This window comes from Sus scrofa, chromosome 4 (genome assembly GCF_054392235.1).
Source record: "Sus scrofa isolate SSC_HxYL_T2T_F1_AM1 chromosome 4, Sscrofa_HxYL_maternal_Yorkshire_Landrace_v2.0, whole genome shotgun sequence".
Lineage (NCBI taxonomy): Eukaryota > Metazoa > Chordata > Mammalia > Artiodactyla > Suidae > Sus > Sus scrofa.
Genome location: NC_139386.1, coordinates 63,551,794 through 63,623,882, shown reverse-complemented (window position 1 = coordinate 63,623,882; position 72,089 = coordinate 63,551,794). Strand labels below are relative to the sequence as shown.

The 72,089-nt window shown below is 39.3% G+C and overlaps 1 protein-coding gene and 1 long non-coding RNA gene across 16 annotated transcripts; one reads left to right on the top strand and one right to left on the bottom strand.

Moving 5' to 3' along the window:
- Positions 1-25,439: 25,439 nt before the first annotated feature.
- On the bottom strand, positions 25,440-53,944 carry PEX2 (peroxisomal biogenesis factor 2). 15 transcript variants are annotated; one of them, XM_085020353.1, is made up of 5 exons: positions 42,974-43,095; positions 38,068-38,165; positions 32,639-33,001; positions 29,188-31,391; positions 25,443-27,311 (listed from the first exon to the last, which is right to left on the bottom strand). In XM_085020353.1, the coding sequence occupies exons 4-5, from the start codon at positions 29,213-29,215 to the stop codon at positions 26,377-26,379; spliced, it is 963 nt and encodes a 320-aa protein (XP_084876479.1). In that variant the 5' UTR covers positions 29,216-31,391; positions 32,639-33,001; positions 38,068-38,165; positions 42,974-43,095; the 3' UTR covers positions 25,443-26,376.
- LOC146403829 (uncharacterized) lies at positions 43,174-63,088 on the top strand. The gene is made up of 3 exons (XR_014843091.1): positions 43,174-43,261; positions 58,258-58,416; positions 60,261-63,088. It is a non-coding gene; the product is annotated as an uncharacterized LOC146403829 (long non-coding RNA).
- Positions 63,089-72,089: the final 9,001 nt, after the last annotated feature.

Sequence of the window (72,089 nt, the reverse complement as noted above, 5' to 3'; positions counted from 1 at the left end):
TCAAAAAGATCATACACTAAGACCAGGTGGGATTCATCCCAGGTTCAAAAGGATGCTTCAACATACATAAATCAATCAACGTCATACACAACATTAACAAAAGAAAAGTCAAAAACCACATGATCATCTCAGTAGATGCAGAAAAAGCATCTGACAAAGTCCAACATCCATTCATGATCAAAACTTTCACCAAAGTGGGTATAGAGGGAACATTCCTTAACATTATCAAAGCCATTTATGACAAACCCACAGCAAATATCATACTCAATGGAGAAAAGCTGAAAGCCTTTCCACTAAAAGGATGTCCACTTTCACCACTGTTATTCAACATAGTCCGGGAAGTCCTAGCCACAGCAATCAGACAAACAATAGAAATGAAAGGCATCCAAACAGGAAGAGAAGAGGTAAAACTGTCACTGTATGCAGATGACATGATACTATATAAAGAAAACCCTAAGGACTCAAGCCAAACACCGCTTGAACTGATCAACAAATTCAGCAAAGTAGCAGGATAGACGATTAACATTCAGAAACCAGTCACATGTCTGTATCCTAACAATGAAATCTTAGAAAAGGAATACAGAAATACCTCTTAAAATTGCACCTCAAAAATCAAATACCTGGGAATACACCTGACCAAGGAGGTAAAGGACTTATGTGCCGAGACCTATACAACATTAATCAAGGAAATTAAAGACGATGTCAAGAAATGCAAAGATATTCCATGCTCCTGGGTTGGAAAAATGAATATTGTAAAAATGGCCATACTACCCAAAGCAATCTACAGAGTCAATGCAATCCCTGTCAAATTGCCCATGACATTTTTCACAGAACTAGAACAAACAATCCAAACATTTATACGGAACCACAGAAGACCCAGAACTGCCAAAGCAATTCTGAGGAACAAGAACCAAGCAGGAGGCATAACTCTCCCGGACGTCAGGCACTGTTACAAAGCCACAGGCATCAAGACAGTGTGGTCCTGGTACCAAAACAGACAGACAGACCAATGGAACAGACTAGAGAACCCAGAAATAAACCCAGACACCTCTGGTCAATTAAGCTTTGACAAAGGAGGCAAGAACATAACATGGGGACAAGACAGTCTGTTCAGCAAGCATTGCTGGGAAACCTGGACAGCTGCATGTAAATCAATGAAACTAGAACACACCCTCACACCATGCACCAAAATAAACTCAAAATGGCTGAAAGACTTAAATGTAAGGCAAGACACCATCAAACTCCTGGAAGAGAACATAGGCAAGACATTCTCTGACAGGAACCTTACAAATGTTTTCTCAGGGCAGTCTCCCAAAGCAACAGAAATAAGAGCAAAAATAAACCAACGGGACCTAACCAAACTGACACAGTTTTGCACAGCAAAGGAAACCAAACAAAACCAAAAACCAAAACCAAAACAAAAACAAAAAGACAACTTACAGAATGGGAGAAAATAGTTTCAAATGATGCAACTGACAAGGGCCTAATCTCTAGAATATACAAGCAACTTGTTCAGCTCAACAACAAAAAAGCCAACAACCCAATTGAAAGAGGGGAAAAGGACCTGAATAGACATTTTTCCAAGGAAGATGTACAGATGGCCAACAAGCACTTGAAACAATGCTCAACATCCCTGATTATTAGAGAAATGCAAGTCAAAACTACCATGAGATACCACCTCACACCAGTCAGAACGGTCATCATTCATAAGTCCACAAATAGCAAATGCTGGAGGGGGGGTGTGGAGAAAAGGGAACCCTCCTGCACTGTTGGTGGGAATGTAAGCTGGTACAACCACTCTAGAGAACAGTATGGAGGTACCTTTGAAATCTATGCATAGAAGTATCATATGACCCAGCAATCCCACTCTTGGGTGCATATCTGGACAAACCTTTCCTTAAAAAAGACACATGCACCCGCATGTTCATTGCAGGTCTATTCACAATAGCCAAGACATGGAATCAACCCAAATGTCCACTGATAAATGATTTGATCAGGAAGATGGAATACTACTCGGCCATAAAAAGAACAAAATAATGCCATTTGCAGCAACATGGATGGAACTAGAGACTCTCATCCTGAGTGAAGTAAGTCAGAAAGAGAAAGACAAATACCATGTGATATCACTTATATCTGGAATCTAATATATGGCACAAATGAACCTTTCCACAGAAAAGAAAATCATGGACTTGCAGAATAGACTTGTGGCTGCCAAGGGGGAGAGGGAGGGAGTGGGGTGGTTTGGGAGCTTGGGGTTAATAGATACACACTATTGCCTTTGGAATGGATTAACAATGGGATCCTGCTGTGTGGCACTGGGAACTCTGTCTAGTCAATTATGATGGAACAAGTAATGTGAGAAAAAAGAATGTATACATGTATGTGTGACTGGGTCACCATGCTGTGCAGTGGAAAAAAATATATATAAATAAATAAAAATAAAAATAAATTAAAAAATTTAAAGTATAAAAAAATAAAATGGGGTGAATTTCCATTATTGTAGAAGATTGACAAAATAAAAAAAATCATGGATTTCTTGGCTATTATTTAAACCTGGGAAGGGTCTAGAAAAATACTTGATCTTAGCCCTGTAGCTTGGTGCAGTTCGTATAAAATTCTTGAAAATTGCTCAAGAAAAAGAAAGAGAGAATAAAATAACTACCTCTTTGTACCTTTTATGATCTCATAGCAAAGATAAGTTTCTCTCTGTCTCATTTCCATGCTAGTCTTACATGCCCCAATGGTCTGGGAAAATTGTTCCTGACAGAGGGATGAAAACAAATGGGAACTTGCCTGCACTTTGCTGATGTGCAGGAGATCTTTCCCAGAATTTCCTTTTGGCAAAAGCAGATCTTTCAATTTACATAAAAGTGACTGTGTTTTTCCTTTTACTTGTACCCTTTTGATTTACATTCTTCCTTATTGACTCACTTCTTCCTGGCGTGTTAAAAATCACTCCTCCAATTCTAGAATGACTAAGAGTCCTTCTTGGCTTTTCTTCAGGCCATGCTTCTTCATGACCACACTCTCTTTCTAATCCCAGCTGTTTCCCCCCCACACCCCATAACTGGCCTGAAAAATGGGGCATCCTAGAGTGGTCCCTGTGGACTTCTTCTCTCTGCATGTGGGGGAAATAAAAACATATTTATGACACAAGACTCTGTATGGTATTTTAGTGCCTAAAATATTTTAAAGTTGTATAATTTTTGTTAAAGAAAGCAAATGTATATAAGACTGTAAAATAATTATTTCAGATTAATGAATAAAGATGGTTTGAGGAAAACTTAGAAACAAATTCAGTGCATTTTTATTCACTTAAGCTGATTATGGAAAGCAGATAGTAATTATAAAATGACCACAGCTTTGGGACTAGAGAGAACTGCCTCTGATGCGAACACAGGTTTTGTAGCATATTAACTCCATGACCTGGGATTTAATATCCAACCTTTCTGAGGCTCAGGTTTATGTTTTCTGTTGTTCAAATCTGTAAATGGATATGGTGACACCTATCCTACAAGGTAGTTGTTGCAAGGATTCAAACATAGTAATTCCAGACATATTGAACAACCGTTTGCTATCCTGTATGTATGTTGAGGGTGGGTACTGTGTATTCTCATTTTATTTTTCTCCGGCTAAAGACAGCGACCCTCTGGTAGACACACAAAAGATACACCTTGAATGGCTGAACAAGAGTAGCAGTGTGAATAATCTAGAATAACACCTCACTGAAATGAATGCAATCCTAGTGGGGGAGCTTACATGTGGCTTTCCATGGAAAGAGATTTGCATGATTCATGGATTGCCAATATTTGCATTCCATGGGAACATACAGGTTGAGCAGAAAGCCATCCAAGACCTTGCTGAGCAATTAAGGGGCAACTGGCCTGGGACAAACAACCCTTATAAAAATAAATAGAAGTCAGTAAAAGTGCCAATCCCTTTATATGCATTCTTTTCTTTTTTTAAACACTAAAATCAATGGATCTAGGTTGTCACCCATTTAATATTATACTGCATTAGACGCTTATCTTAGACCATGGAATTCTTCTTTTGGAATATGCAGTCACAGTGATAGGTCAGTTTGGAAATCTGGGGGTTTTGATTTTTTTCCTTTATGAAATTCCTGATGCCAGAGAATTGAGCAAAGATGAACTGGGATGATGACTTCGATTTATTCTGTCTAGTTCCCATGGTTCTTACAACAACCTATTAACTTATTTGGAATCTTGTAGTGAGAACATCTTTCATCTAAAACTTGGGATCTTTTTAAGAAATAAAGGGTAACCAACAGTAAGAAAAACACTATTACCAGTGATCAGGAAAAGACAAATTAAATGTAATATTATAGATTATTACTAGTATTATTTTTAATGTACTTTTTACAGCCAATGTGGCTTTCTGTGGGTTGCATTTAACCAAAACTGATCCATAAATTTTTTTTTGTCTTTTTGTCTTTTTTGGGGCTGCACCTGTAGATATGGAGGTTCCCAGGCTAGGGGTCTAATCGGAGCTTCAGCTGCCGGCCTACACCACGGCCACAGCAATGCCAGATCCGAGTTGCATCTGTGATCTACACCATAGCTCATGGCAACGCTGGATCCTTAACCCACTGAGCAAGGCCAGGGATCGAACCTGAAACCTTATGGTTCCTAGTTGGATTCGCTTCCACTGAGCCATGGCAGAAACTACTTTACCCATAAATATTTTAAGGTTATATGCTTTGAAGACTGTCAATCATTGAATAAAGTGGCTTTATTTCATTTTGAAAAAAATAAATTTGTTTAAAAGTGGCTTATTTAAATGTTCAGCTGAAAGAACTAGGGCTTTGTGGAGTTCCCCTTGTGGCTCAGTAGGTTAAAAATGCAACATAGTGTCCATGAGGGAGGGTGTTTGATCCCTGGTTCCCCAGTGGGATATGAATCCAGCATTGCCACAAGCTGAAGCGTAGGTTGCAGATGTAACTCAGATCCAGTGTTACTGTGGCTGTGGCATAGGCTAACAGTTGCAGCTCTGATTTCACTCCTAGACTGGGAACTTCTATATGCAGTAGGTGTGGCTGTAAAAAAAAAAAAAAAAAAAAAAAAAAAAAAAAGAGCTTCCTTATAGGGGTAGAATAGCATCATGCTTTTAGTGAATCTAGTTGCACCAGGGAGTGAATGTGAATCACTCTTAATTTCATTAATTCATTTCTGTTGCTGCTCATTGTCTGAATCATCAAAGTCTGATGATACTCGGGCTTTTAAGGAGTGCAGTGTTTTGTTTTTCTTTGTTTTACAATAGTTTAAGAAATTCATATCATATATTACTTGTGAGTGCCTACTATGAGTAGGAAAAGTAATTAAAGACTCGTAATGGCACAACATTTCTGCACCTGATAACATAAACCCAATGGGTCTAAGAGATATAAAGGACTTGGCTTGTTATTTTGTAGCAATAAATATGATGAAAATGAGAATTGGATTATAGCTTTTAACAGAAAACAGAATAAACTTGTTTATATCTAATTAAATTGATTCATTAGCTAAGTTGTAATAACTAACACACTAAGGAAAGTATTGTTAAATAATTAAATATAGAGCCACTCAATATTACAATATTGCATTGTTTTAATCAAAGTGTCAGCTCCAATAACGTAGATGGCCCCGGGTTGTGGACCTGGGACAAATAAAGCTGAAGGGATTTAAGGGACAGAGATGGGGGAAAGGCAGAGAAGTAAGTAATAAAGAGATGATTCAGTGACAAGGGCTGAACTAGTGTTCTAGAACTGGGTCCACAAGTTTGGCAAGAGAGCAGAAAGGGAAGAGAGGAGGTTTTTAGCTTTTATTTTTAAAAGAAAATGTGCCTTGGAGAACCACCAACGTTGGTTCGAATCTTAGTTCTACTCATTACTTACAGCCTCGCCCCAGGGTTATATTAGAGCCACTTTTCCTATTGGCAAAATGGAGCTAACATATACCTCTGATGGTGGTTTCCTGTGTACCCATCATTAGGCATTCTCATAGGACCTATTGCTCTTCTCCAGGAACTTACATCTGGGTAGATGTGAGGGTATGTACTCCAGTAATGACAACAGGGTGTGATGGATGCTGGATGCGGTGCATAAGCAAAGTCCTTAGGTGACAGAAAGATGGGAGGAATGAACTCAGCTTCGACAGGTAAGGGCAACCTGCACAGAGATGGAGACATTTAATACTTTATATCATTATTGATTACCCAAGGTAGGAACCCATCTTAGTCTGCTTGTGAGATAGGAGGGAAGAGGGCGGGGCTCAGCCTTTAAAAGAATAACGTAGTTGTTGAGGACGGACTAAAACTGGTTGGAACCTAACCAGGCCCAAGATGCCTTTGGTTTGACTTCCAGAGGACTTTGAGCCTCATCACATGCTCATTGCAATATGTTAGCATCTAAATGACATGCCCAGGGTGTGACAGATTTGAGGCCAACAACAAAAGGCAAAAAAATGGGTGGTGGCCCAAATCCTGGAAATCCCTGCCCCATCTCCCAAATAGTTGGAATAATCCTCCCACTCATTAGTCTGTGAAATCATCCAGCCCATAAAAACTAAACACCCCCTATTTCCGGGCTGCCTTCTGAGATGGATGGCATTCTGTCTATGGAATGTGTATCTCTCTAAACAAATCCGTTTCTTATCTATCACTTTTTCTCTCATTGAATTCTTTCTGCCATGAGACATAAAGAACCTGAGCTTCAGTAAGTCCTGACACTGGGTGAGTGATTTTAGTTCAAAGACAGTGAGTTCCAGTCCCAATCTGACTTCTGGTTGTGTTTGCGTCCCATGTGAGTGGGAGTGGATTCACTTGGGCTGCTGCGATAAAATATCATAGGCTGGGTGGCCAAAACCCTGAACGTTTATTTTCCTATAGTTCTGGAGGCTAGAAGTCTGAGGTCAGGGTGCCAGCATGGTCAGGTTCAGCTGAAAGCTTCTCTTTCTGGCTTGCAGACTGCTATCTTCTCCCTGATTGCTCAAGTGGCCCTTCCTTGTTGTGGGGGCTGAAGGAAAGTACTCTCCTCTTCTTATAAGGTCACCAGTCCTGTGATATTGGTACTCCAGCTTTATGCGCTCTTTAATTTTCATTTCTTCCTAAATACTTACCTCCGAACACAGTCAGATTGGGGGTTAGGGCATCAACATATGAATTGGGCTGGGGGTGTCAGGGGAGAACACCATTGAGTCCACAGAAGCATCTGGTTAGAGGCTGGGCCAAGGATATAAAGACTAAGGGACCGTGGATACAAAATCCACAGAGAGGGGGGTGAGATGAAGGAATCAGAAGCTTAGGCAAGTGGTCTAGTCTACCAGCAATTCTTCGCCAGAACGGACATTCTTCAAAATAAGGTAAAAATTTTTCTCAGACAGGACATTTTGCATGTTTCTGATACTTTAGGGGAAAAAGCAGCCACTAAGTGTAACTATCTCAGGGCTTCTAGTATAGCCCAGTGGGAGCATATGGCTTAAGAAATGATGTTGATATAGAAACAGATGATAGCAAAATGGGAAGAACCACTGTTCCCACCATCTCTGATTCTGCCATGGGGCCAGATACATGAGCAAAAGTTCAGTATGTGTCAGTTTAATTAACTTGGTAGGAAAGTCCAAATATATGAAAACAAACGTGTGGCTTTGGTCCAGGGATGACAGAAAGAACCTTCTTTTCAGAAAAAGAAAAGAAAATTGCTGCCTAATAGTCCAGAAAAGGTGAGTCTTTGTTAAAATATCTCAGGGCACATAGTCTACAGAAGCTCGTCAGTGTTGAACTCAGTGAGGAATCGGTGTAGAGTGCTGTGATATAAATGTCCTTTCCACTGTCTCTTCTGTGTGCATGAGAGGACTGTTTTGTGCCACCTTCCTTCAGGTTTGTTGGGGCCATGTGACCAAAGGCTGGCCCTGCAGCTGTGATGCAAGGCGTTTCCATTCCTTGACTGCCCTTAGCATCTCTCAGCACTGCTGCAGATGGCACCCTGACTTGGAGACTGCATGTTGTATATTCTGAAGTTATAAGAGAGTTCCTACTGTGGCACAGTGGGTTAGGAATTCGACTGCAGTAGCGCAGGTCACTGTAGAATCATGAGTTTGATACCTGGCCCAGGAACTTCCACACTCCATGGGTTTGGCCATTAAAAAAAAAAAAAAAAAAAAGGAATGAGGTTATAAGAGAGAGGGGGCTTACATAACCCAAATGGCCTTTACACAAGTGAGAAGAAAAGGTTTTATTGTGTTAAGATCACTTAGATATCAAGTATAGGTTAGCTTATCGTAACTGATACATTACTCTTTCCATGTGTGAGGAAATATGTTTCCTGTTCTGCTTAGTTCTCTTTTATTTTAGTTTTCAGAAATGTTGGTCTCAACCTATTAAACTAATGTAATGACCCCTAGCGGGTCCTGATCTATAGTTTGAAAAACATCCTTTTAAAGAATGCTAGAGTTCATTAGTCTTTAAAGACTGGGTTCCGTTGATGGGCTTGGGATAAATAACCCATCTCCAAAAGCACTTTCCTTTCTTGCCATCTTACAGTTTATAAGATATTTACCAGATCAGGATCATTTTATGTAGAATATGTGTATTTATAAAATGTAAGCATTTTAATGGAGTAAAGTGGATAAAAATTGAGGGGGTAGGGGTTGAATACAAAGATTAAGGGTTTTCTGTGTTGATAGTTTTTTAAAAAAATCATATTATTAAATTTATATGCTATGAGAACTAACTCTTTTGTTTATATCTCCTCTTCAAAATGGAGTTTGGAAGCAGTAAAAAGATAAATTAAAAAAAAAAAAAGAATGCTGGAGTTCAGATAAGGCAATGCAATGCTCTTCATTAAAAGAAGTGGATTGAATCACATTCTTAAAGATTTGGGAGCTGTGGTTCAGACTGATCACAATTAGATAGTAGTTCCATTGTCTTCTTAGGTAGCTAAAATCCTACTCCAGTCTTCCCATAGATTGCTAACAATGGGAACCACCTCTAGAGACTTGTATTTTTCAGATTGAGGCAAGTATTACTAAAACATCGTAAATATTAATGACACACTCCATAGAAAGGACAAAGGAAATGAGATAGAAATTTTAAAATGGTCGTGTTTTTTTTTCCCCCCTTAATCTGTGATGGCTCAGATTGTCTTGTTGGGTTTCCCTTTCACACACTATTTTCTTCAATCTGGGGTTCCCAAGCTTTCACTCATGTCTATGGCTCCTGGAGCAGTCTGGCTGTGGCACCTCCCCAGGAGCTGCTACTTGTCCAACTGCTCTTCAAGCCTCTGGAATGAACGTGAAGCCAGTTAGATGCTAACTCCAATACTTTTAAGGTCTAAGAAAGGTTGTTGATTCTCTAGATGTGTCACTGGGGAGCCAAACCTTTTCTCCCTGTGCTCCTGGTAACCTCAACCATGAAACTATTTCATGAAATTTTGAGACTCTTCTCAAAGAAAAGAATATTGTCTGGGCAGCACCCTGACCCACTGCCCCCCTCCCCCTTTTGTTTTTGATTCTTTGTTTAAAGTAATATGTTCCTCAAGCAAGAGGTACTGGGTTTGGAGACAGCAGATATCTGTCACTTCTGAAAACTCTCAGAATTCTGGATAACCTGCCATATCCTAGGCTTAAGCCTGACTCAGCCCACCCTCCTATCTGTGGGTTAGATATTTCAAAAATATCTAAGGATATGTTTTTGCTCTATCCTGTCTCTACTTGAACCATTAGGAGGTTGTGATGACAAGGAGCCAAGTAAGTTTTCTGTTGATAAGAACTTTTATTTTTAAAATTTTTTCATTAAACATCTTCATATTTCAACATAACATATTAGGAGCAAATTTAAAACAGATTCTGACCTAACATCACAGGTTAAAATCCTCTGATGTTACTTAGTCTGGGGAGGAAATGGTTAGTCTGTGTTTTTGCCAAAATAGTTAAAAGCATGTGATTATGCTCCTAGGTGAAGATTCCATATTCTGTGCATTTGCAGAACAGGAGGAGAAAAGGCAGATCATATATAAAAATCACAAAGTGCTAGATAACAAGCAAATGGATACATGTTGCCATTTACAACAAGGCAGAGTCTACTGAAAGTAAAAGTGATACATTTTTGTAAGACATTTCAAAACAGCAAAAGAGACCCAGGTCATGGTCAAGTTTAAAGTGTCTTTCTGAGAGGACAATTCTAGTTGCAATAAAGTCATCCCTACTACTGGATCCTACATTGATTATGAAGTGTGATTATTATTTATGGCCACTGATTTTTGGGACGAACTGGACACAAAGGCAATTAGGTTATTATAGCCATGATGGCTGCTGACATTTGGGAAGTAGAAAGCACTGGGGTTACAAAGGAGTGGAAGTCATCTGAAGTTCACAACCACAGAAGTCAGTGGTGTTTCCATTATGGAGAGCAAATGGGGCACAGAATCAAAGACTCTTGAATGCCATACCCAGTGGTCTTCCTTTTACATTCATGGAAAACCATCCAAAAGGCCTTAAAGCCGTGTAAGGCCCTATTCATTTGAAATGTAGATAGCAAGACTCTTTGTAAAAGACAGATTGGCCAGCTGTATAACACAGGGAACTATATCTAGTCCTCATGATGGAACATGATTGCCGATAATGTAAGAAAAAAAATGTGTATATATATGACTGGGTTGCTTTGCTGTACAGCAGAAATGGACAGAACATTGCAAATCGACTATAATAAAAAATAAAAAAAATTTTAAAAAGATAGATTGGATAGCTGGACTGGAGGCCAAAGTCAAAGGCAGCAACCTAAAATTAGGCAGGAAAAGTAGAAATGGAGAAGAGTGGGTGGAACGGATATGTAAAGCAAAGAAGATGTAGAATTACCATGACTAGGGGGCCAACTGAGTGAGAGTGGAGGAACAGTGGATATTAAGAAATGTACCCAAGTTTCCTTTCATGGTAACTGGATAGAAGGTGATACAATTAAAAGAACATAGTCAACAGATACATACAACTGTTTATAAAATAGGTAAAAAACAAAGACCTACTATATAGCCCAGGGAACTATATTCAATATCTTGCAATAACTTATAATGGAAAGGAATCTAGATCACTTTGCTGTACATCTGAAACATTTTAAATAAACCCTACTTCAATTAAAAAAAGAAGAAGAAGAACACATGGAGTTCTCTGTGGCACAGTGGATTAAGGATCCCTCGTTATCACTACAGTGGCTTGGGTCACTACTGTGGCATGGGTTCAGTCCCTGGTCTGGGAACTTTTACATGCTGTAGGTGCAGCCAAAAGCAAACACACACACACACAAACAAACAAACAAAAAACCAGGAACATACTAAAGAAGTGGATTTGAGGATAGTGATAACAGTTCAGTTTTGAACCTGTTGAGTGACATTTTCAAGTTAGACCCAACTTATTATGGCCTTTGAAAACCAGGTCAAAGAATTCAACTTTGATACACTAATTAGACAAAAGCTATTGAAGAGCTAGATTTATGGAGTAATAAAGATCATATAGCTTTTATACAGTTTATATCTTATATAAGTTTTAAGAACCCAAAATAGATTAAGAAAAATCCATCTTTGAGAAGCTTGTGATGTAGGCATGGTGATAATAATAGAAAAATTTAGAATGAGATCACAGAGAGGAGATACATCATGTCATGTAAGGAACACAGAGACCTTGACCTATGTAACGCCTGTGTGTGACTACGAAGAAGGTAAATGGTAGACCAAGTCCTGAAGTTGGAAACTTCTGTAAGTGAACTTGATGGGGGGCGGTGCCTTGATGAAAATGACCAAAGACATCCCCTCCTTGTGGTTGCCTATAGCTCCATATTGGGGCTTGACACCTGGCGTGTAAAGTGTGGCCTGAATTTCGGCCCTCACTCACTCCTTTGACCTAGCTTCTCTTTGCAGTGCATGTGTTGGTGCCAGAGGAACGGCAGATAGCCTGGGGGCATTTGACTGGATGAGAGAAAAGGAAGGGAGCCATGTTTTGTTTTTAAGTAGATAAAAGACTCTCTTGGGGAAGAAAGATTAGACTTTTTCAAATCGGTTTACTGGGCAGAATTTTGACCAGCAGACAACTATTTCAAAATAGCAGGTCAATGTTTGAAGTAAATAAAACTGCTCAAAAGCATGAATGGTTTTCTTGAGAGACAGTCAACTCAGTCACTGAAAGTAATAAAATGGACTCTGGATACCTAATTGATAAATATTTTATAGAGGAAGGCTTCAAAAAATTCTTTCAAGCCTGTGATTTGATGATTACCTGAGTGTTAGGACCAGTACATCTGTGACCACAGAGGAGAGTTGATTGGCTGGAATGGAGGGGGCAGAACTTGGTTTGATTCTTGTAAAAGGAATATTTTCACAAATACAAAGATTCAGACCAAAAATGGAAGAGCCCTCTCTTCCATCCTACATTCTTACCTTTTAATATCTGCATAGCTATGTAATGTTTGCTGCAGTTGATTTCACTCACTCAGGTACCAGATTAGCTTTGTCCTAAAAGTCCTATTGGATTGATGGATTAGTCTAGTAGAAGTTGGTGTAGGCAAAATCCAGATTTGGCTTTGGCTTAGATTACCTGTCTGCACTCCCCAGATTGTCTAATGGAGATAATCAGATAGGTAATGTTTGTTTTTGTGTGTGTGTTTCTACATTCAATCACTTTTCTTTTTTTGGCCATGCCTAAGGCATGGATAAGTCCCTGGGATGGGATCAAATCTGAGCCACACAGCAGTGACAATGCCAGATCCTTAACTGCTAGGCCACCAGGGAACTCCACATTCAATACTTTGATTTGATATACTTCCCATCTAGAACATCAGTTTTATTTCAAAAGGGAGGACTTCAGCATAACCTGACTGTAAGTAAGTGTACAGGGATGAGATAGCTGTGTTTAGTTGAAGTAAGAAAGAATAATAAGTATCAAAGATCTTGCTTTCATTTCACATTAAATTTGTTGGCCAACTAATTTAAAGGAAATAAACTTTTTTTGGGGAAAAAAAAGGAAGCTGATAAAAATTAAGGTTTTTTTGTTTTTGTTTTTTCAAAGACTTTAGCAGTGGGAAAAGCTGAAAGAAAACGGAGAAGGAAAAACAGCTCATTAAAAAGGACAAAGGGAACCTGAGCCAGCAGGCTAGTTACACAGCTAATGTTGCTTCTGTCTTTTAAAGGATACATAGAAGGTCAGGAAGATAAAAATCTAGTTTCCTGGTTCAGGGGCTGGCTGCACATCTTGGAACATATTCTATCTTCCAATTCACAGCCTTCATCGGACATGAGAAACAGGTTCTAACAGATCAGTGTGTCTAAGAGTTAATGTTTTTAGCAAAGTAGACTCTTGGGTCTAGCAATTATGTAAACCAATACCTATTTTTAATGACAGCAGTATAATCAGAATTGTAAGAAATGGAGGAAAATAAACTTTCAAAATATCAGTGGTCCTGTAAACAATGAACTCCAAAACTTAAATACTTTATCACTTGAAAAATAGATTCTCATTCAATTTATGGGAAATCCATTCATCAATATTCATTTCTTGGATGCTTTCCATGTGACAGGCACTTAAGGTGAAAAAACAGCAGCAGCAGCAACCCAATCTTTTTTTTTTTTTTTTTTTTTAAATCTGTTGTCATCAGCTTGATCTAACAAGCTAACTAAAATGTTATTTCAATTCAAGCAGCTTTAGTAAGGACTAGAAATATACATGTTTATAATAAACCAAGCATTATTGAATTCAGGATACTATCATTGCTATTTAATTAAAAGTACTTTATGTCAATGTTCAGAAAATCAAAATAATACTTACTCTGTCTTATGTGACAAAGTTTCATAGTCTGTTGCCATTTGGTATGAGTATAATCTAAAACCAGATTTAGTATTACAAGGTATTATTGTATCAGTTATCTATTGGTGTGTAACAAATCAGCATTTGACTATGGGGCCTTGTTTGACAGTTCCCAAGATTTGCAAATGTTTGATGTATCAAAATGGTGCTGACTTTTTAAATACTCATTGGTATGTTCTCCCAAAAGACCAGAAGAAATCCTTTCTCATCACTTTGATCAAATTTTGTCCTTCAGATCCCAGAGAAACACTGCTTTTGCCTGTTCCTGACAGGGATCCTCTTGAGGACTTTTCCTTTATCTTCTGTTGGCAGCTCCTCCATCACAGGGTGTGTTGGTTAATTTTGTGTCAACTTCGTGCCCAGATATTTGGTCAAACATCATCCTGGGGTTTCTGTGAAGGTGTTTTGGATGAGCTTAACATTTGAGTTGGTAGACTGTGAGTAAAGCAGACGGCCCTTCCTAAGGTGGGTGGGCCTCATTAGTCAGTTGAAGGCCTGAATAGAACAAAAAGACCAGCCTACCCAGAGCAAGATAGAATTCTCTATGAGTTTCTGCTGTAGTACAGTGGGTTAAGAATCTGACTACAGCAGCTCAGGTAACTGCAGAGGCACAGGTGCCATCCCCAGCAGTGGGGTTAAAGGATCTGTGGCGTAAGTCAAAGCTGAAGCTTGGGTTTAATCCCTGGCCTAGGAAATTCCATATGCTATAGCTGCAGCCATAGGAAAATAAAAGAAAAAGACAGAATTCTCTAGCCTGCTGGCCTTTCTGATTGGATTTGCAACATCGGCTCTCCTGGGTCAACAGCATGCCGGCATACTCTGCAGATTTTGTATTTTCCACCCTCTATGATGGTGCAAGCCAATTCCTTATAATAAATGTCTTTATATTTGTATCCATATCTACATTTATATACACACATCCTATTGGTTCTGTTTTAGGTCATACTCATTTCATGAGGGTAGGCAGGACGCCATGCAATTCTCTTCCTCCTGTCTTGGCTCCAGGATATAAATCCTCTTCCTCCTCTTCTTGGTCTCAGTCAAAACACCTCAACTGACTCAACGTGTACATTCTTAAAGTTTATTCCATTTTGGACTGCTTTCCTAGAATAGATTCTGAGAAGTAGAATTCTTGCATCAAAAGCTGAGTTACATAAGGTGCTTCATTAATACTGGCAAATTGCTTTCCTCAAATATATCATTATTTAGGTCTTTGATAATGAACAGTAACATCTATAAAGTGTATTGTTATTCTAATTAGCATTTATTTAATTTATATTTATTAGCCATTATTGTTTTCTTTCATGAGAATTGCCCTTTCATGTCTTTTTATTTATTTTTATTTTTATTTTTGAGAGAAAGTATGAGGATTATAGGCATTAACTCTTTATCTTTGACATAATTTGAAAATATTTTTCTCCTTTTGTTGCTTGCCTCTACATTTTTATGAATTGCTTTTCCTTTTATAAAATAAATATATATTTATTGTAGAACATTTGGAAAATACAGAGAGTGACATGGTAAGAAATGAAAATTACCCAGACTCCCCAGAGATGGCTATTACATTTTGCTACAAATTCTTCTAGTCTTTTGTTATGGATATATATGAATACATACACATAAATATTTTGTTTATAACATTTTGCTCGTAACATTTTCAATTTTTTACTCTAGAATACATAATGAACATCTTGCCATGTTTTCTGGCATGATTTATTTAACCTATTTGCTGTTAGAGATTTTTGGTTGTTGCCAATTTTTGTCATAGTAAATGGGAATCAACATCCCAGTAAACAAATCCCTAGAAGTATCAGTAGTATTAAATAATAGAATTACAATTTCTTGTGAAAAAGGAGACATATTTTAAAAGCATCCTATACTTATAACCAATCTTTTCTCCAAAACAATTTGCACTCCTACAGTAATATAAGAAAATGCTCATTTCTCTGAACTTCTAACAGTACTTAGTGTGATTATTAAAAACAGCACCATCAGAAAATAACTTTGGGCCATATATAGGTTACAACGAGCAACTCTGATATTTCACCTTTCCTTCGGCATTCATTCTTCTATTCATTCCACTAAATTATTGAATTCTACCAAAGACCAGGTACCATGTCAACCTCTGAGAAAATATACTCCCTTCCCTTCCTGAATCATTATCTTCATTTCTTGGGTTAAAAGAAATCCTTGACATGGACTTATCTTCCCAAGGATGCAAGTATCTCAAGGATAAACTTTCTCTCCCCTATTCTCAATTATGGTATAGCTACTCAAGTAGGACATTCTGACCAGTGTCTGCTCTGCTAAGGCCAATTCACTAAAGGGTATAGTTCCATCTGAGTAAATGTTTCTTCTGGTAATTCCTGATTTTTGTTGAGATCCATGTCCTACAGGAGGTATGAGCAAGCCAGGTAACAATGAGCCTCTGGAAGAAATTGTGAAATAAAATTGAAAGGCAGTTAAGTTTGACAGAAAGAGGATGGTTGTTGAGTAAGAAAGATCTTAGTTCTCACACCTGCGCTGTGACAGATTACCTGGTTGCCTATTTTGTGAACTGTGGTTTATATCACACTTTTCTCACTGAATAAAAAGTTCTAGAAGAGTACCAGTCACTGAGCAGAGCTAAGGACCTTTGGTTTGGTTTAACCAAACTTTGTTACTTCGGCTGTCTCCTTTCACTAACCTTATTATCTCTAGTTTTGCTGCCCTGTATCTCTAGAGGAATCTTTAGCCATCTCTGCTGGCCCTGGGGAACCTGGCTTTCCACCTGAGATATGAATCTTGCTTGTTTTCCTAGACGATGACTTATGGATTTCCCACTGTGGCTCAGCAGTAATGAACCCAATTAGTATCTGTGAGGATGAGGGTTCCATCCCTGGCCTCGCTCAGTAGGTTAAGGATCTGGTGTTGCTGTGAGCCGTGGTGTAGTATGCAGACTTGGCTCAGATCTGGCATTGCTGTGGCTGTGGTGTAGGCCAGCAGCCACAGCTCTGATTTGACCCCTGCTATGGCTGGGGCTGCAGCTGGCAGCTACAGATTTGATTGGGCCCCTAGCTTGGGAACTTTCATGTTCTGCAGGTATGGCCCTAAAAAAGAGGTAAAATAAAAGAAAATAAAATAGATGATGACTTATACTATGAACCTGCCTTGGCCCTACTCATGCACAAACCTCTGCTTTGACAGGACCCTGATTTCTACAGTGATAAATAGTTTCCAGGAAACCTACAAGCTCTTGTGGGCAGAAATGTCTTGTGTGCTCTCTGTATTTTCATCCTCAGTGCTTACCTCACACAGTGTCTGGTACCCTGCAGATCCCCTATTCATCTGAACTTGGATGCTAAGGACTCATGTGTTAAACTGAAGAGTAAATTTTTTTTTCCCTTCTCTTTTCTTTTTTTTTTTTTGTTTATTTTATTTTATTTTATTTATTTATTTATTTTTTTGTCTTTTTGCTATTTCTTTGGGCCGCTCCAGGCTAGGGGTCAAATCGGAGCCGCAGCCACTGGCCTATGCCAGAGCTACAGCAACGCAGGACCCAAGCCGCGTCTGAAACCTACACCACAGCTCACGGCAACGCCGGATCCTTAACCCACTGAGCAAGGCCAGGGATCGAACCCGCAACCTCATGGTTCCTAGTCGGATTCATTAACCACTGTGCCACGACGGGAACTCCCCCTCTCTTTTCAATGTCCATCCTTTGTCACACCCAAAGACATCCCACACACCTATCAAGACTGAATCCAGCAGTTCCCTGGTGGCTCAGTAGGTTAAGTTGTCACTGCTATGGCTTGGGTCACTTCTGCGACACATGTTTGATCTCTGGCCTGAGAACTTCCAAATGCCAGGGGCATGGCCAAAAAAACCCCCCAGAAAACAAAAAAATGACAGAACCCAAATGGCACCTCCTTGGGAGGCCTTCCACAGATCCCTGATGGAATAGATGACTCACTTCTCTATGCTCTCTGAGCACTCTGATAGTAAACACTCTCATCATCATCTTCAATGATCTCCTATTTGTCTTTGGATGTCTGGTCCTCAACACACAGAAGAAAGTGTTCGGTAATGGGTTGTCTGATTTAAATGGAGAGGGAGGCTATGATTAATCCTTCCTAGGACTTTAAATTTCAGATTGTATTAAGGAGAAGCTGATTTAAAATGTACTTGAAGGGCAGTAAGTAAAAAGAGGCAATGTGCAATAATCAGGGATCACAGGAGATAAGGAGCTAGAATAGGATTTGACTGGTGGTTCCGCACTTTATAGGTATAGGCATAGACACCAACTTCTCCATTTCTCTGGCTGCCTCTGGTCTCTGCCTGATGCCAGCAGCAAAGCCACTAGAGGTGGCAGCACATTCCGTGTAATTTAGCAAATTAGAAATAATGCTCTAACTTCAAAGACATCCATTGATAATGGAACTCCAGGCACCCTGGCAGACCCATGGCAGATATTTATACTTTTCAAAACATACTTGGAAACCCCTGCATAGAATGGTCCTGCTGAGACAAGTCCACGGGGCTTCCTTATGCAACTCATTAAAGGAAATATGTGGGTAACTAGAGCTGCAGTGGAAGGCAGAGGGGTAAATAAGGACCAGCTTCAGAATCTAAATGGTTATCTTGAAAAATCTGTCACTTCGCCCTTGCAATACCTCATAACTGTGTTATTAGTAAATTTAATTATCATGCTTTTGATTCAACTTCTCAATTCAAAAATTGGGGTGTTTTTAAAAAGACTGGACTTTAATTTCCTAAGGTTTTGAGGAAAAATTTAACCTTTTCCTTGTCAGCATTTCTGAGAAATTTTTATTTAGCATATATGACCTTAGACCATCATGGAAACTGCAGGCATTTTTTTTCCCTCTTAATTCCTTATTTTATACTTGAATGCCCATTTGCCATTTCTCAATTTAAAAATGCAGGATAAAACTAAACTCATGTAATAGTGGAGGTAATTTTCCCAAGGACTACTGTTAGGAGTTCCTTTTTTTTTTGTTGTTGTTGTTTTTAATGGCCTTATCCATGGCATAAGGAAGCTCCCTTATTTGACCAGGGTCTACATCTGAACCGACATCTGTGTCTTAATGCCACAACAGATCGTTTTAACCCACTGCCCAGGCCAGGGTTCAAACCTGCAGGGCTGTAGAGACAATGCTGTATCTTAACCCACTGTGCCACAGCGGGAACACTCAGGAGTTCCATTGTTAATAGAAAGGTGGTTCCTTTCTACAGCCTCCTATGCTCCTCCTTTACTGCAGGGTTAAAAAGAGAAAGTAAACCTTTATTGAGGAAAAAGGATTTAGTACTGGAAAAAATTTTGTTTCTCTCAATATTTCTAGTTTGTCTTGGGGAAAAGGAGTATATGTTACTGTTTTCAGACATAAAGTAATCTGTGGGTTTTGAATTTTCTACCAGTTATCCATCCATGTGTGGAATCAACATAGGCAGGAAAGAAAAGGAGACTGATTGCTTAATTTTTTTTTAATAAAACTGATGAGACAGCAAATGACATTCAATCCTATTAAAGAGACTAAGCACAGACCTTAAAAAAAAATCCTTACATTCCTTGCATTGGGATTGTGTGATATGGTTCCACAATTCAGGGAGATTGGAAATTATAGAACATCTGCAATGAAATTGGTTTTCTGTGGAAAACTGATGAATCACTTACTGCCAATGACTAGAAGGAAAAGCACTTGTTTATGCCCTTATGTAATGAATTTTTATGAGGTGAAGTTTGCTGTTTATAAAAAATACACTTTAAGCTGTGTAGATGTAAAATAATAGAATTCAGAATTCAGAGCAATGCATTACTGCAAAGACAGTCACTAGCAGAATATTATCTGCTTACACAACACCAAAACAGGGCTATTACTTCTATAATGGAATTAAAAAAAAAACTCATCTACCCAGTTGGATTCTAGAAGAAAAAGTATTTAAAGAGACATAGCTGAAATTGACAGCTCCAAAATTGCATGTATTTTCAAAGAAAAGTTATTAATTCTCTTATTGTGCTCCTGAATTCCAACTGTGTTTTCCCTCAAAGCAAGAATACCACAAAACATTTTAAATTAAAAATGGCATTCTGAAGATTCACCACAAAGACAAACTGGGGGTGCTGGCCCCTCTACGGTGTTAGGTGTTAGAGAAATACATGTAGAAATCTTCTCACAATAACAGCATTAGAGGTTCTGCTCGATGTTTGTGAAGAGCTGTTTGATCAAACCCAAACTCTCTTGTTTTCTTTACTTACTGAGCATTTGTCTCATGCCAGTCGCTGTTTTGGGCTGTAGTGTCACAAAACAATGAGTAAGAGGCGGTCTCTGTCCTCACTGAGCTCACAGTCTACTTTGCCATTTGACAGTCATCTGATTGAAACTGAGGAATATTCTAGTAGCTTTGAGAAGGGGCATAGAGAAATAGTGCACATAATATTGGTTGGCGGTCTTTGCTCTCAAGGAATTTATTGGCCATTTTTTTATTTTGGTCTGGAGCGAAGCATTTTGAAACAATAATCATCTTCCATGAGGGGAAAACAACCATAGTATTTTATAATTTTTGTACAGATTTAAAAGAAAAGACATTGTGAGGGAGGATGTTATTTCCCAGGTACTGAGGGAATGTTTACAAGGGAACCATCCCTGATACCTCACGGGACGGTAAATCCTTTGGCTCCACTAATTCAGAGTTGTGACTATTTAGATAAAGTCTCAGCTGAAGTTCAAGTTTGTATTGTGTCTTATTGGAAACCAAACCATAAAAATACCCAGAAATGTCAGCATTTTTGTGTCCACATTTGGAAGGAATAAAAAATCCTGGGTCAGACCCTGTGTCTTAGTGGAGGACATATGGTTCTCTTATAGTCTTAGGTGAATTGATAATATAAAGTATTTTGGTTTTGACTTGGTGTCTTAGTCCTATATATTTTAAAGTAACTTCAACTACATTCACTTACAAATACTGTACATTTATTTATGAATACTGTACAAATACTTTTGAAAAAGAGAATGGGAAATTTTTATCTTTTTGTTGCCTACATACTTCGGAATAGTTTTTTAAAAAATGTGTATGTGGAGTTCCCATCGTGGCTCGGTGGTTAACGAATCCGACTAGGAACCATGAAGTTGCGGGTTCAATCCCTGGCCTTGCTCAGTGGGTTAAGGATCCGGCGGCGTTGCTGTGAGCTGTGGTGTAGGTTGCAGACGCGGCTCGGATCCCGCCTTGCTGTGACTCTGGCGTAGGCCGGCGGCTACAGCTCAGATTAGACCCCTAGCCTGGGAACCTCCATATGCCCAGGGAGCGGCCCAAGAAATGGCAAAAAGCCAAAAAGCCAAAAAAAAAAAAAAAAAAAAAGTATATGCTACAAGGAGTCAGAGACTTAATATGCAATTTGAAATGCGTGAAATAATTCGTACTCTTTCGACAGTTGGAGTTGGCCATAAAAAAGGGTAGACTATTGTAATGCAAAAACAGGTACTCCAAGGTTTTTAAGATCTTATAGCACCTTAATTCACACAGTTAAAGGACTTGTTTACCATCTATGCAGATGTTTTACCTTTGAACCAAACTGAAGCAAAATTGGCCGCAAGATTTTAAAGAAATAAGTAATTAAAAAGTATTGGGAAAATTGGAGAAATAAAAGTATAAAGCAAAAAATCAAGATTGAATTACTTAGATATTTATGGTAAGATATACATGCCTGTTTATGTCATCTTTGAGATCATACAGTACTTAATTTAACATCCTACATTCATTTTAATTTAAATTGTAAGCATTTTCTCATATATTTAAAATCATTCATGTATATTTTTGCACACAATGCTTTTCCATGGTATTTACTACATTGCTTGAGTTCATTAAAAAGCTATACCATTTTATTTCTCTATTGCTGCATGTTTGCATTGTTTCATATATTTATTATGAATAGTGCTATACTCAACATCATTTCAATAAATCTATATCTAAAATCTTATCATTTCCTTGAGAGAGATTCTTAAGGTCAACGGATACATAAGCATGTCCACATCCCACATCCTCTTGATTTTAAAATTAGCTTTACTTAAATAGATTTATGTTGTATTGGTTCAGGGATTTCAGCAAAGGCATGAACCAAATCTGTTAATGAGAAAAATTTACCCTACTGCTAATAAGGAAAGAGAACCACCTATTGAATACTGAACTTTTGAATTTCTTGGCCTCAGGAGTGACTTGGATTAACCTTGTTTGACTCATTTTCATTGCCAGAGTAACAATTCAAGGCAGGATTCCACAAAGGCCCTTGTACAAATCAGCACTTACTTTTTTTTTTTTTTTCTTTTTAAATGACATTTTAAAAATCCTAAGCTTTTTCTGGAAAATATCAAGAGAAAATAAATGATGACTTGAAACATAAAGGCATATTCTGTCTTGTCTCATGATTTACATACTCTTTGAAGGAAAACAAAAAACATACACGTGAAATACTGGCCAACTTCCCTGCGGTGATGAATATAAGTACACGTCTCACGAATTTTAGCTACAGAGAACCATGGAATGTCACTTCTATAGATAATCTGGCTGACTGGTTTGGCTAAGAGGTATGTTAGGAATTGTTCTGTGGCTGAAAAAAAAAAAAATATATATATATATATATATATATTTTTTTTTTTTTTTTTTTGAACAAGTGGCCATACCTGATGCATATGGAAGCTCGAGCCAGGAGTCCAGTCACAGCCACTGTAGAAGCAACGCCGAGTAGTTATGTTGTGAGCCACACGGGAAACCCGAAAGTATCTTCTCTTAACACAGTCACAGTTCACTTATGTGCACCATTAGGGAAAACAGCTTTTTAAAAGCAAATGTTCCAAATGAACCAAGTCTTTGCCTCTGAGTGCCAACACGTTCTGACGGCTCCCTCAAATACAGCAATGCTACTAAGGTTGCTGCCTCCTTAACTGAATGAGGCAGATTATAAGGTAGCTGTTATTGATGAGCCAAGGTCATTTTTTAAACCACAATTACTGTTCAGTTACTCTCAGAGCTTGTGTGTCCTTACTCTAAATGTTACCAGATTACGGTGTTTAAGTTCCTTTTTTTCCATTGATACCAAGTTCCCTGTTATTTCTTGTTACTATAAACATGCTTGCTTTTTACCAGAGCGCTCCATCTCTCATCTGTTATTTTTAATCTGTTAGTGAAAGTTCATTAGAAACCTACTCAAAATAAAGCAGCCCCTACATGGCGATTCAAGGAACTACCCCATGGGTAGATCTTTGGTACATGAAACTATGAAAATTTATTTTGGTTTCTGAAGGCTTTGCAAGGTGTCCTGATCTGTGGTCATTTCAGATAGTGAAGTTGTTCATGTAAATCCTAATAGACATAATAACAATTATTCATATCAACTGATTATTTGCTGTAGCCTTTGACCTGGCTTTCTTGCTTTGACTCATACCTCTCCACAGGTTAGCTATAGTGATCCTTTAAAAGAATCTAAGTTTCATATCATTTCTCTGTTTAAAACCTTCTGGTGGTTTCCTCAGACTTAGAATAAATTCAGGCATGTTTTCACCATGGCATGTACAGGTGAAAACATGGCATGTACAAGCTTATCACCTTCTTTCCGACCTCTTTTGCACACTCTGATTTCTTGGTGTTCCTTGAACAGGCAATGGACTCTTATCTGAGGATATGGGCACTCAGTGTTTTCTTATCCTGACACCTCTTCTCTGCTTGGCTTTCTCCCTCATTTCATTCAGATCTTTTCAAATTTCAGCTCCTCAGGACTTCCAGGAGCATGTAATTCAATACAGAATCCCTTGTCACTCTCCATCCCCTGAGCCTATTTTATTTTCTTCAGAGTACTTCTAACATCTGAAATGATCTTACAATATGTGTTTATTGTCTATCACCCCTCTAAGAATGTAAACTCCATGAAAGCCAGGGTTTTGTTTTATTCAAGAACACATATCCGATTCCAGAAAAAGAATGCCTAGAGGGGCTCAAGAAATAATTTTTCAAAGAATGACCTGTTACTTAATTCCTATTACAGTCCTAAGAGGTAGACATTACTGAATGTCCATTTCACAGGGTAATCAAATTGAAACTCTGAGAAGTCAAATAAACTTGTCCAAACCCCATAGCCACTAAGTACCAAAGGCAGGGGACCTGGGAAAAAGGGAGGAGGGCATACCTTGTGTGTGCTTGGCCTGATGTATTTTAGATACAATCAATGAAGCCGCTTGGATATGCCAAATACACAAGAAGCAAATGTGACTTGAGAACAAGTTGCATGGGAGAGAAAAGAAAAATGTTAGTATAAAAGTTCTTATTTTCCCAAAGGGGGAAGGGGAGCACTTGTGGCTGAATGTTCTGTTCTGGACACTAAAGCAGAAACATATGATATAGTTAAATATGACCCTGAGGCCACTGGGGAGTGGGAACAGAAGCCACCGGGGTTCAAGTGAGTCTCCTGGTAGCCAGAGCAAAGCAGGGGGAGATGAAGTCTGGGACCATCACAGCAACTTGGCTGCAGGCCTGCATCTCTGTAGTGAAGCTCCCTGAGGTGGCACTAAATGTACATGTCAGTCCTGACCAACTGATTAGAAGCTGAACACCAGCTGCCCCTGTGTACTCTTGGCCAAGTATCCTTACAAGTAGGACAAACAAAAAAAGGGGAATTATAAAGAAAAATGATGGTGTGACAGTATTGGGTGTGATACACACAAGGTTGGCCAGTGAGATGCCCCTTTAAAGGATGGACTTATTGTCCAGCTGCTGGGGAGTCAGTTGGGTCAGCGGGCTCTTAACCTTTAGGATCTGTCTCGAATGCAGAGCTGCAAGACCTGAGGTCATGCCCATCCCAGAGCAGCTACATCCAACATCTGAGAGGTAGATGTCCAAAGGCCCAGGGTTTTTGACCTAACCCAGGACATTGACATGGAAAAAACCAGCTCTAGAGCTCTCCTCCAGGTGGGCCGAGGCTGGCGGGCCTGCGTCACAGTTCTGTTGCTTCAGCTTATTCATCTTTCTTTGCCATTTCCTTTCACAGGTGTTGATCCCCAATGACTATCTTGCACTATTAACTCCTTTCAACATCTGCTACTGCAGAACCCAACCTGTGAAGTTAGGTTTAGTCATTAGCCAATAAGATGCCTCTACTGATTCACTGGGAGGAAGAGGCAGGCCCTGGTTATCCAGGGATGAGCAGAAATGTCAGAGGCTTTGACCTCAAGGACAGCTCTTGCTTAGTGAGGGTGACATACCTTAAACAGAAAAAAAAAAAAAAAAAAATATATATATATATATATGTGTGTGTGTGTGTGTATATATATGTGTGTGTGTATGTATATATGTGTGTGTATATATATATGTGTGTGTGTATATATATGTGTGTGTGTGTATATATGTGTGTGTGTGTATATATATGTGTGTGTGCGTGTGTGTGTATATACACATATAGTACAAAGCGCCAGTAGGGTCTGTGGGGAAAAACAAAACAAAAAACCCAAAATAGTGACAACTCTGTGAGCATATGTGTAAAGGACTGCATTTTCATGTTAATATTATAACGTACACACATACTCAGAATTTGCTATCAAAGTAACACTGTAACAAAACTGGTGGTGTCACAAAATCTTGTCTTTATTCTATCCTTTCAAACCTGCAATCTAAAACAACCATTCAGTTACTTATTAATGTCCTTATCAAGCTAGATCACTGGTAAAAGGAACGATGGCCTGCGGATTTCTGGGATACAGAAGGCAAAGGGAGATACCAGTCAGCATCTATCATTTCTACCTGGTTGGCATCCATCTTCTTCCTCATGGCATCTTAGTTTCCTGGGGTGAACTGCCTTCTCCCCTACTTCAGTTCATCTTGTATTCGTGAAGGTGGGTCATCCACATTTGAGTAACTGGGAGCAGTATTTCTCCATCCAGTTCAGGACCGTGCACATCATCTCAGGCTGACCTGTGTTTCTGGACTTGGACAGAACTATTAGGCAAGATGCTCTCAGACCAGTAGGATCAGAAAGCTGGCAGAATGGAAGTCTTGAGCATCTGGAGGCCACTGTTTTGCCCAAGAAGGAAGCTGACTGAACCCCTTAAAAGCTGGCTTCAGAGCAACACTTAAAATTACACTTGGGACATCAGTAACAACAGGTCTTACTATTGTCATTTTATTATGTTATGGTATCATTTCTGAAAATAAACACACTCATCCTAGAGTCTCTACAATCTTTAAGAGTCTAACCTCTTTTCAGGAAGTAGAAGAATGAAGGAGCATTCTTAGTAGTCATTTGATAAAAATTATCCATTATTCTTGACATTCAAAATTAAATGCAATGATTAAAAAAATAATACACGACCATTTATATCATAATATTTAGAATCATGTGGTTTCCAGTGTGAGAATTTAGTCATGCCGGGAAAGGAAGGGACGGCAGCGGCGGAAAAACACATGTCCTCATAAAACATACCTAAAGAGGGTGCTTAGGATGACTCGTGTTAAGGATTTAAACATAAGGCTGCTCTTCTCAGGAAATGAGGTTAGCTTTCTAAAGGGTATTCACTTCTGACATCTCGAGTCCTGATTTCAGGGGCTGCAGGCTGTGCACCTTTGTGCCACACTTAGGGCAAGCAAAGGACATGTCGAATAAGAAGCTACTCTTCAAGCAGTAGTAACAGAAAACGTGCTGGCATCCCATGGTGTGGGGCATGGTGGGCCACTCCCCGCATAGAGCGCACAGTTTGCCGCTGGTGCCTAACGCACCATCCCCACTGGGGGCGCCCGTCACAGGGGTGCACCAGGCGGAGAGCTTGGCTTTCATCTTCTGGATATTGACAAGGGGCAGGAGGAAAATCAGAAACTCGGCAAAGCCGTGCCAGAGGAGTTCCCTATTCATATACTCAAAGCCCACATCACGGACATTTTGGGGCTTGCAAAACACGGAATGGATGCCCAGGAGACGTTCCGTCAAAGTGGCAAACTTGCCCCTTTGAAGGAAAATCAAGAAATTAATCAACCCGCCGAGCTTCAGAAGTCCCACCACGAGATGCACACACTGTTTGGCTTTCTTGAAGGATGCGAAGTGACGGTTTCGAAACACATCGTAGCACCGTTCCTCGAGCCACTTCCCACCGATTGTACAGACGGCGTACCAGAGCTTTTGAGTTTTACTTGGTGGCTGGTATCTCAGGTCTGGCGAAAAGTCGTTCTTGTATTGAATATTCAAAACTGACTGTCCCACTGTGGCATTTTTAGAGTAGATGGTGAATCTCCACAAGAAAAGCCACAAGAATGCTTTCACCTCTGGTTCAAAGCGGGCTAATAGCCCTGGCTTAAATCCATGAAAGCACTGAGTAAACTGGGACCAAACGAGCTGCTCCAGGGCCTTGTTTAGTTCAAGTGCATCCAACTGACTGATTCTGAGTACTCTGTTTGCCTGCTTTGAATTCTCGTCTCTGGAAGCCATGCCTTCTCTGAAGGTTTCTAGGAAAAAGTACAATTAGAGACCATCACCAAATAAGCTGCTGTCTTGTACTACCTTCTTGATTTACACTTAGAAAACGTGTTGACACACATACAACACAGGACACAGAGGAGATGGGCCTTTCAGTAGCACCAAAGCAGCCCAGTGAACAAGCACTTCTTGGAACTTCCTCTTTCTCTTCCCTCTCTCCTTCCCTTTCTTTTCTCATCTTTTCTACTTTTTTTTTTTTTTTGGGGGCCCTCTTCATCAAAGAAATAAGTTTTAGCCAGGAGCATCCTATTTCCACAAATGTTCCCCTAGGTAATCCTCATTGGTCAGATATTTTAAGGGGAGAGAAAAATCCCGAGGCTTACAGAGATGAGGCTGAATAATAACATATGACTAATGGAGAAATACATGAACTGAATAAATACAATGAACCATCTGCAATGGATAGTCAGTCAAGACCTCAGTTTAACTTCCAGCACTTCTCCTGACTCCAGAGGAATATTTTTAACAAGTCATTTAATCTTTTTCAAGGACATTTTTACATTTTTGAAGGAAGTTAGGAGAAAAAAAAATAATGAAAAAAATAATGTCTATTATTCTATCACACTATCACAGAAAATAAATATAGAAGAAAGCACCATGGATGCAGAAATGTCATTATTAGGATACTAAAAAGGTGCATGTAGTTTTCTAAGAAAAGTACACTATGTTGTAAAAATAGACACTGAAATCATTTCATAAATATACTAAGGAATAAATAGGTATTAAAGGGATAAGAATTTTTACAATGAAGTAGAAAAACTGATTAATGGCTAGCTAGGTATGAAAGAGCCATTCAAAACACATTCATTAAATGCCTATTATGTGCAAGTCAGTGTATTTAAGCCACCTAGCAGCTGCCGTGGTAAAGGGGTATAGAGACCAGTTTAGATGTTTTACACTTTATTAATGAACTGGCAAATCCAAACTAAGATAACAAATCTGTTAAATTTAGTTTCTAAAATAGGCCCTCAACCCACAGGGCTTGATTATGATCTCTGGGCGTTTGAAAAGCCCAATGCATGAACAGAACACAGAGTTAGAGAAGGAGGCATAGAACCCTCTGAAGTTCAATGCCACCAACTGTGTGGCAGTTGTGACCTTGGTCATTTCACCTAGTCTACGCCTAGGTTTCTTCACTTACAACCAAGGGCTGAAGAAAAAATAACCTCTAAAATCCTTTTATACTCTTATTATTTCATAATCTTTTTATAAAATTACATAAACATTATGGAAAAATAGGAAACAAAAATGACTATGAGGGGTTTTCATTGTTGCTCAGTAGGTTAAGAACCCAACTAGTATCCATGAGGATTCGGGTTTGATCCCTGGCCTTGCTCAGTGGGTTAAGGAGCTGGCGTTGCTGCAAGCTGCAGCATAAGTTGCAGATGCGGCTCGGATCTGGTGTTGCTGTGGCTGTGGTGTAGGCCAGCAGCTGCAGCTCTGATTTGACCCCTAGCCTGAGAACTTCCATATGCCACAGAGAAGGCCCTTAAAAAAAAGGACAAAAAAAAAAAAAAGTGCTGTTTTCTTCTCAAACAGGATTAGTGAGAGGAATGCTTCTCACCGATAAATGAGATGATCTTAACTTTTCCCCCTTCCTGCAGCTCCCTCAAGACCCAACAACCTAGAGTTACATTAGTGAGAATTTTTGCTGCAAGTTCTGTGAAATCTTTGCCTCATACTAGCCAGGAGCTACAGGAGAGAAAGGGGGTAAGGTCAGAGTTCCCGGTCCTCTGTTCTTCTAATCTATTCATGGCTCTCCCCTCCCAACCCCATCCCTAAGCCTCCCCTCATTCTGGCTGCTCTGAGCTCTCCCCTGGATGACATCTAATTGGTCTATCTTACCTTTTGCCTCCTTCAGTGCATTGTGCATTTCCCACACTTGAGTCCTTTGGAAACACGAGCCTTCCCAAATCTACCCCAGGCTGCTTTCCTTCCTAGTGCTTCCACCTCTAGTCACGAAGGGCCTCCTTCCCTTGTTCGCTAGTGGACATTTGCTGTCTGTTCCCTGTTCTTTGACTGAACAACACACATGGTACGAAGTTTTTCAGTACTAGCTTAGGGACCACTTCCTTTCTGACTCTCCAAAGTTGAGTTAGCGGCCTCTTCTAGCTGTTTCTTTAGCACTCTGTCTTGGCCTTTATGTACTGACAGTACATAAACTATGTTGATACTTCATACACTGTACATGTAACTACTCTTTAATTGCTTGTTTCCTCCACTAGAGATAAGCCCTGTTGCAAAGATTGAGCCTTGTCACCAATGAATCTTAGCAATCAGCGCAGTGCCTGGTACTACTCCGCAAACAGTCGATGAGTGGAGTACTGAACAGGATGAAAGTCTGGGGTGGGTGAAGTGTACCAAATACAAATTCCCGCCCAAGGGCCTTTAAAACTGTTTCGAGTTACCATATCCAGGCCGCTGGTTACTACTTCTTTCAACATATGTTTGTTGCTCATCTGCTATTTCGCAATGAATGTGCCAGAGCTAGTGATAAAATGGAAGAACAGACACTGTCTCAACCCTTGTGGGGACTATAATCTAGCAAGTGGGAAGAGGGGGAGAGGAAGAGTCTTGCTGCAAATAATAGGCAATTACAATTCAATGTGATCGATGACGTGCAAGGGAAAATTCAGAGGATTATGTTCACAACTAGACCTCTGTAGGCCAAAGGCGGCGTCATGGAAGAGGCAAGATCTATGGGGCCACCTGAAGGATTACAGTGTCAGGTGGGTAGAGGAAGGGAAGAATATCAATGGAGGGAACAATGGGTGCTGAGGACCAGAGAAAAGGCTGGAAAGGAAAGCAGGAGACCAATGCTAAAGGCCCTAAAAGCCAAGCTGAGTCTACTGCATTTTATCAAGAAGGTAATGGGGAGCCACTGGATAGCCATAAGCAAAGAACTAACGAACATGCATTTCAGACTGCCTGTTCTGGCCACATGGAGAATGGATTACAGGCTGAGACACGGGAGGCACAGAGACCAATTAAGGTGATTGTTAACATGATTTAGTAAGAAACTAATGATGGTCCAAATGAGAAAGGTATCCATGGGGATGGAGGGAAATAGGTATCTTTGAAAGCTGCAAGGTGGAAGAATTGACACGATTTAGTGAGAAGGGAGCCAAAAATAACTGACTTGAGTAATGGACTGGATGGTAGTCCAATTCTCCAAAATGGGAAACACATGCAGAGATATAGGTTTAAAGGGAGAGATAATAAATCTGTGTGGTTTTAGAGACCTAGGTTCCTAGGGGACAGCTAAGTAGAAAAGCTCAGGAGGCAGTTATGGGGATATGGGAGAGAAGAGCTGGGCGGAGATTCTGAGACTGAGCTCTCTCTCATGGGACCAATCTATTTGAAATCTACTTGATCAATTTAAATGCTACTACAATCAGGAAGGTGGTGATCTAAAGATGGAAGGATCTTGTCCATTTACAACACATTCGATTTCTTTGTATCAGTGTAATCTTATTCTCATAGTTTCCTACTGCAGGTACTGTGGCATTTCATTGGAGACATCACTGCTATCACACATCCTTGGCCTTTCGCTCTTTCTCTGCTGGGGTCTTCACATCACGGAACCATAGTCTCTGTGCTTCTAGCCCAGCCGTCTTCAAACTTGAGATCGCATCATATGGTGGACTTATTAGAGTACAGCCCCTCTGTTCCAGAGTTTCTGACTCAGTTGGCCTGGATGGGGAGCCAAGAATCTGCATCCCCAGCAAGTTCTCTGGTGATGTGGTTAAATACGGGGCTAATCCATTTCAAAGTGAAATTCACAATCTGTGGCCATATCTGTGATCCATATGGCCTGATGCTGCATGCCAGCCCTCCTACTCATTTCCGGCTGGTCTAGAGAGGCTGTCACCAATCTTGCACTGATTCAAATTTTCTCTTTCTGCAGTTAAGCTTGTCCTTGTGAGACTGAGACCATTCAAGGATTCCATTCTATAAGCAACGTCAAGACAGCGCCTGGCCCTGCCAGATGCCTGGGACACAGAGATAAGGCCTCATCCTGGATCTCTCTTAAAGGCTCCAACCAAGGTCTGCACAAGGGAGGCAGGCAAGTTAATGGACAGGTTGGGCAGTATCACAAGGTTCTCAAAGATAATGCATAAAATTTCAAAACCGTCTCAATAGAAAACTAATTCCAAAACTTACGCAAAAAAATTAGTAAATGAGATTATTTTTCTCATTCTTTTCTGCAGTTTACAAATTTTCTCTAGTTAACTTACTTATGTAATTAAGAACAAAACTAAACCATTATTTTAAAAACCTCATAAACCAAAATCTGTAAAATTATGTGTTCACGGAGTTCCCATTGTGACTTAGTGGGTTAAGAACCCACTAGTATCCATGAGAATGTGAGTTCAATCTCTGGCCTCACTCAGTGGATTAAGGATCCAGTGTTGCTGCAAACTGTGGCATAGGTCATATATGTGGCTCAGATCTGGCATTGCTGTGGCTGTGGTGTAGGCTGGCAGCTGCAGCTCTGATTCGACCCCTTGCCTGGGAACTTCCATATGCTGCAGGTGTAGCCCTTGCCACCCCCTCCCTGCCCCAAAAAAGGTTCATATGTATGAAATCATCTCTTTCTTACCTCATTATTGGCCCTGGGATAAAGTACAGACTTCTCAGGCCTAACCTAGCCCAATTCTGACTCCATCTATGTAACCATATCACCCATTATTCACCAATAGAGGCTTTAATTTCAGACTACCCTTCAGTTCTGCCTCTGTACCTTTTCTCACATACCTAAAACACCTTCTCTACCAACTCCACCATCTGCTTTTCACCTTCCAACCTTATTTCAACATCCTCCACAAAACTTTCATAACCCTCTCCAATTCCCATCATCTGTTTAACTCTCACAGCAAATGTGTGTGCCAAGGGCTTGAACTCTCAACTCTGTATTGTGATTTCAGTCATGTCAACGCATCATTCCCTAGGTTGATTATGAACTAGTTAAGGGAGAGCGCTTTGTACCTGGCTGTCAAGGTGTCTGCCACCAAGAGAGTGAATTTGATACCTCAGTTTTCCTCGTGCAAAATTCTATAATCAGGATAAGTGGGACTAGGACGTGTTAACTCTTCTACTGTAACAGTGTGGACACAAGTGAGCGTCTTCCCCAGCTTTCGTATTCTGTGGTCAGCCAGATAAGGGAGGCTCTCTTATTTGCCAAGTAGTCTTGAAAAGCTGGGACTGTACTAGACATCAAATTCAAGTCCAATGCTACCAATCCCCTCCCTTCACCCCTTCCCTGCACCCAATATTAAACCAGATGGATTACTACTTTTCTCAGCGCAGTTATCACATGAAATACACGGCTTGTGTTAGAGGGCTGGTTGTGCCCATTATGTATCTTCAAAAATCAGAGTCACAGTCAGTTCTTGTGCATCTTACAGAATTACCACGAAGATGGGCTTGTGGCAGTTGCTCAGTAAGTGTCTGGTGAACCCACATGCAGTGAAATAAGTAGTTGGGTAGCGAGTGGCAAGGGACTGACTGAACACTGCTTGAGCGCATCCAGGTGAACTGGGGGTGGTGAGCGATGCTTCTCAGCTTCTTCACTTGTGCCGAGGGAGAGACTAGTCAGAGAGAGTGGTTTCTCAGAAGAACCATCTTTTCCTCATTTCTCATTTCTGGAGGAATCATACTAAAGAACATTTAGGAAAGACAGGGAATTGTTAATGGCTGCCAGAAGACTTAACATATTCTCTGACCAATCCAATAGTTAACAGTTCTTATTATCAAAAAATTCGTCCTTATCCCTTCTGTTACAGTTTAAGATTTTTTTTTTTCTTTCCTCTTCTTTGCCCCAGTCCTGGCCTCGGTGCAGATTAAGAACAGCTGGACTTGGTCTCCTCCCTCCGTGAGACTCTTTACTAGACCAGAACACTATTATTAAACTGCACTTCGGCCTTTGCTCGCTCAGATGAATAGTTTGTTTCTGTATTGTTCTGTGTTAGGTTTTTGCTTCCAACATTTTAGTCTTTTTTTTGTGACTTCTTTTAGTTGTAAACATAGAACAGACACTGTCCACTACATACCATGGTTTGTGAAAGTAGAACCCCTGCCCCCCCCCATGCTCTATCTTCCTGGGCTGGCAGCTGTGACCTACGAGAAAGGACAGGTTGAAAAGCAGATAGGCTTAGGCTCAAGCTCTGGCTTGTCACTTCGTTGCTCTGCGATCTTAAAAAAGTCATTGGCTGGAGTTCCCGTCGTGGCACAGTGGTTAACGAATCCGACTAGGAACCATGAGGTTGCGGGTTCAGTCCCTGGCCTTGCTCAGTGGGTTAAGGATCCGGCATTGCCGTGAGCTGTGGTGTAGGTTGCAGATGCGGCTCGGATCCCGCATTGCTGTGGCTCTGGCATAGGCCAGGGGCTACAGTTCCGAGTGGACCCCTAGCCTGGGAACCTCCATATGCCGTGGGAGCGGACCAAGAAATAGCAAAAAGACAAAAAAAAAAAAAAAAAAAAAAAAAAAAAAAAGTCATTGGCTTCAGATTCTTCTAGAAGTTGGCCATGAACAGCCACCTCACAGTGTTGCTGAGATTAAAGCAGATAATGTTGTGAACATGGTTTGGAAATGGGGAAGCAGTATTATGACTGTATTATTGTTACTTTGGCTAGGGATGAGCGGAAGGAGAAGCGGACTCAGTAGATTTTGCCAAGTCTCATTTCAAAAGACTGAAATCTTCATTATTACTCATTGAATGCCTCAATCAACCTGTAGTAAAAGGATTTTTTTCCCAGGAAATACTGATTACACCATTAAAATATAATTGTGCCAGCTACACAGTGAACATGATGTCACCATGATGCGGGCGTTGGGGGGGGGGCGTGGATGGGAAGGGGCAGCGCTCATCACACCTTTTTTTTTTTTTTTGCCCATGCCCATGGCATGTAGATGTTCCTGAGCCAGTGATTGAACCCACATCACAGCAGCAACTTAAGCCAATGCAGTGACAATGCCAGATCCTTCCTTAACCCTGTGTACCACATGAGAACTACATGACACCCTTAACCTGCATTGTATCTGGAAGGAGATGCTGGGGTGTGGATTCCCAGGGAATGGTGATGGTCTTGGATGACCTGCTCTCTGAGGTGTTCTACCCCCATCCTCATAGTTATGCCTATTACCCAGTCTTCCCTCCACTGCTGTTCAATAAGATTTGCTCATAATAGGTGAAGAACACAAACAATGCCAACAAGGCCTTTAAATCACATAAAGTTATTCTCCATTTAATGTAAGAAGTTTGTGTTTCAGTGAATTCTAATTCTCTGACAAACTGCTCCTCAATTTAACCGATGCATCTTGAGTGCCTACAAAATGCCAGGTATTCTCCTAAGAACCAGGGATTTGATCCATATATTTAACTCTCTGTTAATTTCCTTTTATTCGAGCATTTTTAAAGGTATAGAATGTTTACTGTAATCAAGAATAGCTACTGATCTCTGAAGCAAAGAATGAATCTCGAAATATGAAAACATCCTAAAGGATCACAAAACTCCCTGGAACAGAAAAAGGTAAAATGGCATTTAATGGTGTGCAAACTCCAGAAAGGTGCAGGCACTGACTCCAGCCATTGCCTACCTGGGAAACACAGGGGCGGGTTCCAACAGGAGCCATGCCCTTCGTCATTTAATCCCCATGGATGTGGCTGCCCTTGTTAGGAAGTAAAGAAACAAGTCATCTCCTGTCACCAGAGCAGACCCGCGTGTCAGGAGAGACAGGCTGAAAAGTCAACCCCCTGCAAAAAGACCCAGTTTTAAGGAAATTAGATTGATTTTGGAGAAATGAGTAATCATTGAAGAGAAGAGACAAAACAGGATATCAATTTTAAGAGATTAATCTGATGGCAGAGTTCAATAAGACGAAGGAAAGGAAAACCTCAATTCTGGAAGACCAATTAAAGGATCCCTGCGATGTTTCAACGGCCTTAACTAAAGTGCTTATTAATAACTTTCTGAACAGGTCATAGTAATTTAACTTGCTTCACTGAGAACTATGAAAATAAAAAAGATGATGGTGTCCTCACACTTTCCAATCAAAAATCCCCAACTTTCCTGGAAAATCAATACTTTTTCTGACTGCCACACTGACCGCTAACCACACCCAACTATTGGTCAGTCTACTTCAACTCTCAAAAATTTAAGTAAGGGTTAAAAATTCCATATTAATGGTTCTTTTTTTGTCTCTTTAGGGCCACACCCTGCATATGGAAAGTCCCAGGCTAGGGGTTTAATCAGGGCTGTAGCAGCTGGCCTACACCACAGCTACAGACACGCCAGATCTGAGCCTCATCTGAGACTTACAACACAGCTCAAGGCAACACAGGATCCTTAACCCACTGAGTGAGGCCAGGTATCGAACCCATGTCCTCATGAGTATTAGTCAGGTTTGTTACTACTGAGCCACAATGGGAATTCCCATACTAATGGTTCTTGCAGGTTAATACCTGGGTTCCCAAAAGTAGGTTCAAACACGAATAGGTTAAAAAATAAAATATAAAGGAAACTTTTTTTTTTTTTAAGTTGGGATTGCTTTGAATTGAAACAAACACCATCAGATTTAATTATTTAATTCAAATTTGTTTTTCTGGGAATGCCAAAAACAGGTGATGCTCTTTCCTACACTGCCATGAAATCTCATTCTTTTAATACACAATCCTATCACCCTCTCCCTCCGCATTTCCCAAACTATACTTAGTTAAGATTCTAAAAAGCTAACCCTGGGGGAAACATTTATGGCCATACAAAGAGACATATAACAATAATTAATTAGAAGTATAATTGGCATTCAATAAATGAGTGTTTAGTGAAGGACACTATGTTAAGGACATGTGAAAAAGATCCTTAAGGCAAAGTCAAGACCAGATAAAAAGTATAGCATCTACGAGGGTTAGCGTGATTAACTTGTCACATAAATACGTTTCAGACAAAATGATCTAGGGCTAAAAACTCTTAAAAAGGTCTCCTGCTGACATTTTATCACAAGACATGTCACAATGCTTTTCTTTCACAGGAAAAAAAACAACTGAAAATTTGTTTGCAAAGAGTGGCGAATAGATGACCTTACCCCTTAAATAACTCACGCTTTCCCTTCAAGCTTTTCATTCCCCAAATAAAACTTTGTCATCTCTATTGCATTCCAAAACCAAACAAATGATTGTATCTCACTAAAGAGGGAAGAATTTTTCAGGATGTGTTCCAGCGCTTTTATTGAGTAAAGTACAAATTATGAATGAATATATTTTATTTAAAAACATGTTATTGACAGAAATCTATCAATAATAATGTGGGTATTGTCAAGGGCCTGTCAATATTAATGTAATTATGATTAAGGGGATGACATGGATTTTTAGCTATAATACCAAGTAACATCTCCTCCATTGCTGCTATCAATACACACATTATTATTGACCTGTTCTGAGACGCTCAGGACTAGATGTATTACCATTAGGCATATCTGTCAATGCATACTGCCTACAAAAATTCTACATTTAAATTTACAGTCCTGTAAACTTTGTTAGCAGAAACACATGATTCCCAAGGAATTGCTAAGGTTTCAAACCCATCCATGCACCTCTTGCCAGGCTCTCCTCTTCCAGATCTATAATAACCAACTCATTTTTAGTATGACAATGTTGCTGCCATGCTATCCTAAGGGTTCTCGTAACCAAAATGGATGACACCCATATATTCATTTTTTTCCTTTTTGAAGCATGATGGAGGATAATGTGAGAAAAAGAATGTATATGTGTATGTGTGACTGGGTCACTTTGCTGTACAATAGAAAACTGACAGAACACTGTAAACCAACTATAATGGAAAAAATAAAAATCATTTAAAAAAAATAAATCACTTACAGAAAAAAAAAAAAAGAAATTTTAACCAGCATTTCATATTAGGAGGTTATAAGAATAAAGTTCTATAACCCAAGATCTGAAGCTCTGAACCTATACTTTACTATTTCATTTCCTTTGTGTAGTCAGATAGATTTACTGTCCATTGTATTGAAATCAATACTAATAAATGGGACATGCATCAAAGAGAGATTTAACAGGACACTGATTCCCAGAACACATTTCAAACAGGAGCAAAAGAGAAAAAGCTATGGCTGGGACCCATCAGAACACTGTGACCTCTGGCACTGTGAACACGCCTAGAAATCAACAACTGCAAGTTCAAATCCCACTTCTTCCACGCGCTTGCTAAGTGACTTGTCACTGCTCTTCTGTTTCTCTCTTTCATCAAATGTAAACTAGCTTACAGAGATCTGATGTTATAAATCCTAATTGTGCTCATTTGGATACAGATAAGACATGCAGAATTAAAAAATTCCCTTATGGGCACTAGATCTATTACTCTTAAAGGCTATCTTCATCAAATTCCAAATGGAATTTTTTTTTGCGGGGGAGAGTGGTGGTAGTGGGTATACAACAGAATGTTTCCAAAATAAATCTGAAGGATAAACTTCAAAATAGCATGCATTTCTCAAAAAGATGAACAACGATAAGTAACCTGCTCTAGCGGAAGGGAAATACACTTTTTGTTTGAAGAGGGAATTCAACTCAAAGACTACTATCTTCAAGACTATAATTAGTCTGGCATAATTGAGCACCTTACCTATTTCCCTTACAGTTTATTTACTCAAGTATCTAAAAGTAACACAAACTACTTTCCTTAAACCCCAAAACAGAATTGTCCATATCTCACCCTCGCTTTACAAATACATCTGTAAGAAAATAGCATGGCCCTCAGAATCTTTTCTTTCAGAAAGTCGATACTTCGGAGTCTTGGAGAGAGAAGGCACACTGTGGAAATAAAGAGCAAGTATCGGTGAGCATGTGGGGGAGAAGAGTCACTCTGCTTCTGTTTAGCGCTGTATTCTAACCCAGGTTCACCAACAGGCGGTAGGATCGGTGTGACTCTGGACAAGTCATTTGCCACACTATATATACTCTTTAGCAGTTTTTAAAAAAAAAACAAAAACAAAAACAAAAAAAACCTAAATAAAACACTGCAAAATCTACCTCTCTTGAATCCTTACAGGAATTGTTTTAGAAAACCCTGGAAAAGAAAGAGAAAAAGAAGAAAAAAGAAGAGGACAGGACAGGACAGTTACTTCTGACTGCAAAAATGCTAACATTGAACATGAGTTTGGAGAAGGCTAGAGAAAGTGGAGAGATCAGAACAGTATCCACAAGACAGAGACTTAGTCCTCATGGAAAAAAAGAGCACAGCCTGATGGAAGACAATCCCAACCAATTTGTGCATTTACAACTGCAGTAAACCTACACCACTTAGGTCCTGGTTATGGAGTGCTAATAAGCGACTACCACCACTAAGTGCCCTTTGCAAAATTCAGTATTCAATCATTTAATCCTTACAAGATTCTCTTATTATTTTTAACACAAGGAAACTGAGGCACAGAGAGATGAGCTGACTGATGAACCCAATTAACAGTAGCAGGACCATCTGTGGTACCAGTGTCCTCGGTGATGATGGACCTGAAAGAGGAACATAAACACTTCAGGACAGCACAGCAAGATGTGCAGACGGGGCTGTTTAAGAGGCTAAGTACTAAGCGATGGAAGAAGAGTATAGGCAGGAACTACAGCAAAAAAATGCAACCTGAGGATGAACAAACAAGAGCCAAGTGAGACTGACAGAGCAACTAGATCTGTAAGTACTCTATAAACTTGGAAGAGGACTTTAGGATCTAATTGCCTGAGAATTCTAAATGACCTGAAGATTTTTGGAACACATGTTTAATTGCACATTTTAGGGCACTGGACAGAATGTGAAAATAGCCACAAAGTAACAGAAGTTTTGGCAATGGAAAAGGAGGAAGTACCACGTGATATGGTTTATGAATGAGGCACTAGATGTTTTCTTCACAGGTCTTCATCTTATTTAATCCTCATAACCCAGTAAATATTACACCAATTTTAAGAAATCAAAAAAAATTTTTTTTTTTGTCTTTTTAGGGCTGCACTGGCAGCCTATGAAAGTTCCCAAGCTAGGGGTTGAATGGGAGCTGCAGCTGTCACCTTACACCACAGCCACAGCAATGCCAGATCCAAGTTGTGTCTGCAACTTATACCACAGGACATGGCAATGCTGGATCAAGGCCAGGGATCGAACCCTCATCCTCATGAATACCAGTTGAATTTGTTACCACTGAGCCTTGACTGGAATGCCGAGAAGTTAAAAATTAAGAGAAGACTGACCAACTGTTTAAGGTCCAGCTGGCCATTGGTAAATTTCTGGTAACACTAGAGAAATGGTGGAACACACAAAAGGAAGTTAGGGGTATGGATATTTGGTAATCTTGGACCAAATTCAATCCTGCAGAACTGAAAGCAAACATTTTTCCCTTCAGAATATTCCCAAGACCAGACTGCCAGTCAAATCTTGGGACTGTGGATGGAGGAAGAGTTTAAAGGAATGTGGGAAAGTTCCTGTGTTGCCTGAGAAGCACCTCATCTACTTTCCCTGCCTTTCCATGTGGTCAGAGAACCCTTCAAAGTGACTGAATGTCGAATCCGAACCAGAATATGCAGATGAAAAAAAGGAGGGTCGAGCATTCATTTAACTGTAATGAACACATACAATATGTGAAGCAGAGGTAAGGCCAACTCACCTGAAGAAAGGAACAGATGTGCATAATCAAAACAGAATCATTGTAGAGCACCTGGTTTTTAGGGTTTAGTAGTAAGAAGAAAGGAAAAATGACTGAGACGAAATTTCATTTCTCCTTAGGCACAGGCAGGTAAGAAAAAAAAAAAAAAAAGAAAAGCAATCTGGGGTTTCATGGTGGCTCAGCCCGTTAAGGATCCTGTGTCATCACTGTAGCTGCTCTGGTCTCTGATGTGGCTTGGGTTAGATCCTTGGCCCTGGAACTTCTACATGACTTCGGTGAGGCCAAAAATAAATAAGTAAATAAACAAAAAGGAACCTATAAAAGGGCTTTTTTTCCCCTTTTTTGTATAGCCATACCTATGACATATGGAAGTCCCCAGGCTGGGCTAGGGACTGAATCTGATCTGCAGCTGTGACCTATGCAGTTCTGGATCCTTTAACCCAGTGTGCCAGGCTGGGGATGAAATCTAAACCTCCACAGCGAGCTGATACAGTCGGTCTGATACAGTCGGTCGGATTCTTAACCCACTCTATCACAGCAGGAACTCCAGAAAAGGGCAATTTGAATTCACAGAGGGGAAGAGGTTGGGAAGTTAATAGCCCACAAATGGAAAGGCAGAAGGTGCTAGACATCCTCTTTCCTGCTTCCACATTCCTGCCCAGAAATCACAGCACTAGGATGATAGATGTGGGGAAACTGGAGCAGTTCAGGCCTTTTCTTCTGAGGTTTCTTCTACACTCCCAAGGAACTGGGGAAGAACATGGAATGTTTAGAAACTGCTGTTGTTTCACAGTGAAAAGAAAAAAGGGAACATCCAATTTGCTTCTAGGTTTTCCAACCGAGGTAATCAAGGGAGGAAAAAAGGAGCCAGTGATTATAAGCAGAACCTTTGTCCAGAAATAAAGATTGTGCATATTGCATACCTTTGCCTGGTTTAACAGGAACCGGGCATGGTGGAGTTCAAGAGGCAAATAAAAGTAAAATTTACCTGATGCTATGAGGAAAATGTGGGCCAGGACTTGAAACTTTACTAGCAAGGTGATGCTAAGCAAGACTGCTAACATCTTTAAGGTTTAGCTACTGGGAATTCTCTGCTAGCCTAATGGGTTGAGGCTCCTGTGTTCTCACCACTGTGGCTCTGGTTGCTGCTGTGGGGCACAGATTTGATCCCTGGTGCAGGAATTCCCACATACTACTGTGTGGCAAAAATGAACCCCCCCCCCCAAAAATGAGACAACCTGAAATAAACTCTCATTAAAAGAAATAAGGTTCAGCTACTCAATACGTTAAATGGAAAATATCTGCCCTATTATTATTATGAGCTTTGAATATAAACAAAAATTTATGGCTAAAATTAGAAAAAAATAAGGGGAAGAGAGAAAAATAAAAGAAATTATGATTCTGATAATAAAGAAAGAATTAAATTTAAAATTTGTAGCTATTAAAGAAGATTGAATATAGAGAGGTTTGTGGCTTTTGTTAATGAATTAACTCTGAACATATATATTTTATTATTAAAGCATCTGTAATGCACACTAAGAATGATTATCCTAGGAAACAAAATTTTAACCCCATAAGGAAACAGATCATCTACTCAAAGATGTGAATTTAATATTCCTAACAGGACCCCTGTTTTTCAAGCAGAACACAAAAAATGGCTGGTCTCATAAAATACTGCTGAGGGTCTGCTGGCTCTTTCTCTTCTCTGCTTGGCTCTGCAGGAAATTTCTATGGAACCGTTTTAAAATCACAGATTGAGTACAACTCCTAATTTCTAAAAATGAGAATAAGGCCAAGAGGTAGAGCTAGTCAAAAAAAAAAAAACCAAAACAAAACCAGAGTCCGAAGTAGAACTCAATTCTCTTGCCTGAGTCCAGCATTCTTTCTACTGTGTCCTATTCTATTTCCTTTCCTCTTTTTTTTAAAGGACAAAATAAGAGGTTCTCTTTTTGACCTGTAGGTAATTCCATTCTCTTCTTCCAAATCTCCTCCTGGCTCAAGACCACTCAACTCTAATCTTTCTGGATACAAGTAATGGATAAAATGGTCGAGATCAGGGAGAAGATAAAGTGAAAAAGAAAAAGGTAGAGTCGGCCATCTCCAAGTTTATTCTGTTCAGGCTTAACTAAAGGCAACTCATGAGGAGAAGGTGTTTAGACTACAAACTGTGGTCTGGATGGAGCCTCAGCCTCCCTGTAATTGCTTGAAATTGTTCAGGTAGAAGTTTTCCAGGGACGTCACAGAATTCCAGACATGTTGGACGTGACCGGTCAAAAACTTGGTCTCATTCTGAAACAGTCCCTTTTCACTAAATGTAGTATTCTGGGACAATGGAATCTAAAGAAATAAGTAAATAATGTCTTTTAATTTAAGGCCTCAGAATAAAGATGATTTCTACATCCCATTTTTTCTCAAAAATCAATAAGTATAACGAACACATCGCAAGCAATTTTCTAAGAAAATCCCCAATAGCTCTTTCTCCCCAAGAAAATGAGAAGTGCTTTTGAGTTCAGAGGCTTTCAAAAATGTTGGAAACTTAAGCATACTCATTTTTTTTCTGGTACCAAATAGAACGTTTTACACGAGCCATCAAATATTAAAGTTTTGACCCTGAATAATTCTTAAGCCGAATAAGAGTTAAATCTCAACGCCAAGTGCGAGGAAATGATTTCCAAATGTGTTTAGAAAGTCACTTCGTAGAATGCAAATGAGCTTAAGTCTAGCAGAGTTTGCCTTTTTTTTTTTTTTTTTTTCTTTCTAAGGCTGCGACCCTAAGACTACTTTTAGGGGTTTAGGTTTGCTCCATTGCCTTCCCCCCAAACCGGACTTTTATTTGCCTCTTCCAGAAAGACAAGGAAGCCAATAAAACTGGGAAACAAGCAAAGGGCGACAATTACAAGGTCGTGAAACTCCACGCCCTCCCAGCTGTAAGCAAGCTCTCAGGTTTGCACGCCAGCTCTCTCGGGCGACACTGACCTTAGGAGTCTGAGAAACGCCCCACTCCAAGTAACTGTTCCTGAAACATTCTCTGGTAAACTTGGCTTTTCCTAGCAGAACCTAGGTTCCCCAGGCTTCCGGAACTCGCGGGTTTACGGAGTGACGCAGGACCCGGAAGTGTCGGGAAAAAAGGGGAAACTAAACCAATCAGAAATACGCTTTAGCGCGCTGCGGAAGGCAGGGGAGGGACCAGCCACGGAGGAGCCGAAGAGCCGAAGAGCCGAAGAGCCGAAAAGCCGAAGGGCAGAAAGGCCGAAGAGCCGAAGAGTATGTTCGCGCGCGCTGGTTGGTCTACAGGCAGATGAGGAAAGCCGTTTCTGATTGGCAGGAAAGTCGCGAACCCGGTAGCCCCGGGTCTGGGGCCGCGCGTGGTGAGGCCTTGGTGTCGAGGGGCCGCGGGGAGGCCGGGGCTCTCGAGGGCAGGGCTTTCCCTGTCTTCGGACGCCGGCAGCCGGCTTCCGGACAAGCGCCGCCGAGTGGCGGCGGGGCGCCTCCGCCTCTTCAGGCCTCTTCGCTGCCGTGGGTGGAGGTCCCACTGCGGGATGGCCGAGTGGAGAAGGGAGCTTCCGAGTGGGGCGTCACCTGTGGGGCTGTTTGGGGGTGCGTGGCAGCCGTGAGTGGTGGCTTGTTGACCTCTGCGGGCCCAGGAAGGCAGGTGACCCGGTCTAGACCGCGGTGCGCCCGGCAAAGCCGGAAGAACTGGATATGCTCGCATAAATCAGGTCCTAACCGCAGGGTTGGTCTCAGTCACTCTAGCTCCTAGAATCGCCCATCCCTGAGGAATGAGGCGATTTTTCTAGGACTGGAAGCCGAAGGAATGTGTTTTTTTCAGCGTTTAGCAGGCACTTATATGTTGCCAGTGTTGAGAATCTCCACTGCCCATTCATTTATAGAATGGATGGCACTGCCTGGCCGGTTTGCTCTAACGTTTGAATGAAATCAGGTGCGTAAAGCTTCCTGCACACAGTAGGTCTTAGTTTTAGCTCTTGTCTACCGCGCCCAGGAACGCTGTGTCCTACGATTCTGTACTGTTAAAAGACTTTGGAGAGCTCATCCCAAAGAAGCAGTGTTAACAAGAGAGTTGTTTGTTTTAATTATCCCATGGAACAGTTAATTTAAAACGTTGTAAATAAGATGAAAGAGCATTTATCAATGAAGTCTAACACCGTTCAGATTTATCTTTACCTTAAGGATGCACAGTTAACGACACTTAAAACCTGGAATTTTGTTGTCTTCCATATATTAAGGAGGTCTTGGAAAGATCAGGCCTAAGAGGAAGAGGATGACTGTTTCTTGAATTAGTGAAATTCACACAACCTGAACCAACAGTCCAAATGAGATAAGAGTAGGAGCTACGAGCTGCTAGGGTGTGCAATTCACTTAGGTACAGGAGGGGCGTTTTCTCCCGAGCTCCAGTTGGCCATAGTAGACGCTAGCCGCCTTAAGTGTGGGTAGGCCGTATTGAGTCTGCTCTAAGTGTAAAATGCACTCTGGGTTTCTACGATCAAGTATGAGGAGAAAATAGTGTAAAAGATCTCATTTTGTTTTGGTTGTATTGGTTGTGCATGTTGACATGACAATAATGAAAAATTTAAATTACCCACGTGGTTCCTGTTATGCTTCTGTTGTGCCGTTGGGATAAGAAAATCTCTTTGAAGAAGACTGTCTTTCATTTAGCAATTGAGAACAGAGGTAGCCCTGTTGTACTTCTAAGGTAGGCCTACATAGGTACTTAATTTTTATGCAGGTGTGAAAATAGGACCCAAAAAAGATCAGCATAGGGGACATGTTCAGAAAGTAAGTTCTAATTCATGGAGCCTTATGTATGTTATATGAATGTCACAATATCTGTTGATAATAAAAAAAGATACCAACTTTGTTTTTTTTTCTGGCAACTCCTGTGGCATGCAGAATTTCTGGAGCCAAGGATTGAACGCACACCACAGCAGCAACCCAAACCACAGCAGTGGCAACTCTGGATCCTTACTGTGCCATAAGGGAACTCCCTTGAAATCTTTGAATTATGTCTAATGAATCTGATTTAGAGGGCAAAACATTTAGAACATTTAAGATTTCTGTTGAAAATATTTCAGATAGGTTCTGGGTCTATCATTTAATCTCTAGAAATAGTAAACGTTTTTAGTTTTCCATTGAGCTAGCAAGCTGAGGTTTCAGGGGAGCTTTGTTTCCAGTTTTTTATACTTGCTTTAAAATTATATTTAGTTTTCCTTCATTTATTTAACAAAAGCCTGCTGGGGGGCAGGGTGTTGCTAGGCAGTGTTGCTGTGAAGGTGATCACCCAGACATTGCCCTTACTCTCTTAGAGCTAATGATCAAATTCAGAGACAGTGAAAAAGTATATAATAACCAAGGCATAGTGCATTTTGCCTTTGAATAAGAGCTTTCCCTCTGTAAATTCAACATGTTAATTGTTTTAAGCCTAGAATTTATATATTCTTGCCCACATATTAATGAAGAGTCTTACTGGGACTTGACTGTGGGCATAATATGTATCATTAAAAAATCAAAGTATACTTAACTCATATGTTAATTATGAGAACTGAAAGAAGAAAAACATTAAATTTGAGTCTTTACCTTTAAATATAAAAATATTCCTATAAATATGAAGAAATTACAATAGCAACTTATTTATGATACCTTCTTTTAGCCTTTCAGCAACTTCTAGGTTCTAAGGAATTTAATAATAGAAATGTAAAGGAGACATTGATTTATGCCCCTAACATAGTTTAAAATTGCTGACTTTAAAAAGTAAAATTTATTTTAGCATATTACAGAGTTCTTAAATCAATATATTTGAGTCTTTTAGGAAAAAAAAGGTAAACATAAATCTTATGTTAGTTTGCTGCTGCTGTTATAACAAATTACCACAAAGTCAGTGGCTGAAAGCAACACCAGTGTATTACCTTATAGTTCTATGGTTGGAAGTCCAGCTTGGGTCTCCCTGGACTAAAATTAAGGTGTCCACAGGTCTGTGTTCCTTTCTAGAGGGTCTAAGGGAAGAATCTTTCTTTTTTTTTGGATATTCAGATTATTGACCAGATTCATTTCCTTGCTGTGGTGTGGTACTGAGATCCCTCTTTCCTTGCTGGCTTTCAGCTGAGAGATGTGCCCAGCTTCAAGAAGCCTTTCATGTTCCTTGGTCCATCTTGCTCCATCCTCAAAGCCAGCAGTGGTGGCTTTGAGATCCTCTCATCCTTTTGATTTCTTTCTTTTTTTTTTTTTTTTTTCTTTTTTTTGGGTCTTTTTAGGGCCTCACCCATAGCACAATATGGAAGTTCCCAGGCTAGGGGTCTAATCGGAGCTGTAGCTGCCAGCCTACACCACAGGCTCATAGCAATGCCAGATCCTTAACCCATTGAGCAGGGCCAGGGATCAAACCTGAGTCCTCATGGGTACTAGTCAGGTTCGTTACTGCTGAGCCACAATGGGAACTCCTCATCCTTCTGATTTCTCTTACCTTTGCTTCTGTTGTTTCATCTCTCTAATTTCAGTCTGTTAAGACTCCAATTAAGTTGGGCCTCCCTAGATAATCCATATGTCTCCATATCAAGGTCCTTAACCTTAAGCATATCTCTCTAGTCCCTCGTGCGGTGGTGAATGAACATGTTCCTACATTCCAGGGATTAGGGCGTGGACATTTTTAGGGGCTGTTATTCTATCTACCACAGGTCTTAATTAGGTCCATGCAGTATATCTTATCAATACTCTCAGTATTTTAGGAGAGAATAATAATGTTTATAATAATAGGTAGATTTTATGGATGTGTAATATGTTCCAGGGACTATTCTAAACTCTTTTCCTGCATTTACTCATTTAGTCCTCAGAAATGCCTGAGGAGACAAGCACTATTATCATCCCCACTTACAGAAAGGGAGTCAGGTCCAGGATAGGGAAGTAACTTGCCTGCTTCTCACAGTTATTAAGTGGTGGAATAAGGATTTGAATCTACACAGTGTGATTTCAGGGCCTCTGCATGCTCTGGATTGTAACATAGTACAAATAATTGTGAACGTCTGGATTTACTAAACATGCTTTAATGATATAGGGACTATGAATTCAGGCTCTGGCATCACAATGTCCAGATTCATATTCTACCTTTACCAGTCGCTGGATGACCCTGGGCAAATTGCTTAATCTCTCTGGGTCTCAATTAACAATAAACTGAATTCGTAATAACACTTGAGGGTTAAATGGGGCACTCTGTATATGTAAAGTACTTAGAACACTGCCTCCACATAAGCCATAGCTGTAATTATTAGTAACAGTTTAACTTTTTAAAACAGTAGTTTATGGAGTTCCCTAATGTCCTGTTAAAGATCCGGCATTATCACTGTTTTGGCTCAGGTTCGATCCCTGGCCCCGTAAGTCCCATGTGCTGCAGGTGCAGTCAAAACAAAAAACAAACAAAAATAGTAGTTTATTATCAAAAGGATTTTTTAATGTAAAATCAGCCTCTTTGTAAAATAAAAACTGAAAATTAAAGTTTTCCTTTTGAAATACCACAATACTGTATCCTTTCCTAGCTCCTAATTTCTTTCCACTCCAGCCGAGGCTCCCTCTTTCTGGCAGTGTTACTTTTTACATGTTAAACACTTTGTCCAGACTCCAGATGCCACAGGTTTACATCCAGATTCCTTAGGAAAGCACCAGGGCACAAACTCCAAATGCCCTCTGCTGACATTCCTCTGCCTTGTATTTACAGAGCTGCCATTAACTATCTTCTCACGTTTTCCCTTGCTTCTGTTATTCGTGGAGGGAAACCCATGGCTTATGCTGGGTCTCTAGTCATAACACCTTCTAATACTGTTCCAAACCTCACCCTCTCTTCTAATAGTCTTGGCCGCCATTGCCTTAATTCAAACCCTCATGCTCTCTGCACTTTAAGAATTCTAACAAATTCATGCCTCCAGCCTTACCACCCTTCAAGCTTGCTTTCCTCCCTGTCCACAAGAATATTCTTTCTAAAATTCTCCACACGTTGCTGTTACTCTCCTTCAAACCTTTCATTGTCTCCACCCACCCCCGTTCCCCCTCTCCAGTTCCTGCAAATATGACTCATTTTTCTTTTTTTTTTTTTTTTGAATTTCTTTTTTTTTTTAATTTTATTTTATTATTTTTCTTAATAGCAATTAGGTGCTTCTACTGTAGCATTTAAGATATGCTTATTTATGGAGTTCATGGTATAGCAGAAACGAATCCAACAAGGAACCATGAGGTTGCAGGTTCAATTCCTGGCCTTGCTCAGTGGGTTAAGAATCTGGCATTGCCATGAGCTGCGGTGTAGGTCGCAGATGTGGCTTGGCTCTGATGTTGCTGTGGCTGTGGTGTAGGCCTGCAGCAACAGCTCCTATTAGACGCCTAGCCTGGAACCTCCATATGCTGTGGGTGTGGCCCTAAAAATACAAAAAAAAAAAAAAAAAAAAAAAAAAAGATAGCTTGTTTAAGCACTTGTCTTTCCTTCTAAATCACAAACTCATTGATGGAGAATAAGAGATGCTTTTGCTTGCATGAATTTATTAGATTATTTTGTCAGTGCCTGTTTACCTATCTGTCTCTTGTCCTTGAACTGTAGACTTTTTTGTTTTATTTCTCTTTCCCTCTGTGCCCAAGAAGTAGGAGGTGCTTAGTAAGGGTTGAATGAATGAATTGGGAAAAATAACCCAAAATACACACAATTAAAAAAAATTCTGCTGAAATCTAGAAAAAGTATCTAGAGCAATTTACTGGACATATATAAGATTCTGATTTTAGAAGAAGCATAGCTGGTGGTTAAGAGCCTGGACTTTGGAGCCAGAGTGCTTGGCTTTGAACTCTGGTTCTGCACATGCTACCTACGTACTCTGAGGCAAGCTAATGAACCCTGGGTCTGTTCTTTGTCTGCATAACAGGGATGATAAAAAATACTCTGCGAGTTTTTTCTTTATTTTATTTTATTTTTTTGTCTTTTTAGGGCCATACCTGTAGCATATGGAGGTTCCCAGATTAGGAGTCCAGTCAGAGCTGTAGCTGCCGGCCTACACCACAGCCACAGCAGTGTTGGATCCTAGTCGTGTCTGCGACCTACACCACAGCTCAGAGCAACACTGGGTCCCTAACCCACTGACTGAGGCCAGGGATTGAACCTGCATCCTCATGGATACTAGTTGGGTTTGTTAACCGCTGAGCCATTGATGGGAGCTATCTCTTAGAGTTAATTGAGGCAAATGAATTCATGCTTATAAAGTGTCTACAATAGTGTCTACCACAGAGTAAATATTCTGTAAGTGTTTGTTAAGTAAAAACACAATAGTTTATGTTCTCATTGCTTTGGATCATAGCTAATGCCTTTATAATACAGTGATTAAAAAAAATAGCCAAGTGTTTTGTAATTGTGATGTTAACAATTTAACCAGAGATTTAAAAAATTTCAGTGATTTTTACTATCATATAGGATGGCCATATATAGTCATTAAATATTTAGAGAGTACTTGTGTTATGATCCTTCTCATGAGTAACTTACATCTTTTCTCTATGTATTATTTTTCTAGTACCTGCTAAGAGTAACCTATTACCACAAACATATGGCTTAAAACAATATAAATGTATTACCTTACATTTATGGCTCTATAGGTCAGTAGTTCTACGTTGATCTTACCAAGCTAAGATCAACTTATCAGCAGAGCTGCATTCCTTTCAGGAGACCCTAGGGCAGAATCCATTTTCTCTTCTTTTCTAGATTCTAGGAGGTGTCTGCACTCCTTGGCTCACGGGCCCCTTCTTCCATCCTCAGAGCCAGCAATGTCGTCTCACTCTGACTCATCTGCAGTTGTATCTCTTTCTTTGATTATAGACAGCGAAGCTTCTCTGCCTTAAGGATTCCTGCGATAAAATTAGGTCCACTTGGAGAATGCAGGTCCGTCTACCATCTCAAGGTCCTTAATTACATCTTCAAAGTCCCTTTTGCTATGTAATATAGTCACAGGATCCAGGGGTTTGGGCTAGGGCATCTTCATGAGGACCGTTATTCTGCCTACCACACTCTTGTACTGTAAATGAAATCCTGATGAAAGGTACACAGGTTGTCCTTTCTGAAAATGAAGATAATGTGAATGAAATTGTGAACAGTATCATTTATCATTGATTCCTCTAGGGGTGGGTGAGAACCTGTCTTCTTAGCAGAGTGCTGAGATCCTGTAGGGCTCTGACCAATGTTCCTGTTTTCAAGAACTTTTATTCTAGTAAAGAGGGGGGGATAAACTCATATGTGTTGAATGTCTTCGCTGGGGCTAAGCACTCGACAAGGAACTTCAGATATGTTAGTCCCATTTAATTTACACAATACGTTTTGGGGGGTGGGTGTGGTAAACAGCCCCCAAAGACACTCTGTGATCACCATCACATGGTTTTCATGGACTTGTGTAATCTTGTCCCTTTGAATATGGGCTGGATCTAGTGAGTCTCACACAGTGTGGAGTAGGATGCCAGTGATGGAATATCATCTCCAGGATTAGGTTATGGATGACTTTGATTCTTGCTCACACACTCTCTATTTCACTTTTACTTGCTTGTTTTGATGAAAAAAGTTGCAACGTGCTGTTTTGCTCTCTGGAGGCCAAGGAACTGAGAGAAGCCCCTGATCAAGAGCCAGAAAGGAAACAAGGCCCTCAGTCCAATAGCTTGTGAGGGCCCGAATCCTACCAAGGGCTGGAGCATGAACATGGAAGAAAACCCTTCTCTGTTGGAGCCTTAAGATACCTGTAGCCCCAGCGAACACACTGACTGTAGGCCTTGTGAGAGATCCTGAGCCAGAGGACATGGCTAAACCTCACCCAGATTCCTGATACGTAGAACTTATGAGATAAATATTTTTTAAAACCACTAAGTTTGGGTAGGAGTTTGTTATACAGCCAAGGATAACTAAGATATTAATGTGATTTTAGTATAGATGAGGGGAAAAAAACATTTTGAATGATAAGGCAACTTTAAAAGTCTCCTAGTTATTAGTGAAAGCTCGTTCTATTACAAGTAATGATGATAATAATAATAAAATTAGAATATTGGTGGTATCTTACATTTATTGAACACTTACTAGGTGTTAGGAACCTTTCAAATTATATATATTTATGTATATATATATATATCTTATATGTGTGTTTAAAATCTTAGATTATTGCAACTCTATAAGATAGGTATTATAATTATCTCCATATGATAAGCAATAGAATTTGAGCTAAGAGAGACTAAGTAAATGACATTCCCAAGATGTCCAGTTGACCAACAATATATTGGCAAGCTGTGAATCCGGGTTGTGTGACTCTTGAGTTTTTACTCTTCTTTTCTTTTCTTTTCCTTTTTTTGGCCACTCCACAGCACATGGAGTTCCTGGGCCAGGGATCAGATCTGAGCTGCAGTTGCAACTGAAGCTGCAGCTACCACCAACACTGGATCCTTTACCCACTGTGCTGGGCTGGGGATCGAACCTGTGTCCTAGTGCTTCCAAGACTAAGCCAATCACATTGCATCACAGCAGGAACTCCTGAATTTTTACTCTTAACCACTGTAATAAATTGCTCCCTAAAGATCCCTGTTAGAAGGCAAAGGCGATGGGGGCAGTGGGAAGAAAGGTCAGGGCTCCAAGAGTTCACAAGTAGGGAGTTCCTGTTGTGGCACAGGAGAAATGAACCCAACTAGTATCCATGAGGATGTGGGTTCAATGCCTGGCCTTGATCAGTGGGTCGGGGATCTCACATTGCTGTGGCTATGTGCCCAACAGCTATACCTCCAACTCCACCCCTAGCCTGGGAACTTACATATGCTTCAGATGCAGCCTTAAAAAAGCAAAAACAAAAAACAAAAACCTCAAAAAACACAAAAGCATTCACAAGTACATGAGATTCATCCTGATCAGGAGTACTAGGAAATGCTAGGATGCCACGAAGTCATCTGATCTGACTCTTGAAGGCTGGGTAGGATTTAGGTCTGTGTCTCTTTGAGGAAGGATTATATCAGCTGAGCAAAAGAGATGAAAAATCATGAGACATAGATGAGAAAATACCACCTCACAGTGTCTAGAGCTGGGCAGAGGAATAGTGGGAGATAAACTTGGAAATGTAGTTTGGAGCCTGGTTATGGCTATATAAAAATTTTTGAATTTTTTTTTTTTTTTTGTCTTTTTGCTATTTCTTGGGCCGCTCCCGTGGCATATGGAGGTTCCCAGGCTAGGGGTATAATCGGAGCCGTAGCCACCGGCCTATGCCAGAGCCACAGCAACGCGGGATCCGAGCCGCGTCTGCAACCTACACCACAGCTCACGGCAACGCCGGATCGTTAACCCACTGAGCAAGGGCAGGGACCGAACCCGCAACCTCATGGTTCCTAGTCGGATTCGTTAACCACTGAGCCACGACGGGAACTCCAAAATTTTTGAATTTTTTTAAATAAAAAATCAATTTTTGAGTTTTTTGATAGAAGTTTAAATCAACTACCTCTTAGGTTAAATACTAAAATGAAGCTATTATAGAGGTAATATGCTGGTGAATTGGAAAGAGAGAATCTGATTTATGGATTGTATGAAAATATGAAATTTAGCTCCAGTGAAGAAAAATAGGAATACATATAGAACATTTCATGAGGTTAAATTTCTTAACACATTCAAAGACGTGTTCAGTTTATATTTAGGTTCAGTAAAACTGAAAGAATATCAAAATTTGTAGGCCTTTTTATTTCCTTGTAAAAACAATACTATTAGTGGTTACATTCAAAGCATATGAAGTATTTCATTAAAAATAGAGCCCATAGAATAAAGGAAAAAAGCATTATGATTGTGTTTTCAATTACCTGGGAGTGGACCTTAAAAACAGCACTGTGGAAGGAAACCATATGAAGTAGGCCTTAAAATATCATCCTCTCTTTTTCTCAAAACATCATTCACATTCACTAGATGGAAATTTAATTTTGTAAGATGTCTGTACTGTTCAAATTTGTTTATGGTGTGAGCTTTCAATTTAGACAATTTATCATTACTTGGAGAGGAACTTTTTCTCTTAAGCCAGATTAAGTTTCCTTTCCAGGGAATAGATGAATCCAGGAAAAATGTTTCCACAGCTCATACCTAGCCAAAAGCAGTGGCCATGGAGGAATGGAGAGCTCATTGAATAATGACAAAAGGAAAATATATAATCCCTTTTCCTGTAGCCTCTCGTGTCCTTGACATGTCCCAAAACTCTCCAATCCAGAAATTCAAGCAGTGTACATTTTGAGTATCAAAGTTAGGGGTTCAACCTCTGTTTCACAACAGGATGAAGCAGGCGACTACAAGTATGAAATGACCTGCAGAAGCCTGACTCTGCGTTGTCTGACAGTGGCGTGAGATTTGGAAAGTCTCAACTGTCACGAGTCTCTGTTTCTTCATCTCTCCTCTATTGGACATGTCCTCAAAGATTCCTTTTAGTTTAATGATTTCTGCAATACCATAATTACATCCACAAGAGAGACTAAGTCTTAAATCTGGCTCCTCTTCTTGTTATTTTTGATCTCAAAATTTAGGAGCAGATACTCCATCTAGCTCTAAGGCAGATAGATTCTATACCAGCACTAGAGGAAAAAGCTTGAAGTCATTTCCTTGTAAAATCTCTCTCTTTTCTGCATGTAGTTAAGTATGTGTACTGTATATCTTGCTGCCATAACAGAGGAAGTCAGTGAGGAAAGGAGCAAAAAGATAGAGCAATAATTTCCCCTGACACCAATAACCTTAGCAACCTCAGCCTGCAATGCTCAGCTTGGTCCCCAGCCCACAACTCCCAGCCCTGGAGGATTGCAGTGACTCTTGGAGGCAGGGGGTTTCTTCAAAAAGAGGTCCCTGAAATCATGATAAACAGTTCCAAACAAGAGCTATTTACTCATTACCTCAGAAGTCTGGGACTGGTCTGCAGTCAATATTCTTGTATCCGCCACAAGGGTAGAGAGTAAAGTTTTGTATCGTTGCACCAGGATTTCACATGATTTCTAAACAGTCTGGAAAGCCTCCAGAAGTTCTGGTTCTTCCTGAGTTTCTGGATTAGTGCATTGTTCCTCCTGTGACTCATTTTAGAAGGGATTTGACAACTAAACATTGCTCCCGGTTATCTCTGGGTCATAGAAATTCCCTGAAAGTTGGGTAAAGGTGATGCTGTAGAATTAACAAGAACTGAACTTAGCATTAAGGAGACCTGAGTGCTTATGTCCACTATATGCATTGAGTCAAGTGCTTTTAAGCAAATGGCAGAAGAACTCTTGAGCTTCTCAGTATGTCATGTGACGAGGAAGAGTATGGGTTAGACACATTTTGAGAATTTTTTAGTTCTAAATCTCTCCAACTTTAAATTGCCACATGCCTGTAGATACTTTCAGTTAGAGTCAAACGCCAAGGTGAATGAATGTCAGCGCTTAATGCTTAATACAGAATTGTAGAAGCATAGGTTTATTCACTTATTTTCCAAGAACTTCTGAAGAGAAAAGTAGCTCTGAGAATGAATGCTATATCACCTCTAAATGCTTTGTTTTATAATATTCAGCTTTTGGGGTTTTTTGCTTTTTATGGCCACACCTGCAGCACATTGAAGTTCCTGGTCTAGGGGTTGAACTTGAGCTGCCGCTGCCTTAACCCACTGAGCAAGGTAGGGTATTGAACCCACATCCTTGTGGATACTAGTTTGGTTTGTTACTGCCGAGCCACAATGGGAATGCCCCCAGCTTAGATTTCATAACTTTGAAGTGTTCTCTTTAGTCACTATTACAGAAAGACAGTATAAATTCTATAATTTCTATATTTACTTCTTTTAAATTCTAGCATTTTAAAATTGTCCTTGTTATCTGTAGTAAAATGCTACTAAAATTCAATGACAATCAATGACACAAGATTTTTACTGCATATATGAGGCTGTATTAGTCACTTTGGAAGGATAAAAACACTTATGAGAAGACACTTGCCTTTAGGTATCTCATATGCTAGGAGAGGAAAAATACCATTAAAAAAAATGAACTGGAGTGAAAGAATCAATAATACCAGGAAATTTTGCAGAATGGCATTAACCTAAAAGGAAAAATGGAGTCTCTGGTTTTCTACTAAATAATTCTGCGAGTATTTTGTTAAATTAAAGATTCTTATACTTAGAAGCAGGTTGAAATCTTTCTTTTCCCAGCATGCAAAGCTTTCTCTGAAAATAAATGTTACCGTGGTATTTTTAATTGTTGAGTTTGGGTACTTATTTCCGTTTTACAGTCACATGCTTCCAAAGGGATTTGGAACATGGGAGAGTTTCATAGCTGTTTAGAGAAATGAGAACTTAGGGCTTTATAATTACAAACATTAGTTCCCAATTCTATCTAAGCTCAAACTCTATTCTCTGGAGTATTGAACCTTCCAAGTTGTGTTACACCAATATAATGTATGATCTGCGTGTGTTGGAACATCCAAACATTGGTAAGTCTCTAGGATACATTAAAGCAAGTTTGTTTCAGCTAACTTGGTCCTGAGTGATTTTTTTTTTCTTTGTGATTTGTGAATTACCAAGTAAACGTATCATTTAGGAAATAAAATTTTTATAGCATCCTCCTCATTCCCAAGTAATTGAAGCTCAAACACAATATACCAATAATATCTGGCAATCTATGGGCTGATTACCTGAAGCAGTGTCTGAGTACATTAATCATAAGTTTAAGATGACCATAAAATGCTCTTTTGGGGGACAATCATGATATTCCCTCTTACCTATCAAAATCTTATATTTAAATCGAATTTAGTGAAGGCAACTATTTTTTTTAAGATAATGTTAATCTGTAATAAAGTATTAATTTATAATAAAGTAAGGGGGTTCTTATTTCCATTTAAGGTTAGACAATTTCCCTCTACTTTGTGAAATAATATTAAGGGCTAATATTTAGATAGCACCAACTCTAGGCCAGACACTGTTCTAAGTGTTTTACAGGTTTTATCTCACTTCCTGTCCACAGCAACCCTATGTAGTAGGCATGGTGATGGTCACAATTCCCTTTTAGGGATGAAGAAGATGATGCACAGTGAGATGAAGTAATTGCCCCAGATCGTGAAGGCGACAGTTGGGAACTTGCACTTGGGCACCCTGACTCCTGCCTTAATCGCTTAACCACTGTGCTCTTAATCACTGTGATGGGCTTCCTCTCCACAGATCAGTCTGTACCTCCGCTCCCCTTAATTTTGAGGCCTGGAGCCACAGTCTGGGACTTGAGCAACTGTAGCCAAATCCTGTTTTTCACTTAATCACTCAACAATAAATGAGTGAGATGGGAAGAACTAGCTTGCAGCCAGCGCTGGCTACATAATTTGCAGAACTCAGTCCAAACTGAAAATGTGGGGCCTCTTGCTCAGAAAGTAGGAAAAAAGTATGATTAAAGACGCTAAAATATAGAGCCTTTTTCCTTCCTTCATGCTCTCTCTCTTGTCATGGAATTTTTCATTTTCCCTTTAATATTGTTTAAAGAAAAAAATTTAAATTAAATTATTGGCATGAATTTTGCCATTCATCTTTGTATTGTGCAATGTCTGTTTTCCATGCAAATAGAACATTTAACTTTTATACGTGGAATCACCAAAATTGCACGATGCTCTTTTTGTAACTTTTACCTGAATTTTTTTTTTTTTTTTCTTACCAGAACAGTGGAAACTGCATAAAACTGACTCAACTGTTTTTATTTCACTTCTTGACACACACATTTTACCAACACTTTCTACTTCTGGCTTACAGATGAGTAAGGAAGGACTGAAAAAAAGAAAGGAATGTGAGTTTTCCTGCATTTTCTTTGGTTTTTGTTTTTGTTTTTCTTTTTTCTCCCTTTCCTTCTGTCATAATTTTCTGTTTAAGGCTGCACCTGTGCCATTTTGAAGTTCCTGGACTAGGGGTCAAATCAGAGCCGCATCTGCCGGCCTATACCACAGCCACAGCAACGTGGGATCCAGGTCACATCTTCGATCTACACCACAGCTCACGGCAATGCCGGATCCTTTCACCCACTGAGCAAGGCCAGGGATCAATCCTGTATCCTCACGGAACTAGTCAGGCTTGTAACCTGCTGAGCTACGATGGAAACTCTCTATGCCGTGTTTTGATGTAAAGTAGTTCATTAATACCCAGAACTATCATGAGTAAGAAAGGGTATGAGAAACTTTCTTGGTTGTTCATATTTCTTATAGCACCCACGGTCTGTCTGTCTTTCTTTCAATTTAAAGTAATTCTAGTTCAGGCCACTGTTTTTCTTTCTTTCTTTCTTTCTTTCTTTCTTTCTTTCTTTCTTTCTTTCTTTCTTTCTTTCTTTCTTTCTTTCTTTCTTTCTTTCTTTCTTTCTTTCTTTTTGATGGTGAAACAATTCTGTTTCTGATTTGAACTGGAAGCATAGCCTCTTGGAGCTCAGTAACACACTTACCATGTGCTTGATTTGTCTCTCTGAACTTTCACTTCTTGTGGTTCCCCTGGAATCCCATGCATATGGACACACAAACCCTACATATGAATTGGGAGGTAAGGAACAGTGCGGGGCGACATGTATTTTGCTTATATCTCCTCTGCTTATGTGTGTATTCCACTGTCCCACTGGACTTCATTAAAAAAAAAAGTTCAAGTTTGAGATTATTGAGAATTTCATGATGGCAGTAGCAGAGTCCTTTGGGGTGCAAGGCCCTGCGCAAGTCACATACCTGTGAAGTAAGCCTCGCTTTGAACTATTAGATGAGATGGAAGCTGGACTGGACTGAAACTATTTTTCCAGTCAACTCCACAGATCCCAATGAACATAGTAAAGATATAAGGGACTGGCCTGGCCTGGGAGGATTAGGTGTTGACACAGGTGACCAAAACAGGCCACCATGCCTACAAAGGGTAGAGTTGGCTGGCTACTGCTATACTGAAATGAGGCCCTACTGAAGGGTGATGAAAGATGCCCTACTGAAGGGTGATGAAAGATGCCCTGCCATTAACATGTGGTTAATGGCCAAGTGTAAAGACTAGAGAGCCTGGGTAGTTTAGCCTATTTAAAGGACAGGTAGAGTCAAGAGGCAGAGAGAAGAACAAACTGAGAGAATTGCTGAGATGTTGGACCCTCAGCCAAGGCAGGTCTGCTATGCAAAGTCAGGGCTTTCCTCGGGAAGTCTAGGGAGTCTGAGAAGTGGGATGGGACTCTCTGAGGGCCCCTGAAAATACTGAACCTTCTGAACCCTCTAGATGTGCACAGCTGGCCACCTCTCTCTTCCACAGAAAGAGCTGGCACTTCAACTGTGCTGGAAGATGCTACAGAAGCCAATCTCCACACAGCAGTTGATGCCCTGTTCAGATTCAGCTCTCATTGCCTCATCTGGCTACCAGGCCAATGACTACGGGTTGCATTTTTAAGAGGCTTGATCAATGGACCAGAATGTAAGTGTGAATAAGCAAGAATTTATTAACTTGGGGGCATGTTCTTGGTGAATTAAGGACTAGCACCCTAGCAAAAACTCTGTACGCGGGGCACACATGCTACTGTGGTGGCGTTTAGAAACAGAAGAACAATGGCTGACTTTTGGAGAGTTAGGAATGCCTGAGTTGGCCCTGCAGACAGTGGATGAAAGAAAAAAATATGCTTGAGAGAAGTGGCATTTTGGAGTGGATATATTATATAAAACCACAAAACCCTCCAGGAGATTGGGCCCTGTGAGAAAGCCAAAAGAGCACAGGCCATTCACAAAAGCCACCAGGAATGTGCTGGAGAAAGATGCAGGCCAGCAGTGAGGACCGTTGCAGGCTCCATTTCAAGGTAGTTAGAAAAAGGCTATGGCACCAGTGTTGGACACTGGGGTCCTAGCCCTCATTCTGAAATAACTGGGTGATTCAGGAAAGGTTCTTAGTTTTAAGAATATCTAGGCCTCTGAAAAAGGTTTTTATGTTTTCCTCAGATCCATAAATGTCTATACCTTATACACATTTCTTCTTCCTTTTTTTATTTTTATTTTTTTTAGGGCTATATCTGCAGCATGTGGAAGTTCCCAAGCTAGAAGTCGAATCTGAGCTGCAGTTGCTGGCCTACACCACAGCCACAGCAATGACTCATCCAAGAGGAATCTGTGACCTACCCTGCAGCTTGAGGCAACATGGGAAACAACCCAATGAGTGAGGCCAGGGATTGAACCCATATCCTCATGGATAATAATTGGGTTCTTAACACACTGAGCGACAGTGAGAACTCCCACACATTTTTTTGTGTTTTTGTTTTTTGTTTGTTTGGGTTTTTTCTTTTTGTATTTTTAGGGCCACACCTATGGCATATGGAGGTTCTCAGGCTAGGGGTCTAATTGGAGCTACAGCCGCTGGCCTACACCAGAGCCACAGCAACGCCAGATCTGAGCCACATCTTCGACCTACACCACAGCCTACGGCAATGCCAGATACTCAACCCACTGAGCGAGGCCAGGGATCAAACCTGCAACCTCATGGTTCTTAGTTGGATTTATTTCTACGACGCCACGATGGGAACTCCCCCCCACATTTTTAAAATTGGCTTATTCTTCCCAAATATCTGAAGAGGTAGACAATATTATTCACATTTTAGAGATTAGGAAATGGAAGCTAAGTGATTGTAGATGCTTCAACATGTTTTAAAGTTGTGAGAGAACAACTTAATATTGGAAACCATAAAGCCAAAAGGCCTATGTTTTATTCACAAATCTGTAACTTGCTAACTCTGTGCAGTGTTGTAAATCCTGAGACTCAGTTACTTTAACTGAAAAATTGGGCTAAGGCTAATATTCGATTATGAATTATTTAGACATCTGCCTGTGATAGTTCAGGTAAAATGTATTAATATTCCTCGGCACGTAGCACTTGTTTAATTAGTATTAACTCAATAAAATACGTTTACTGTTAGTTTTGAGCTTGCCACTTGTTTCAATTGCCTGTCTAGTGTTTCAAATCCCAATTTTATTTTGGGATTCAAGTAACTGGAAGATATGACAAATTGTAACTGCTTTTATTTTTAAGGAACGAATTAATAGAAGAAGTAGGAGGATTTCTATCCCTTTCTACCAGTTTCCAATATCAAAATTGATAAACCGATGCAGCCCATATTTGGAAATGTGAAGAAAGGAAAATCACCACTCAATCACCTCATTTATTTTCTCTTTCACAAATATATTTTTTAAAACATCAAGATAAAAAAGGGAAACTGTGTTAGAGAAAGGCCTGTTACCTAAAACATTTCCTCAGTGATTGATTGTATTTACTCTCAGGACTTGAAGAAAAGAAGAGAACATGAGGGTTGATTGCATCAAAAGTGTGACACGAATAAAAGAATCAAGAAATCACATATGTCTGCACAGAAGTCAACTAATAAATCAAAAGCATGTTCTTAGCTAAGTCAGATGTTTCTTTGAAATGGCATATGGTGCAATTCCAACACACTCTATATTCAGCTACCTAATAGGCTGTTGCTTTCAACTAGTGAAAAATCTAGCAGCTCAAATGTTTATAAGGCTGGTAAACATTTTAACTTTATTTTATGCCCTGATTAGCTATTACTGGCCTGATGATTACATTGTAAAAACCTAAAATCATAAATGGAGAAAATAACCCATCGGCAGGAGTGAACACTAATTGTTACAACGTCCTATATTATGTGTTCGTAGTTTCTTTTTAGCAGTTATTTTGATGTAAATTTTAACAAGTTTTCTTTCATCCCATATCAAGTCTGTATTTTTTTTAATTGTGGATTTAAATCTCTGTATCACTTTTAGAGTTGAGTCATGAAATTAACATGTCATAATCATTTTAATTAAATCAAATCCTCTTGATAATATCATGTCCTAATTAGGAAAGAATAAATATTATAAACTTTAACAATGTTAAGATGACTGAATCTTACTGAAAATAATACATAAATGCCATCATAATGGAAGAAAACTAGTTCACATGGATTTTTAAAGTTTCAACACTAAAAAGTCCATGGCTATGTAAAGTTAGCTGTGGGTGGATATAACTTTGGAACAAAGAAGGAACTTAGACTATAATTAATTGACAAGGGTAGGAGGAATTTGTTTCCGTCGATCATTATTCTATTTTCAGAATTATATTTAATTGCCACTATATTGTAATGGCAATGTTCGTCATTGTCAAATCTGAAAACTATATTCCGCCCCATCCATCCCTTGAACCAAAAAATGCAGCCATTCATGTTTGTTGGTTATGACACCGAGGGAGGATGGTCTTTGGAGGAAGTGATTGGAGTGCTATATTTTATCAGATTTAAAAGGGGAGAAGGGTGAGAGGATATTCACAAAAAATTAGAAAATAGAAAACCAAAAGAGGAGGCATTGGTTTAATTTTCTAAGTAGTTTTCTTACTCTCTTTACATCTGTGGAATCAGCAAGTTATTCTGAATGAAAACCGAAGTCTCTCATCTCCAATGACCACATTGAGCAGCATCCACAGAGTTCATGAGCAGTCATAGTGGACTCCTTCCTACATGTGGAGATACTTAAGTGCTCAGAGAGGGCCCTAGAGCTACTTTGCCAGAATTCTGAATCCAGGTTCTCTTGCTGATTTCTTCCTTTTATTAACTCTACTCATTATTTTCCAAAGCCACTAATTCTGTACATAGTGTCTATTCACAACCCTTAATATTTCATGAGAGCCTGGTGCTGTCAGTAACAGCCAAACAAAATGGAAATGCTATGCTAATACGCTAAGTGATCAGACGTGATGGGACTGGCTATATGTTTCAGATGTATGTGGGTGTTTCAGTTGTGTGATTCCCGCCCCCCTCCTCCATTCTGGCTCCCAAATAAAATAACTGAAGAAAATAAAAAAGAAAATGGCACTAGTGAAATGTTCCCTCTGTGATAGGCACTTGGCACACACCATCTTAAGCATTTTTCCACTGGTCCAGCCAGGCCCAAGACCAATTCTGCTCAGAGTTGAGAAATATTAATGAGCCTTGGGACAGTAACTTGCTGACCCAGTGTCAGGCCATCCCATATGGAAGGGCTCGCCCCTTGCTTGTGCCCCAGTTGCAATGAGTGGTGTTGTCAAGCCTTTGAACAAAAATATGACCTTTCCCTGTCTGCTGCTTAATTTCTCCATGATTTGTTCTCCCTGAATCTTACCCACTTTTACCTAATGTCAGACATCTAGATGCCTTTGTCTCCATTTCTTTGCTTGCTCATTCAGACTTATTGCCTACAGATGCTTCCCAGTAATAATTATGTTCCGCTATTAGCAGGGTTTTTCTGGCCATTCATTACCTGATCACATAGATTCCTGTATTTGCTCTAAATCCTTAATATGACACACAGAGGAGTTAGAAATACTCCCTTTTGGGATCCATTTTTGGTTGTCCCCTCTTTTCTTTCAGGTTACTCTGGTTTTACTGTCTGACCTTCCCTGTGTGCTCAGGTTCTTGCATGATGGGAAAGAGGAAGAAAAATGTGGGCAGAGGGCCTGGAAACATGGCAGCAGTGAGAAATCTGAACTTCAGAGTTGTGTCTGCTTTGAAGCCGTCCTGGAGAGAGTCTTCTGTCCTTTGTTCCTCTCTAATTGTATGGAGAAGGGAATTGTGAAGTCTTGATTAATTTGAAGCTAGTGTGTGTGACAGCTCACAGGTAGTGATTTCGGCAGCTATTTTGAGTTTATCCACATGTCAGTAGCTATAATTGCAAGCTTCTTTCTTGTTAATTCCTGGAGTTGCCTCTTTTCTTCCCCTGCTGTGAAATTTTGTCCCTCTCCAAAACAGAACACATTTTTTTTTTCCTAATGCACAGAGCACACTCATTAATTTCTTACTTAGTGATGATTCATTAATCATGGAAGTGCATGTGAACTGCAGTTAAAGCAACTCCTTTAATTCAATTTAAGAAATATTTATTGAGTGTTTAATGTGCAGAGCAAAGCGCTAAGCATGAGACCCAAAGAAACCCAGTTTGGGTGATATGTAAATTATTTTTTCATCAGGATAAGTGTTTAATAAACTTTTCTGAATCACATCTAATTGCTGTAGACTTTATTATGGTTTTATGTTTAGATAAAAGTTGGAACATAAACTTTAGCAATAAACATAGAGAAACGTACTTGGATTGTTTCTTTTCTTTTTTTTTTTTTTTTTTTTTTTTTTTGTCTTTTCTAGGGCCGTTCCTGCAGCATATAGAGATTCCCAGGCTAGGACTCTAATTGGAGCTGTAGCCACCAGCCTACGCCAGAGCCACAGCAATGAGGGATCCGAGCCACATCTGCAACCTACACCACAGCTCATGGCAACGCTGGATCCTTAACCCACTGAGCAAGGGCAGGGATCGAACCCGCAACCTCATGGTTCGTAGTCGGATTCATTAACCACTGAGCCATGACGGGAACTCCTTGGATTGTTTCTATAGTGAATGAATAAATTTATTAAGGTAACTTATCTACAGTTCATACTCTCATGGAAAGAGTGCCAAGTCAAAAATTAAACGCTGCAAAATATCACAGGCTATGCTTTTGTTTTGTACACTTTTTTTCTCTGTTGATTCCATGATGAGGAATAGAATCAGGGAAATGATTAGAAAAGGAGTGATCTTTGAGTAAAACTAGGATATAGTATGAAGTAGTCATCTTAATCTAATTATATCTTACCTAATTTAATTTTATTGTGAAGTTGTGGAATGTAAGGCCATATAAGACCTAAAGATCAAGTTCATCTTGATCATTTTACAGGTAAGGAGGCTCAGACCCTGGGAGAAGATGTGATTTGCCCAAGATTGCTTAACAAATTGGACTTAGAAACCAGCTTTTGATCCAAGTCTGAAGTATTAGGCATGACTCTGGATGGCAAGAACAAGAAAACAATTCAAACTAACTTGGAAAATTGTTGTTCATGCCTTTGAGAAGTGGGTGGATTACAGTTATGGCTTGATCTAAGAGTACCAACTATTTTAGTTTAATTCAATTATCTTTCCACTTTCTCCAACTTCAAAATAAGCTTCTGTCTTTGGTGGCCTTGGTTCCCCCTCTTAGTGGGGACAGGCTTCATCCACGCTGGTGGTAAATATGTTTGTAAGTAGCCATAGCATCATGGTTCCTGTCCTACTGACTTAATGGAAAACATGAAACGCTTTTCTATTATTTGTAAATCAGTCAGGATCATGATTGCCCCTGCTTGGATCACTTGGGCGCCATGATACTCGTCATCAAGCCCCCAAAAGTGGGGGCTCATGATTGGCAGACATGGCTCACATGTCCATTCTCTTTGGCCAGAGAGGCCCATCTGCTACCATAATAAGGGCAATGGGAAAATGTTCTGGACAGACAAAACCATGGCTTCATAGCCCACAACATCAGGAAAAAAAATCTTAAATGATTTCAAAAGGCTCTTGTAATTAAAAGAATATGGATATAGTTGAAACCTAAATTTATACATCTGGAATGTTGAAAAAAAAGTTGGAGATATTGATTAGGATATTTTTTGCTGTATTAGATCTTATTGCAAACAATGAATTATCATTATCAGCATAGTTCACTCTCTTTTGCATAACCATCCCTCATCACCCCCATGATCCAAACATCCACTAATAATTAGCAAACCCAACTGTTACATTCTCTCTTTATCCCTCTTATTGTCAACCATAAAACTCCAGCTAAACATCAGAGAAAATTCTTATGAAAAAAAATTAGGGGCTCTTATTGTTCATGCTCATTTGACTCGCTGATATTGCTTATGCTTATTACATTAAAATAAATATTAACGAGTTAAAGAAGTAATGGGTAATTTGCTTAGAACATTGTTACACACAGAGAAAGTACTATAATTTTTTTCAGACAAATTAAAGCTTTTAGAAGGTTTATCCTTCCGAATAAAATTATTTCTGTGCCTACGCATTATCAATTCAATCATTGTAGTTCTGTGCCTTCGATTCACACAACACACATATTCGTTGAACACTTAGGAAGTTTCTTCTAGAATGAGTCAGCCAATAAATGACTGTATATAAACACCAACCCATACACACTTTCATAAATAGACATCTGACTTTGGGGCAAAGGGAGTTAACAACACTCAAAAAATGATGCAGATGGGTGGAACGTCATTATAATAAAGGATAGAACATGTTTCCTAAAAATTCGCCCCTTCCCATATGAGGAGGAATGAGGGCCTTTACAAATCGATGTTCAGAGGGTCCATGGAGTCAGAGGAAAGAAGGAGGACATCTTGGAAATTTCCATTCCTCCTTTTTGACCCCAATAGGAACGATTCTTGCTGTTGGTGAGATTTGCTGAAAATTGCTGCTCACCAAGAACATTTTTTTTTGTATGTGTAATTGTACATATGGGCTTTGTACTCTAATGTACTTCAGTTCTGATGGTGATAGTGATTAAACCAAATAATTTTATAGCAAAAAAAACCTTTACTGTTAATCCGTAATTCTGTCCCTGGGGGGTAAATGTAATTCTTATTTAAATGATTAAATAATCAGCTCAGTATAACATTAAGAGTAGCAGATTTGTCAGAGTATGGTTTTTAGTTCTAGCTCTGCTTCTTACTAGTTTATTTAACTTTGCTAATTCTTAGTTTCCTCATCAGAAAAATGGTGATAATGCCTGTCAATAACAAACAATTGGGTTTGTCTGATTCAAGATCCTTTGAGAAAAAGTTAAAGCATTTAGTCAATGATTTATGTGTTAGAATCAAAAGAGGTGTCCTTGTTGTGGTTCAGCAGGTAGCAAACCTGACTATTATCCATGAGGATGCAGGTTTAATCCCTGGCCTTTCTCAGTGGGTTAAGGATGCACACTTTACATAAACTGTGGTGTAGGTTGCAGATGTGGTTCAAATCTGGCGTTGCTGTGGCTGTGGCATGGGCCTGCAGCTGCAGCTTCAATTTGACGCCTAGCCTGGGAAATTTCATATGCTGCAGGTGCAGACCGCCCCCCCCCAAAAAAAAAATCAAAAGAAACATAGATAAGGCCTGGCTTTCCAGTTCCCTTTAACTCCAGTTTCTTCCATTAATTTGCATGTTCTTATCAGATCTTAGACTTTCAATTCCTTCCACTTTTTATTTCCAGTTCCTTTCACTCCTACTTCATCATGATCATCCCGCACCACAGAAATTCTCTGAATCTGGGAGAATTTTGAATTCTTCTACCTCTGAAAGACTACCAAATAATAGCTCATTCGCACTGCTGTTTTCTAACTCATTCATTGAGAACTCCCAGGTCTAGAAATCTCTTCTTTCTCCCTATTAGCTTCCTTCTTTGCCACCTATGCTTTTGGCTTATTTTCTCTGAGAGTAGGCACCGTCAGTATCCCCAATTCTCTTCTCCCATTATCTGTTACTCTCTGTGCGTCGTGACCTTCAATCTCTCTCCATCTCCCCAAACTCTATTCTCCAGCAGAACTAAAAGCACTGGCAGTTCCTTGAATGTGTCCTGCTGTTATGGGTTTTTGTTCCTTTGCGGGTGCCTCTCTCTATGTGAAATACCTGTCATATGAAGATACATTTAATTTTAAAGTCTTTTGGGAAAAATCTCTATGAAAACTTTCATATGACCCCCCTAGGTTAGGTCTATTACTCACCCATTTGGTGCCCCACAGTGTTCTGTACCCATTACAGCAAGGCACATATTCCACTTGTTTCCACTTATTTGATTTTTATATCCACCTTCCATGGCTGCTTAATTTCTGTGTGCTCAGTGTAGTGCCTAACTTGTACTAGGCAGTTCACACGTATTTATTGCATGCATTTATTAAATGAATTAAGCAAGGAAAAACACTGTCTCTGGAAAATTTAAAGGTTTTATTTTTACAATAGTAAGGCACATGCAGCTCTCCCTTCCTATCTCTGCAACTACTGGAAAGTACTGAAGTCAAGTGTGGGAGAACAGAAATTATTAGCTACGTTAACACTCATTTTTGGTGGTTTTGAATCCTCTATTTTCTTCTATGTTGAGTTTCACCTTAGTAACTTTAGATTGTGTGATTTTTAAAAATTGTGTGGGGGGAGGGTGTAGAAAGAGGTGGGTAAGTAAATAATTTCAACAAGTACTATTTCAGAAAATATCTTCCTTGATGCTTTTGGATACTTACAGGTGCACCAGACTATCAAAAATTTTCAACTTGCTATAAAATTAGTAAGATGAACATTTATCTTGAAGAAAATTTTCACATGAAAAGAATTGAATCCCATCATTAAGAGAGTATATCTCCCCTTTTTGATTTACAGCTATAATCAATACACAGAAATGTGAATATCTTGGATAAACCCAACATTTACTTCTGTAAATTTAAAATAATTTTCTTGACACAAACATTATCTATGGTTCTGCAAATATCTAATCAAATATTTCGATCAAATACATATATGATATCATGCTAAACTGAAATCTAAGGGCTGTGATCTAAATTTTTGAGAAGTTTAGGGGGAAATACTGAGATATACAAATTCATTATCACATAGAAGAAAGATAACTAGAAAAACACTTGACAAACCACTCGTATAAGTCCTTAAGTTTGGTGAATTGGTTTTCACACCAAAGACAGTTGGGTAATTATGTCAAAAATTGAAATGTGTTTCCAAGTTTTACAAATAATAATCAAACAGGTTGATGGTTTAATCTATTGTGATTAGGATATATATCAGTTGGGGTAGAACCTGCAATCAATATCTTTAGTAAAATATTTGCACATGTAATGGGAAAACTCTTGAAATGGGTGAATTCATGGCTTATACAATTCATTTATCAAATAGCATAATTTATAATTTTTGATATTGTTATGTTTATATAATTAGCAAAGGTCTGCTGGTGTATATTTAATTACCACCACTCTGGTGGAAAAAAAAAAGTCCTGATTTGCAGTGTTTGCCAATTTCCATTGTGTAAATTCTCCTACCTTATCCAATTTCAAGCTACCAATGTGAGGTTACAGAACAGAGTTAGGAAGGAAAGTATGCTGTTGTCTCTTGTGTGCTGTACAAGCTAGCTCAAGCACATCACGGCCAAAGTCTTACTCTTCTGTAGATTTCTAGTAGAAGCTCACTGTTTTGGTGTAGACCCATCTTTCAATAAAATGATAAAATAATGCATATATATGGGGCAGATTACTTCAAAAAGCTGTACTCAAGGATTCCTTTATTTTTGACCTCTGAATTTCTTCAAACTGTTAAAGGCAATAGAGTTCAAAGTTATTTGTTTATTTATTTATTTATTTTTTCTTTTTAGGGCTGCACCCATGGCACATGGAAGTTCCCAGGGTAGGGGTCGAATCAGAGCTGCAGCTGCCAGCATATACCACAGCCACAGCAATTCGGGATCCAAGCCACGTCTGTGACCTACACAACAGCTCAAGGCAATGCTGGATCCCTGATGGAACCCTCATCTTGAGGGATACTAGTTGGATTTGTTTCTGCTGCATCACAACAGGAAGTCCTGTTTCCTTATGTCTAATTAAGCCTGAGGTGATGATTTTTTATGCATTGAATTGAAATTTTCAAATGCAGGAAAATTTTACGTATTCATTCTATTGTCCGGGCAACATGGACATTGCTGTTAATTTGGGGCCCATAGTCTGTTTTAATTAATAGGTCTCAGAAAATGAGAACATATCAGTTCTGTTTGAATATACATCTATAATCAAGATGTATTCACATGTTGGTGTTTGCTTTTCTTTCTTTAGCTTTTGAGACTTTTCCAGGTGCTGTTATAGGTTAGTTTCTAAGATCAGGCCTCTGAAGTGATGCACAAAAGTTTTGCTTAGAAAGGATATGAAATGTCTTCATCTGTAAGTTGGAGACTGCATAATATTATGGTGGAAAACAACTTAGATTTTACGGTCACTGTCTATAGTATAGGAAATATCCCCTGCTTAAATAAGCAATATTTTCGGTTGTATAGGTAAAAATTGTGCAATGTCGCTAATTACTTAAACTAAAGCTTGTTTAAATATTGGCTTTTAAATATTCAGTTGGTTGCAGCATCATCTTTTACATATATTTAATGTCTTTGGGATTTTTCAGACTGATATACAAGCAGAGTTATGAGTGTGAAAAATGTTTGAATCAAATAAGATCAAATACCTTCCTGAGCCATTGAAGTTTATATATTTTTATTGTATTTTTATGAGTTTTCTAGATGGGGTTGTCTCCCAGAACACCCTAGTTTCACTGGACTTGAAAATATTTCTGCAAAAATAATCTGGCTCTTCGGATTTCTTTAGACCTCTTTCCCAAACTGTATACCAGAACATACAAGTCTCATGGGATTCTCCTTGAAAGAAAATGGCAAGTTACATAGCCAAGTATGGAAACGGTTATATACACTGGCTTCCCATTAAAGAGTTAAGATGCACATGAGTATATTAAGGACACTGAGAAGTCCTGCAGAAAAGGAATCTTTAATATTTGTTTTAAAGCATCCTCCAATCATATTGACCTCCTAGTTATGTATGATTTAAAGCATTTCCCAATTATATTTATGTTATCCTATTAGTAGCCAGGAAACATACTTATGAGGACATCTTTTTTACAAAATCTTTTCAAAAAAATAGTGAATTTACGCTTTTAAAATCAATATTACACAATGCATAGCTCCCTTAAAAATTCTGAAGCATGTTTCTAAATTTTCTAAAAATTGAAAATAACCAAACCTGACTGTAAAGATATAGATACACTAAACAAAACAACGATCATGGAAGGAATTCATTATGCTGTTAAATTGGGGCACTGCCTGTAAAAATACCAACGAATTTCATGGATGAATGTTTTCAAACCTTCAAAGAACAGGTAATTCCTATGCCATTTAAATTGTTTCAGGCATAGAAAATAAAGCATTCCAATTCTTAAAAAAAAAATCCAACTACTATGGCATTAACTCCAAAATCTGACAGACACCACAAAAAAGAAAATGATAAATCATCTCACGTATGAATATTAATGCAAAGTAGTAAATAAAATCCAGAAAATAAAATCCAGCACTACATTAAAAGAATAATATGCCATGACCAAGTGGAGTTTATTTTAGGAATGCAAGACCGTTTAATAATATGAAATCTCCTAGTACAATTGACTACAGGTCAAAGAAGAAAACACTTTCATAAAATGAGAAGAGAATGATACTTCTTTAAATAAAATTAATGCATTTCTCAAACTAGTTGCTATCATTGTTCTTGGTGATGAAACACTCCGAGTATATCCCCTGAAGTCAGAAATAAGTCAGGTGTACAATTTTCCCCATTATTACTTAATATTTTTTTCTGGAAATGTTAAAGACAATTAAATTAGATGAAGGAGTAGAATAATGATGATAAACACTGGAAAAGAAGAGGCAATATTATCATTATTTACAGATAATATGATTATATATTCGAAAAACTCAAGAGAATCAATTGGAAAAAGTACTAATAGAAAGAATAGAGGAATCCAATAATGCGGTCACAAAATATATAGGACGGCTTTGATTAAAAACATAAGCAAGGGAGTTCCCATTGTGGCTCAGCAGTAAGGAGCTGACATTGTCTCAGTGAAGATTTGGGTTTGATCCCTGACCTCACTCAGTGGGTTAAGGATCTGGTGTTGCTGCAAGGTGCTGCAAGGTGCTGTGCAGGTTGCAGCTGCAGCTCCATTTGAACCTCAGGCCTGGGAACTTCCATTTGCTACAGGTGTGGCCATAAAAAAGAAAATTAAAAAAAAACATAAGCAAGAAAATGATATAAGGAAAATATTCCAATTATAACTTCAAATAATAAAAATTAAAAACAAGCAAAACATCTCAGAATAAATGTAATCAGAACTACATAATTGCTAAATGAAGAAAGAGATTTGAATAGGTGGATGCATAAGCTTTTTTCTCAATAATACAATAAAATTGTATGACTATGAAAAAGTTATTCTAATTAACATATATATCCATGGTAATTCTAATTAAAATCTCAGCAGAGTTACTCTGAAGTCTACCTAGAATAATAAATATGTTAGAATAAGCAATATATTTTAGTCTTTTCCAAGTTTCTACCATGAATAATGTTTTGGAAAATAGCCTTAGCCAAGTAACAGAATATCCCCAGGATCTCACTGGCTTAATATAATAGAAATTTATGTTATTTAAGTCACAGTCCAGTGGGTGCATGCCTTGTTGGCGGTGCCTCTTTGTGATTGTTCGGGGATCCAGGCTCTTATTATCTTGTGGCTCCCCCTTTGTAGCAGTCATAGCTATTAAGAGTTGCTTCTTACGTCTCTGTCCATAAACGTGCATCACTTCCAGGTTAGGGTTCAGACATACAGTCTCAACTATTTGTGGAGCCAGGAAATGAAATATAGCTGTGCACACTGGAAGACAATAAAATATACTTTAACAAAACAGAGGAATCTGGCGACACTTTTAATCAGAAACACAAAAGCAAATTCTAAAATATATAATGTATATCACTGTATCTGTCTAAAATAAATATCCACAGTCCAAACCAAAGTGTTTCAGTGCTTCTCAAAATATAGACATTCCCCCTTAGAATAATACTAACTTGCAAAAAGAAACTAATTGTTTTTAGCCATATGGTGTGTAGAAACATGCCTTAGCATTTGTGCACAGCTGGGCCTGTTGGAGGAGCTAAGTGGGTGGATTTTCTAGTAGTTTTTAGTACTTCATACTGTTTAGGAAACAAAACTTCACTGAAAATTTGTGTGGGCTTGGTGCTTGATCCTACATCTGGAACATAGAATGAACAATGCAGATGGAACTCAGTCTGGCGAGTGTCTGGTACTGAAGACATCTTGAGAACACGGGTGTCTTTCAACAATTATTATAGTCTGTGAACAATGATTTTATGCGGTACGAACCATGAGCTTGGGAAATTATACAAGGATGTTTCCTAAACATATATTCTAAGTGTAGCCACTTCATAGTATTTTTTTGTGAGAATCAGTTTCAGTTATGTATGAAAAATTATTTCTTTGTTTAAGAAGTGGAAATTGGGTATATCTTTATTCTTTCCTCAAATATAAATTGAGTACTTATAGCCCCCAGACACTGGTGGTGTTTGTGAAAATGGACACACTTCCCACTTTCAAAGAGCTTCTGTTTGGGGGATGGATGACAAACAGGGA

Bases quoted from the DNA above. Each gene is read 5' to 3' on its own strand.
- PEX2 (XM_085020361.1), bottom strand. From the start codon at position 29,801: ATGAGCAACAAACATATGTTGAAAGAAGTAGTAACCAGCGGCCTGGAT. The intron at 27,312-29,728 runs GCCCTTGGGCGG...ACTTTTTCCTAG, and splicing joins AACTCGAAACAGTTTTAAAG to AAACCTTCAGAGAAGGCATG.